General features: G+C 39.4%; 1 protein-coding gene across 1 annotated transcript; it reads left to right on the plus strand.

The window, feature by feature from the left end:
• The first annotated feature begins 34156 nt into the window (after window positions 1-34156).
• Vmn2r83 (vomeronasal 2, receptor 83) lies at window positions 34157-57353 on the plus strand. Its single transcript, NM_001104537.1, has 6 exons — window positions 34157-34371; window positions 42974-43265; window positions 43626-44432; window positions 45285-45512; window positions 46666-46789; window positions 56425-57353. Exons 1-6 carry the CDS (start codon window positions 34157-34159, stop codon window positions 57351-57353), a joined length of 2595 nt encoding a protein of 864 aa, NP_001098007.1.
• Window positions 57354-71012: the final 13659 nt, after the last annotated feature.

The raw sequence follows: 71012 nt of genomic DNA on the forward strand, positions 1-71012 counted from the left end.
CTGCAAAAGTCACCTGTTGGATCTCTGAGGTTCAAAGCCTGTGTTTGTCCAGTGACTAGGCTGCCTGTACACAGCTCCCCGCCCTACAGATGTTATGGCTGGAAAAACAAAATGGCCCAGGAAGTTTCTGAATTGTTCCCATAGAGATTCTTTTCAAATATATATCCATGTATCTAACTTTATCCTATCTTCAGGTAATACCATCAGAGCATCTCCCCATATCAAATATGACCATTATTTAAAAGCCTTCTCTTCTTTTCTGTTAATGCAAACCTAGAACATCTCTCCTAACAAAGCCTGTCATTGTACCAGTGGTTTGAACTCATTTAAATTGAAGAGTGATTCAATATAGCATTCCCTTTTTAATAGGTTTGCTCTATTTTGATCTCTCTTATGCAGGGTTTGTAATACAATTCCAACCATAAAACTTAAAACCACCTGCATTTTGATCATTTAAAACAATTATTATGGAGTTAAGAAACCAGTTCCTCCCGAGCAGCACCGGGTAGCTAGGGCGCACAGTCATCTGACTACCGCCAGCTACCCACAACACCCGCCAAGCAACTTCTGGTGAGTGGAACACAGCATCTGCTCCAATCCAATCGTGTGGGACTTGAGACTGCATTAGTCAGGGAAGCAAAAACCCGGTCTGAGTAGGGGCACAAGCCCCTTTCGGTCCGAGCAGCACCGGGGTAGCTAGGGCGCACAGTCGGCTGACTACCGGCTGACTACCACCAGATACCCACAACACCAGCCACGCGGATCTTAAGAATTCTGAGGATTGGGATTTGCCCAGCATGGGAGCACTTTACCTGAGCATCAGCAGCAGACATCTCGATTCCGGGACACCGCCGAGTGTATCCTGCACAGACAGCTGGCCATTTTCCCGGCCAGAGGATAGGGACCTGCCCAACAAGGGAGCGCTTTGCCTGAGCATTGGGAGCAGACATCTTAGTTCCAGGACCCTGCGGAGTGTACCCTGCACAGACATCTTGGTTCCAGGACCCCACCGAGTGTATCCTGCACAGCTCCAGAGAATACCAGATGGCAAAAGGCAAACGTAAGAATCCTACTAACAGAAATCAAGACCACTCACCATCATCAGAACTCAGCACTCCCACGCCACCTAGTCCTGGGCACCCCAACACAACCGAAAATCTAGACCCAGATTTAAAAGCATATCTCATGATGATGGTAGAGGACATCAAGAAGAACTTTAATAACTCACTTAAAGGAATACAGGAGAACACTGCTAAAGAGTTACAAGTCCTTAAAGAAAAGCAGGAAAACACAATCAAACAGGTAGAAGTCTTTATAGAAAAACAGGAAAACACATCCAAACAGGTGATGGAAATGAACAAAACCATACTAGACCTAAAAAGGGAAGTAGACACAATAAAGAAAACACAAAGTGAGGCAACACTGGAGATAGAAACCCTAGGAAAGAAATCTGGAACCATAGATGCAAGCATCAGCAACAGAATACAAGAGATGGAAGAGAGAAACTCAGGTGCAGAAGATTCCATAGAGAACGTCAGCACAACAATCAAAGATAATACAAAACGCAAAAAGATTCTAACTCAAAACATCCAGGAAACCCAGGACACAATGAGAAGACCAAACCTACCGATAATAGGAGTTGATGAGAATGAAGATTTTCAATTTAAAGGGCCAGCAAATATATTCAACAAGATTATAGAAGAAAACTTCCCAAACCTAAAGAATGACATGCCCATGAACATACAAGAAGCCTACAGAACTCCAAATAGACTGGACCAGAAAAGAAATTCCTCCCGACACATAATAATCGGAACAACAAATGCACTAAATAAAGAGAGAATATTAAAAGCAGTAAGGGAGAAAGGTAAGATATAAAGGCAGGCCTATCAGAATTACAACAGACATTTCACCAGAGACAATGAAATCCAGAAGAGCCTGGACAGATGTTATACAGACACTAAGAGAACACATGTGCCAGCCCAGTCTACTATACCCGGCCAAACTCTCAATTACCATAGATGGAAAAACCAAAGTATTCCATGACAAAACCAAACTCACACATTATCTTTCCACGAATCCAGCCCTTCAAAGGATAATAACAGAAAAGAAGCAATACAAGGACAGAAATCAAGCCCTAGAACAAGCAAGAAAGTAATCCCTCAACAAACCAAAAAGAAGACAGCCACAAGAAGAAAATACCAACTCTAACAACAAAAATAAAAGGAAGCAACAATTACTTTTCCTTAATATCTCTTAATATCAATGGACTCAATTCTCCAATAAAAAGACATAGACTAACAGACTGGCTAAACAAACAGGACCCAACATTCTGCTGCTTACAGGAAACCCATCTTAGGGAAAAAGACAGACACTACCTCAGAGTGAAAGGCTGGAAAACAATTTTCCAAGCAAATGGTCTGAAGAAACAAGAGGGAGTAGCCATTCTAATATCGGATAAAATCGACTTCCAACACAAAGTTATCAAAAAAGACAAGGAGGGACACTTCATACTCATCAAAGGTAAAATCCTCCAAAAGGAACTCTCAATTCTGAATATCTATGCTACAAATGCAAGGGCAGCCACATTCATTAAAGACACCTTAGTAAAGCTCAAAGCACACATTGCACCTCACACAATAATAGGGGGAGACTTCAACACACCACTTTCATCAATGGACAGATCATGGAAACAGAATCTAAACAGGGACACAGTGAAACTAACAGAAGTTATGAAACAAATGGATCTGACAGATATCTACAGAACATTTTTTCCTAAAACAAAAGGATATACCTTCTTCTCAGCACCTCATGGGACCTTCTCCAAAACTGACTATATAATTGGCCACAAAACAGGCCTCAACAGATACAAAAATATTGAAATTGTCCCATGCATCCTATCAGACCACCATGGCCTAAGGCTGATCTTCAATAACAACATAAATAATGGAAAGCCAACATTCACGTGGAAACTGAACAACACGCTTCTCAATGATATATTGGTCAAGGATGGAATAAAGAAAGAAATTAAAGACTTTTTAGAGTTTAATGAAAATGAAGCCACAACATACGCAAACCTATGGGACACAATGAAAACATTTCTAAGAGGGAAACTCATAGCTCTGAGTGCCTCCAAGAAGAAACTGGAGAGAGCACATACTAGCAGCTTGACAACACATCTAAAAGCTCTAGAAAAAAAAGGAAGCAAATTCATCCAAGAGGAGTAGATGGCAGGAAATAATTAAACTCAGGGGTGAAATCAACCAAGTGGAAACAAGAAGAACTACTCAAAGAAGTAACCAAACAAGGAGTTGGTTCTTTGAGAAAATCAACAAGATAGATAAACCCTTAGCTACTCACTAGAGGGCACAGGGACAACATCCTAATTAACAAAATCAGAAATGAAAAGGGAGACATAACAACAGATCCTGAAGAAATCCAAAACACCATCAGATACTTCTACAAAAGACTATAATCAACAAAACTGGAAAACCTGGAAGAAATGGACAAATTTCTAGACAGATACCAGGTACCAAAGTTAAATCAGGATCAAGTTAATGATTTAAACAGTCCCATATCCCCTACGGAAATAGAAGCAGTCATTAATAGTCTCCCAACCAAAAAAAGCCCAGGACCAGATGGGTTTAGTGCAGAGTTCTACCAGACCTTCAAAGAAGATCTAATCCCAGTTCTGCACAAACTATTCCACAAAATAGAAGTAGAAGGAACTCTACCCAACTCATTCTATGAAGCCACAATTACTCTGATACCTAAACCACAGAAAGATCCAACAAAGATAGAGAACTTCAGACCAATTTCCCTTATGAATATAGATGCAAAAATCTTCAATAAAATTCTTGCTAACCGAATCCAAGAACACATTAAAGCAATCATCCATCCTGACCAAGTAGGTTTTATTCCAGGGATGCAGGGATGGTTTAATATACAAAAATCCATCAATGTAATCCATTATATAAACAAACTCGAAGACAAAAACCACATGATCATCTCATTAGCTGCGGAAAAAGCATTCGACAAGATCCAACACCCATTCATGATAAAAGTCTTGGAAAGATCAGGAATTCAATGCCCATACCTAAACATGATAAAAGCAATCTACAGCAAACCAGTAGCCAACATCAAAGTAAATGGTGAGAAGCTAGAAGCAATCCCACTAAAATCAGGGACTAGACAAGGTTGTCCACTTTCTCCCTACCTCTTCAACATAGTACTTGAAGTCCTAGCCAGAGCAATTCGACAACAAAAAAAGATCAAGGGGATACAAATTGGAAAAGATGAAGTCAAAATATCACTTTTTGCAGATGATATGATAGTATATATAAGTGACCCTAAAAATTCCACCAGAGAACTCCTAAGCCTGATAACCAGCTTCGGTGAAGTAGCTGATTATAAAATTAACTCAAACAAGTCAATGGCCTTTCTCTACACAAAGAATATACAGGCTGAGAAAGAAATTAGGGAAACAACACCCTTCTCAATAGTCACAAATAATATAAAATATCTTGGCGTGACTCTAACTAAGGAAGTGAAAGATCTGTATGATAAAAACTTCAAGTCCCTGAAGAAAGAAATTAAAGAAGATCTCAGAAGATGGAAAGATCTCCCATGCTCATGGATTGGCAGGATCAACATTGTAAAAATGGCTATCCTACCAAAAGCAATCTACAGATTCAATGCAATCCCCATCAAAATTCCAACTCAATTCTTCAACGAATTAAAAAGAGCAATCTGCAAATTCATCTGGAATAACAAAAAACCTAGAATAGCAAAAACTCTTCTCAAGGATAAAAGAACCTCTGGTGGAATGACCATGCCTGACCTAAAGCTTTACTACTGAGCAATTGTGATAAAAAACTGCATGGTACTGGTATACTGACAGACAAGTAGACCAATGGAATAGAATTGAAGACCCAGAAATGAACCCACACACCTATGGTCACTTGATCTTCGACAACGGAGCTAAAACCTTCCAGTGGAAGAAAGAGAGCATTTTCAACAAATATTGCTGGCACAACTGGTTGTTATCATGTAAAAGAATGCGAATCAATCCATACCTATCTACTTGTACTAAGGTCAAATCTAAGTAGATCAAGGAACTCCACATAAAACCAGAGACACTGAAACTTATAGAAGAGAAAGTGGGGAAAAGTCTCAAAGATATGGGCATAGGGGAAAAAATTCCTGAATAGAACAGCAGTGGCTTGTGCTTTAAGGTTGAGGATTGACAAATGGGACCTCATGAAACTGCAAAACTTCTGTAAACCAAAAGACATAGTCAATAAGACAAAAGGCCACCAACAGATTGGGAAAGAATCTTTACCTATTCTAAATCAGAAAGGAGACTAATATCCAATATATATAAAGAACTCAAGAGGGTGGATTCCAGAAAATCAAATAAAATTTAAAAATGGGGCTCAGAGCTAAACAACGAATTCTCACCTGACGAATACCAAATGGCTGAGAAGCACCTGAAAAAAATGTTCAACATCCTTAATCATCAGGAAAATGCAAATCAAAGCGACCCTGAGATTCCACCTCACACCGGTCAGAATGGCTAAGATCAAAAATTCAGGTGACAGCAGATGCTGGCGAGGATGTGGAGAAAGAGGAACACTCCTCCACTGTTGGTGGGATTGCAAACTTGTACAACCACTCTGGAAATCAGGCTGGTGGTTCCTCAGAAAATTGGACATAGTACTACTGGATGATCCAGCAATACCTCTCCGGGGCATATATCCAGAAGATGTTCCAACTGGTAAGAAGGACACATACATGCTCCACTATGTTCATAGCAGTCTTATTTATAATAGCCAGAAGCTGGAAAGAACCCAGATGCCCCTCAACAGAGGAATGGATACAGAAAATGTGGTACATTTACACAATGGAATACTACTCAGCTATTTAAAAAATGAATTTATGAAATTCCTAAGCAAATGGATGGACCTGGAGGGCATCATCCTGAGTGAGGTGACCTAATCACAAAGGAACTCACACCATATGTACTCACTGTTAAGTGGATATTAGCCCAGAAACCTAGGATACACAAAATATAAGATACAACTTGCTAAACGCATGAAATACAAGAAGAAGGAAGACCAAAGTGTGGACACTTTACCCCTTACTAGAAATGGGAACAAAACACCCATGGAAGGAGTTACAGAGACAAAATTTGGAGCTGTGACAAAAAGATGGACCATCTAGTGATTGCCATATGCAAGGATCCATCCCAAAATCAGCTTCCAAACGCTGACACCATTGCACACACTAGAAATTTTGCTGAAAGGACCCAGATATAGCTGTCTCTTGTGAGACTATGCCGGGGCCTAGCAAATACAGAAGTGGATGATCACAGTCAGCAATTGGATGGGTCACACGGCCCCCAGTGCAGGAGCTAGAGATATTACCCAAGGAGCTAAAGGGAACTGCAACCCTATAGGTGGAACAACAATATGAACTAACCAGTACACCGAAGCTCTTCTCTCTAGCTGCATATGCATCAAAAGATGGCCTAGTCGGCCATCACTTCAAAGAGAGGCCCATTGGACTTGCCAACTTTAGATGCCCCAGTACAGGGGAATGCCAGGGCCAAAAAGGGGAGTGGGTGGGTAAGGGATTGGGGGGGTGGGTATGGGAGACCTTTGGGGATAGCATTGAAAATGTAAACGAGGAAAATACCTAATAAGAAAAGAAAAGAAAAGAAAAACAGGAGAACACAACCAAACAGGTAGAAGTCCTTAAAGAAAAACAGGAAAACACATCCAAACAGGTGATGGAAATGAACAAAACCATACTAGAACTAAAAAGGGAAGTAGACACAATAAAGAAAACATAAAGCGAGGCAACGCTGGAGATAGAAACCCTAGGAAAGAAATCTGGAACCATACATGCGACATCAAGATCAGAATACAAGAGATGGAAGAGAGAACCTCAGGTGCAGAAGATTCCATAGGGAACATCGGCACAACAATCAAAAAAAAAAATACAAAATGAAAAAGGATCCTAACTCAAAACATCCAGGAACTCCAGGACACAATGAGAAGACCAAACCTACCGATAATAGGAGTTGATGAGAATGAAGATTTTCAACTTAAAGGGCCAGCAAATATCTTCAACAAAATTTTAGAAGAAAACTTCCAAAACCTAAAGAAAGAGATGCCCATGAACATACAAGAAGCCTACAGAACTCCAAATAGACTGGACCAGAAAAGAAATTCCTCCCGACACATAATAATCAGAACAACAAATGCACTAAATAAAGATAGAATATTAAAAGCAGTAAGGGAGAAAGGTCAAGTAACATATAAAGGAAGGCCTATCAGAATTACACCAGACTTTTCACCAGAGACTATGAAAGCCAGAAGAGCCTGGACAGATGTTATACAGATACTAAGAGATCACAAATGCCAGCCCAGGCTACTATACCCGGCCAAACTCTCAATTACCATAGATGAAGAAACCAAAGTATTCCACGACAAAACCAAATTCACACATTATCTTTCCAAGAATTCAGCCCTTCAAAAGATAATAACAGAAAAAAAAAACAATACAAGGATAGAAATCACGCCCTAGAAAAAGCAAGAAAGTAATCGTTCAACGAAACAAAAAGAAGACTGCCACAAGAAAAGAATGCCAACTCTAACAACAAAAATAAAAGGAAGCGGGGGGCACAAGTCCCTTCCGCTCGACTCGAGACTCGAGCCCCGGGCTACCTTGCCAGCAGAGTCTTGCCCAACACCCGCAAGGGTCCACACGGGACTCCCCACGGGACCCTAAGACCTCTGGTGAGTGGATCACAGTGCCTGCCCCAATCCAATCGCGCGGAACTTGAGACTGCGGTACATAGGGAAGCAGGCTACCCGGGCCTGATCTGGGGCACAAGTCCCTTCCGCTCGACTCGAGACTCGAGCCCCAGGCTACCTTGCCAGCAGAGTCTTGCCCAACACCCGCAAGGGTCCACACGGGACTCCCCACGGGACCCTAAGACCTCTGGTGAGTGGATCACAGTGCCTGCCCCAATCCAATCGCGCGGAACTTGAGACTGCGGTACATAGGGAAGCAGGCTACCCGGGCCTGATCTGGGGCACAAGTCCCTTCCGCTCGACTCGTGACTCGAGCCCCAGGCTACCTTGCCAGCAGAGTCTTGCCCAACACCCGCAAGGGTCCACACAGGACTCCCCACGGGACCCTAAGACCTCTGGTGAGTGGATCACAGTGCCTGCCCCAATCCAATCGCGCGGAACTTGAGACTGCGGTACATAGGGAAGCAGGCTACCCGGGCCTGATCTGGGGCACAAGTCCCTTCCGCTCGACTCGAGACTCGAGCCCCGGGCTACCTTGACAGCAGAGTCTTGCCCAACACCCGCAAGGGCCCACACGGGACTCCCCACGGGACCCTAAGACCTCTGGTGAGTGGAACACAGCGCCTACCCCAATCCAATCGCGTGGAACTTGAGACTGCGGTACATAGGGAAGCAGGCTACCCGGGCTTGATCTGGGGCACAAACCCCTTCCACTCCACTCGAGCCCCGGCTACCTTGCCAGCTGAGTCGCCTGACACCCGCAAGGGCCCACACAGGATTCCACACGTGATCCTAAGACCTCTAGTGAGTGGAACACAACTTCTGCCAGGAGTCTGGTTCGAACACCAGATATCTGGGTACCTGCCTTGCAAGAAGAGAGCTTGCCTGCAGAGAATACTCTGCCCACTGAAACTAAGGAGAGTGCTACCCTCCAGGTCTGCTCATAGAGGCTAACAGAGTCACCTGAAGAACAAGCTCTTAACAGTGACAACTAAAACAGCTAGCTTCAGAGATTACCAGATGGCAAAAGGCAAACGTAAGAATCCTACTAACAGAAATCAAGACAACTCACCATCATCAGAACGCAGCACTCCCACCCCACCTAGTCCTGGGCACCCCAACACAACCGAAAATCTAGACCCAGATTTAAAAACATTTCTCATGATGATGATAGAGGACATCAAGAAGGACTTTCATAAGTCACTTAAAGATTTACAGGAGAGCACTGCTAAAGAGTTACAGGCTCTTAAAGAAAAGCAGGAAAACACAGCCAAACAGGTGATGGAAATGAACAAAACCATACTAGAACTAAAAGGGGAAGTAGACACAATAAAGAAAACCCAAAGCGAGGCAACGCTGGAGATAGAAACCCTAGGAAAGAGATCTGGAACCATAGATGCGAGCATCAGCAACAGAATACAAGAAATGGAAGAGAGAATCTCAGGTGCAGAAGATTCCATAGAGAACATCGACACAACAGTCAAAGAAAATACAAAATGCAAAAGGATCCTAACTCAAAACATCCAGGTAATCCAGGACACAATGAGAAGACCAAACCTACGGATAATAGGAATTGATGAGAATGAAGATTTTCAACTTAAAGGGCCAGCTAATATCTTCAACAAAATAATAGAAGAAAACTTCCCAAACATAAAAAAAGAGATGCCCATGATCATACAAGAAGCATACAGAACTCCAAATAGACTGGACCAGAAAAGAAATTCCTCCCGACACATAATAATCAGAACAACAAATGCACTAAATAAAGATAGAATATTAAAAGCAGTAAGGGAGAAAGGTCAAGTAACATATAAAGGAAGGCCTATCAGAATTACACCAGACTTTTCACCAGAGACTATGAAAGCCAGAAGAGCCTGGACAGATGTTATACAGACACTAAGAGAACACAAATGCCAGCCCAGGCTACTATACCCGGCCAAACTCTCAATTACCATAGATGGAGAAACCAAAGTATTCCACGACAAAACCAAGTTCACACAATATCTTTCCACGAATCCAGCCCTTCAAAGGATAATAACAGAAAAGAAGCAATACAAGGACGGAAATCACGCCCTAGAACAACCAAGAAAGTAATCATTCAACAAACCAAAAAGAAGACAGCCACAAGAACAGAATGCCAACTCTAACAACAAAAATAAAAGGGAGCAACAATTACTTTTCCTTAATATCTCTTAATATCAATGGACTCAATTCCCCAATAAAAAGACATAGACTAACAGACTGGCTACACAAACAGGACCCAACATTCTGCTGCTTACAGGAAACCCATCTCAGGGAAAAAGACAGACACTACCTCAGAGTGAAAGGCTGGAAAACAATTTTCCAAGCAAATGGTCTGAAGAAACAAGATGGAGTAGCCATTTTAATATCGGATAAAATCGACTTCCAACCCAAAGTTATCAAAAAAGACAAGGAGGGACACTTCATACTCATCAAAGGTAAAATCCTCCAAGAGGAACTCTCAATTCTGAATATCTACGCACCAAATGCAAGGGCAGCCACATTCATTAGAGACACTTTAGTAAAGCTCAAAGCATACATTGCACCTCACACAATAATAGTGGGAGACTTCAACACACCACTTTCTTCAAAGGACAGATTGTGGAAACAGAAACTAAACAGGGACACAGTGAAACTAACAGAAGTTATGAAACAAATGGACCTGACAGATATCTACAGAACATTTTATCCTAAAACAAAAGGATATACCTTCTTCTCAGCACCTCACGGGACCTTCTCCAAAATTGACCATATAATTGGTCACAAAACAGGCCTCAATAGATACAAAAATATTGAAATTGTCCCATGTATCCTATCAGACCACCATGGCCTAAGACTGATCTTCAATAACAACATAAATAATGGAAAGCCAACATTCACGTGGAAACTGAATAACACTCTTCTCAATGATACCTTGGTCAAGGAAGGAATAAAGAAAGAAATTAAAGACTTTTTAGAGTTTAATGAAAATGAAGCCACAACGTACCCAAACCTATGGGACACAATGAAAGCATTTCTAAGAGGGAAACTCATAGCGCTGAGTGCCTCCAAGAAGAAACGGGAGACAGCACATACTAGCAGCTTGACAACACATCTAAAAGCTCTAGAAAAAAAGGAAGCAAATTCACCCAAGAGGAGTAGACGGCAGGAAATAATCAAACTCAGGGGTGAAATCAACCAAGTGGAAACAAGAAGAACTATTCAAAGAATTAACCAAACGAGGAGTTGGTTCTTTGAGAAAATCAACAAGATAGATAAACCCTTAGCTAGACTCACTAAAGGGCACAGGGACAAAATCCTATTTAACAAAATCAGAAATGAAAAGGGAGACATAACAACAGATCCTGAAGAAATCCAAAACACCATCAGATCCTTCTACAAAAGGCTATACTCAACAAAACTGGAAAACCTGGACGAAATGGACAAATTTCTGGACAGATACCAGGTACCAAAGTTGAATCAGGATCAAGTTGACCATCTAAACAGTCCCATATCACCTAAAGAAATAGAAGCAGTTATTAATAGTCTCCCAACCAAAAAAAGCCCAGGACCAGATGGGTTTAGTGCAGAGTTCTATCAGACCTTCAAAGAAGATCTAATTCCAATTCTGCACAAACTATTTCACAAAATAGAAGTAGAAGGTACTCTACCCAACTCATTTTATGAAGCCACTATTACTCTGATACCTAAACCACAGAAAGATCCAACAAAGATAGAGAACTTCAGACCAATTTCTCTTATGAATATCGATGCAAAAGTCCTCAATAAAATTCTCGCTAACCGAATCCAAGAACACATTAAAGCAATCATCCATCCTGACCAAGTAGGTTTTATTCCAGGGATGCAGGGATGGTTTAATATACGAAAATCCATCAATGTAATCCATTATATAAACAAACTCAAAGACAAAAACCACATGATCATCTCGTTAGATGCAGAAAAAGCATTTGACAAGATCCAACACCCATTCATGATAAAAGTTTTGGAAAGATCAGGAATTCAAGGCCCATACCTAAACATGATAAAAGCAATCTACAGCAAACCAGTAGCCAACATCAAAGTAAATGGAGAGAAGCTGGAAGCAATCCCACTAAAATCAGGGACTAGACAAGGCTGCCCACTTTCTCCCTACCTTTTCAACATAGTACTTGAAGTATTAGCCAGAGCAATTCGACAACAAAAGGAGATCAAGAGGATACAAATTGGAAAAGAGGAAGTCAAAATATCACTTTTTGCAGATGATATGACAGTATATATAAGTGACCCTAAAAATTCTACCAGAGAACTCCTAAACCTGATAAAGAGCTTCGGTGAAGTAGCTGGATATAAAATAAACTCAAACAAGTCAATGGCCTTTCTCTATACAAAGAATAAACAGGCTGAGAAAGAAATTAGGGAAACAACACCCTTCTCAATAGTCACAAATAATATAAAATATCTTGGCATGACTCTAACTAAGGAGGTGAAAGATCTGTATGATAAAAACTTCAAATCTCTGAAGAAAGAAATTAAAGAAGATCTCAGAAGATGGAAAGATCTCCCATGCTCATGGATTGGCAGGATCAACATTGTAAAAATGGCTATCTTGCCAAAAGCAATCTACAGATTCAATGCAATCCCCATCAAAATTCCAACTCAATTCTTCAACGAATTGGAAGGAGCAATTTGCAAATTTGTCTGGAATAACAAAAAACCTAGGATAGCAAAAAGTCTTCTCAAGGATAAAAGAACTTCTGGCGGAATCACCATGCCAGACCTAAAGCTTTACTACAGAGCAATTGTAATAAAAACTGCATGGTACTGGTATAGAGACAGACAAGTAGACCAATGGAATAGAATTGAAGATCCAGAAATGAACCCACACACCTATGGTCACTTGATCTTCGACAAGGGAGCTAAAACCATCCAGTGGAAGAAAGACAGCATTTTCAACAATTGGTGCTGGCACAACTGGTTGTTATCGTGTAGAAGAATGCGAATCGATCCATACTTATCTCCTTGTACTAAGGTCAAATCTAAGTGGATCAAGGAACTTCACATAAAACCAGAGACACTGAAACTTATAGAGGAGAAAGTGGGGAAAAGCCTTGAAGATATGGGCACAGGGGAAAAATTCCTGAACAGAACAGCAATGGCTTGTGCTGTAAGATCGAGAATCGACAAATGGGACCTAATGAAACTCCAAAGTTTCTGCAAGGCAAAAGACACCGTCAATAAGACAAAAAGGCCACCAACAGATTGGGAAAGGATCTTTACCTATCCTAAATCAGATAGGGGACTAATATCCAACATATATAAAGAACTCAAGAAGGTGGACTTCAGAAAATCAAATAACCCCATTAAAAAATGGGGCTCAGAACTGAACAAAGAATTCTCACCTGAGGAATACCGAATGGCAGAGAAGCAATTGAAAAAATGTTCAACATCCTTAATCATCAGGGAAATGCAAATCAAAACAACCCTGAGATTCCACCTCACACCAGTCAGAATGGCTAAGATCAAAAATTCAGGTGACAGCAGATGCTGGCGAGGATGTGGAGAAAGAGGAACACTCCTCCATTGTTGGTGGGAGTGCAGGCTTGTACAACCACTCTGGAAATTAGTCTGGCGGTTCCTCAGAAAACTGGACATAGTACTACCAGAGGATCCAGCAATACCTCTCCTGGGCATATATCCAGAAGATGCCCCAACAGGTAAGAAGGACACATGCTCCACTATGTTCATAGCAGCCTTATTTATAATAGCCAGAAGCTGGAAAGAACCTAGATGCCCCTCAACAGAGGAATGGATACAGAAAATGTGGTACATCTACACAATGGAGTACTACTCAGCTATTAAAAAGAATGAATTTATGAAATTCCTAGCCAAATGGATGGACCTGGAGGGCATCATCCTGAGTGAGGTAACACATTCACAAAGAAACTCACACAATATGTATTCACTGATAAGTGGATATTAGCCCCAAACCTAGGATACCCAAGATATAAGATATAATTTGCTAAACACATGAAACTCAAGGAGAATGAAGACTGAAGTGTGGACACCATGCCCCTCCTTAGATTTGGGAACAAAACACCCATGGAAGGAGTTACAGAGACGGAGTTTGGAGCTGAGATGAAAGGATGGACCATGTAGAGACTGCCATAGCCAGGGATCCACCCCATAATCAGCATCCAAACGCTGACACCATTGCATACACTAGCAAGATTTTATTGAAAGGACGCAGATGTAGCTGTCTCTTGTGAGACTATGCCGGGGCCCAGCAAACACAGAAGTGGATGCTCACAGTCAGCTAATGGATGGATCATAGGGCTCCCAATGGAGGAGCTAGAGAAAGTAGCCAAGGAGCTAAAGGGATCTGCAACCCTATAGGTGGAACAACATTATGAGCTAACCAGTACCCCGGAGCTCTTGACTCTAGCTGCATATATATCAAAAGATGGCCTAGTCGGCCATCACTGGAAAGAGAGGCCCATTGGACTTGCAAACTTTATATGCCCCAGTACAGGGGAATACCAGGGCCAAAAAGGGGGAGTGGGTGGGCAGGGGAGTGGGGGTGGGTGGATATGGGGGACTTTTGGTATAGCATTGGAAATGTAAATGAGTTAAATACCTAATAAAAAAAGAAAAAATAATAATATTTTAGATACCCCAAGTCCATTAAAATTATAACAAAGTTAAATACCTAATAAATTTAAACTAAATGTTTCTTCTAAAAAAATAAAAAAATAAAAAAAAAATAATAGGAAGCAACAATTACTTTTACTTTATATCTCTTAATATCAATGGAATCAATTCCCCAAAAAAAGACATAGACTAAGAGAATGGCTACACAAACAGGACCCAACATTCTGCTGCTTACAGGAAACCCATCTCAAGGAAAAAGACAGACACTAACTCAGAGTGAAAGGCTGGAAAACAATTTTCCAAGCAAATGGTCTGAAGAAACAAGATGGAGTAGCCATTCTGATATCGAATAAAATCAACTTCCAACCCAAAGTTATCAAAAAACACAAGAAGGGACACTTCATACTCATCAAAGGTAAAATCCTCCAAGAGGAACTCTCAACTCTGAATATCTATGCCCCAAATGCAAGGGCAGCCACATTCATTAAAGACACCTTAGTAAAGCTCAAAGCACATATTGCACCTCACACAATAATAGTGGGAGACTTCAACACACCACTTTCATCAATAGACAGATCGTGGAAACAGAAACTAAACAGGGACACAGTGAAACTAACAGAATTTATGAAACAAATGGACTTAACAGATATCTACAGAACATTTTTTCCTAAAACAAAAGGATATACCTTCTTCTCAGCACCTCATGGGACCTTCTCCAAAATTGACCATATAATTGGCCACAAAACAGGCCTCAACAGATACAAAAATATTGAAATTGTCCCATGCATCCTATCAGACCACCATGGACTAAAGCTGATCTTCAATAACAACATAAATAATGGAAAGCCAACTTTCACATGGAAACTGAATAACACTCTTCTCAATGATACCTTGGTCAAGGATGGAATAAAGAAAGAAATTAAAGACTTTTTAGAGTTTAATGAAAATGAAGCCACAACATACCCAAACCTATAAGACACAATGAAAGCATTTCTAAGAGGGAAACTCATAGCTCTGAGTGCCTCCAAGAAGAAACTGGAGAGAGCACACACTAGCAGCTTGACAACACATCTAAAAGCTCTAGAAAAAAAGGAAGCAAATTCACCCAAGAGGAGTAGATGGCAGGAAATAATCAAACTCAGGGGTGAAATCAACCAAGTGGAAACAAGAAGAACTATTCAAAGAATTAACCAAACAAGGAGTTGGTTCTTTGAGAAAATCAACAAGATAGATAAACCCTTAGCTAGACTCACTAGAGGGCACAGGGACAACATCCTAATTAACAAAATCAGAAATGAAAAGGGAGACATAACAACAGATCCTGAAGAAATCCAAAACACCATCAGATCCTTCTACAAAAGGCTATACTCAACAAAACGGGAAAACCTGGACGAAATGGACAAATTTCTAGACAGATACCAGTAACAAACTTAAATCAGGTCAAGTTAACTATCTAAACAGTCCGATAACCCCTAAAGAAATAGAAGCAGTTATTAATAGTCTCCCAGCCAAAAAAAAGCCCAAACCAGACAGGTTTAGTGCAGAGTTCTATCAGACTTTCAAAGAAGATCTAATTCCAGTTCTGCACAAACTATTTCACAAAATAGAAGTAGAAGGTACTCTACCCAATTCATTTTATGAAGCCACAATTACTCTGATACCTAAACCACAAAAAGATCCAACAAAGATAGAGAACTTCAGACCAATTTCTCTTATGAATATCGATGCAAAAATACTCAATAAAACTCTCGCTAACTGAATCCAAGAACACATTAAAGCAATCATCCATCCTGACCAAGTAGGTTTTATTCCAGGGATGCAGGGATGGTTTATTATACGAAAATCCATCAATGTAATCCATTATATAAACAAACTTGAAGACAAAAACAACATGATCATCTCGTTAGATACAGAAAAAGCATTTGACAAGATCCAACACCCATTCATGATAAAAGTCTTGGAAAGATCAGGAATTCAAGGCCCATACCTAAACATGATAAAAGCAATCTACAGCAAACCAGTAGCCAACATCAAAGTAAATGGTGAGAAGCTAGAAGCAATCCCACTAAAATCAGGGACTAGACAAGGTTGTCCACTTTCTCCCTACCTCTTCAACATAGTACTTGAAGTCCTAGCCAGAGCAATTCGACAACAAAAAAAGATCAAGGGGATACAAATTGGAAAAGATGAAGTCAAAATATCACTTTTTGCAGATGATATGATAGTATATATAAGTGACCCTAAAAATTCCACCAGAGAACTCCTAAGCCTGATAAACAGCTTCAATGAAGTAGCTGGATATAAAATTAACTCAAACAAGTCAATGGCCTTTCTCTACACAAAGGATAAACAGGCTGAGAAGGAAATTAGGGAAACAACACCCTTCTCAATAGTCACAAATGATATAAAATACCTTGGTGTGACTCTAACTAAGGAAGTGAAAGATCTGTATGATAAGAACCTCAAGTCTCTCAAGAAAGAAATTAAAGAAGATCTCAGGAGATGGAAAGATCTCCCATGCTCATGGATTGGCAGGATCAACATTGTAAAAATGGCTATCCTGCCAAAAGGAATCTACAGATTCAATGCAATCCCCATCAAAATTCCAACTCAATTCTTCAACGAATTAGAAAGAGCAATCTGCAAATTCATCTGGAATAACAAAAAACCTAGAATAGCAAAAACTCTTCTCAAGGATAAAAGAACCTCTGGTGGAATGACCATGCCTGACCTAAAGCTTTACTACAGAGCAATTGTGATAAAAACTGCATGGTACTGGTATACTGACAGACAAGTAGACCAATGGAATAGAATTGAAGACCCAGAAATGAAACCACACACCTATGGTCACTTGATCTTCGACAACGGAGCTAAAACCATCCAGTGGAAGAAAGAGAGCATTTTCAACAAATATTGCTGGCACAACTGGTTGTTATCATGTAGAAGAATGCGAATCAATCCATACCTATCTCCTTGTACTAAGGTCAAATCTAAGTGGATCAAGGAACTCCACATAAAACCAGAGACAATGAAACTTATAGAGGAGAAAGTTGGGGAAAGCCTTGAAGATATGGACACAGGGGAAAAAATTCCTGAATAGAACAACAATGGCTTGTGCTGTAAGATGGAGAATTGACAAATGGGACCTCTTGAAACTCCAAAGCTTCTGCAAGGAAAAAGACACCGTCAATAAGACAAAAAGGCCACCAACAGATTGGGAAAGGATCTTTACCTATCCCAAATCGGAATGGGGACTAATATCCAATATATATAAAGAACTCAAGAAGGTGGACTCCAGAAAATCAAATAAACCCATTAAAAAATGGGGCTCAGAGCTGAACAAAGAATTCTCACCTGAGGAATACCGAATGGCAGAGAAGCACCTGAAAAAATGTTCAACATCCTTAATCATCAGGGAAATGCAAATCAAAATAACACTGAGATTCCACTTCACTCCAGTCAGAATGGCAAAGATCAAAAACTCAGGTGACAGCAGATGCTGGTGAGGATGTGGAGAAAGCGGAACACTCCTCCATTGTTGGTGGGATTGCAAGCTTATACAGCCACTCTGGAAATCACTCTGGCGGTTCCTCAGAAAATTGGACATAATACTACCGGAGGATCCCACAATACCTCTCCTGGGCATATATCCAGAAGATGTCCAAACCGGTAAGAAGAACACATGCTCCACTGTGTTCATAGCAGCCTTGTTTATAATAGCCAGAAGCTGGAAAGAACCCAGATGCCCCTCAACAGAGAAATGGATACAGAAAATGTGGTACATTTACACAATGGAATACTACTCAGCTATTAAAAAATGAATTTATGAAATTCCTAGGCAAATGGATGGACCTGGAGGGTATCATCCTGAGTGAAGTAACCCAATCACAAAGGAACTCGCACAATATGTACTCACTGATAAGTGGATATTAGCCCAGAAACTTAGGATACGCAAGATATAAGATACAACTTGCCAAACGCATGAAATTCAAGAAGAACAAAGACCAAAGTGTGGACACTTTACCCTTTCTTAGAAATGGGAACAAAACACCCATAGAAGGAGTTACTTAGACAAAATTTGGATCTGTGACGAAAGGATGGACCATCTAGTGATTGCCATATGCAGGGATCCATCCCATAATCAGCTTCCAAATGCTGACACCATTGCATACACTAGCAAGATTTCACTGAAAGGACCCAGATATAGCTCTCTCTTGTGGGACTATGCCGGGGCCTAGCAAACACAGAAGTGGATGATCACAGTCAGCTATTGGATGGTCACATGGCCCCTAATGGAGGAGCTAGAGAAATTACCCAAGGAGCTAAAGGGAACTGCAACCCTATAGGTGGAACAACAATATGAACTAACCAGTACCTGGGAGCTCTTGTCTTTAGCTGCATATGTATCAAAAGATGGCCTAGTCGGCCATCACTGCAAAGAGAGGCCCATTGGACTTGCAAACTCTATATGCCCCAGTACAGGGGAACGCCAGGGCCAAAAAGGAGGAGTGGGTGGGTAGGGGATTGGGAGGGGGGTGTGGGTATGGGGGACCTTTGGGGATAGCATTGAAAATGTAAACGAGGAAAATACCTAATTTTAGAAAAATGCTTGAAAACCAAAAAAAAAAAAAAAAAGAAGGACACATGCTCCACTATGTTCATAGCAGCCTTATTTATAATAGCCAGAAGCTGGAAAGAACCCAGATGCCCCTCAACAGAGGAATGGATACAGAAAATGTGGTACATTTACACAATGGAGTACTACTCAGCTATTAAAAAGAATGAATTTATGAAATTCCTAGCCAAATGGATGGACCTGGAGGGCATCATCCTGAGTGAGGTAACACATTCACAAAGGAATTCACACAATATGTACTCACTGATAAGTGGATATTAGCCCAAAACCTAGGATACCCAAGATATAAGATACAATTTGCTAAACACATGAAACTCAAGAAGAATGAAGACTGAAGTGTGGACACTATGCCCCTCCTTAGAAGTGGGGAAAAAACGCCCATGGAAGGAGTTACAGAGACAAAGTTTGGAGCTGAAACGAAAGAATGGACCATCTAGAGACTGCCATATCCAGGGATCCACCCCATAATCAGCTTCCAAACGCTGACACCATTGCATACACTAGCAAGATTTTATCGAAAGGACCCAGATGTAGCTGTCTCTTGTGAGACTATGCCGGGGCCTAGCAAACACAGAAGTGGATGCTCACTGTCAGCTATTGGATGGATCACAGGGCTCCCAATGGAGGAGCTAGAGAAAGTAGCCAAGGAGCTAAAGGGATCTGCAACCCTATAGGTGGAACAACATTATGAACTAACCAGTACCCCGGAGCTCTTGACTCTAGCTGCATATGTTTCAAACGATGGCCTAGTCGGCCATCACTGGAAAGAGAGGCCCATTGGACATGCAAACTGTATATGCCCCAGTACAGGGGAACGCCAGGGCCAAAAAAATGGGAATGGGTGGGTAGGGAAGTGGGGGGGATGGTATGGGGGACTTTTGGGATAGCATTGGAAATGTAATTGAGGAAAATATGTAATAAAAAATATTTAAAAAAATAAAAATAAAATAAAGACCTGGGTATAGAAATTTCCAGAGACAGAAAAAAAAAAAGATAATTTACTAAAGCTCAAAAATAACATTGAAACTCATATAGTAATTATGGGTATCTCAACACCCCACTCTCACCAAAAGACAGGACATTGAAATAGTACCTAAACAGAGACACAGTGAAACTAACAGTAGTTATGAACCAAATGGACTTAACAGATATCTACAGAACATTTTTCTTTTTAATTTATTTTTCATTTTTTATTCCTTAATCTTTTTATACAAACCATTCTTTAACCCCCCTCCCTGTCTGCCCTCTGACTGTTACACCTGATATACTGCCCACCCATCTCCAAGAGGATTTCCCCACCCCTCTATAAAACATTTCATGCCAAAACACAAGAATATTCCTTCTTCCTTGTACCTCATGGAATTTTGTGCAAAATTGAACATAGAATTAGACCCAAAACAAGCCTCAACAGATACAAGATTAACATAATCCAATGCATTCTATCAGATCACTATGGACTTCAATAACAACAAAAAAAATTTTAAGTCCTCATACATATGGAAGCTGAATAACTCTCTATTCAATGATAACTTCGTCAGGGGAGAAAAAAGAAAGAAAGAAAAGACTTTCCAGAAGTCAATAAAGACACAATATACTCAAACTAATGAGGCACAATGAAAGGAGAGGTCAGAGGAAAATTCATATCACTGAATGCCTCCATAAAGAATTTGGAAAGATCTTATACTAGCAACTTAAGAGCACACCTGAAAGCTCTAGAGTATAAACAAGCAAACATATACAAGGAAAATATATGTCAGCAAATAGTAAAACACAGAGTTGAAATCAACCAATTACAAACAAAGAAAGTGAAACAAAGAGTCAACAAAACTAAAAGCTGACTCTTTGGGAAAGCCAACAAGATAAACACTTAGCCAAAGTAAATAAAGAACACAGAGACAATATTCAAATCAACACAATAAGCAATGAAAAGGGGGGCATAACACCTGTAGAAATTTTTTAAAATCATATCTTACTACAAAAGACTGTGCTCAACAAAATTGGGAAATCTAGATGAAATGGAAGACTTTCTTGACAGATATTATGTCTCAAAATTAAAACAAGATCAGCTAATCTATACAAACAGTCCCAAAACCCATAAGGATATGAAAGTCATTAAAGACATCCCATCCTAAAAAGCCCATGACCATATATGGTTTTAAGGCAGAATTCTACCAGACCTTTAAAGAAGGTCTGCCATATATTCCAAAACATACATACAGAAGGAACACTACCTAATTCATTCAATGAAGCCACAGTTCTTCTGACACTGAAACCAAAAAAAAAAAAAATCCAACAAAAAATAGAACTTCAAACTGAATTTACTTATGAATATTGATGCACACTTACTTAATAAAAGTCTTGCAAACCGAATACAAGAACACACCATAATCATCATTCACCACAATCAAATAAGCTTCATTCCAGGTATTCAGGAATGCTTCAATCTACAAGAATCCATCAAGTTCCAGTTTCCATCTATACCCAGGATCTAAGGCTGTTACACAGCCCTCCGTACACACATCCTACCGAGAGAACTGTTCTCCCAGGAGTGTTCTTACTCCTAAGCTCAGAGGTGAAATCACCACATTCTCTCCAATAACTGTCCAAAGCAGGACCAGGCAGGAGCACACATGGCACATGAACAATGGATCAGCTGGAACAGGATCCTTCCTGTCTCCACTCGCACCCAGGAGTTAAGGCTGTTCCACAGCCCTCCATACCCAAACCATGCCCAGGAAAGAGCTGGTCTTACCAGGCTTGCAGAAGGGACAAGCCCCACTCAGAGACAGCAAGACCAACTAACAACAGGGATAACTAGATTGTGAGAGGCAAGCTCAAGAACCTTACCAACAGAAACCAAGGTTACGTGGCATCATCAGAACCCAACTCTCTTACCACAGAAAGTTCTGGATAACCCAACACACCAGAAAAGCAAAATTCTGATCTAAAAATACATCATATAATGCTGATAGATAACTTTAAGAATGACATAAATAACTCACTTAAAGAAATACAGGAGATCCACCTCACACCAGTCAGAATGGCTAAGATCAAAAATTCAGGTGACAGCAGATGCTGGCGTGGATGTGGAGAAAGAGGAACACTCCTCCATTGTTGGTGGGATTGCAGGCTTGTACAACCACTCTGGAAATCAGGCTGGCGGTTCCTCAGGAAATTGGACATAGTACTACCGGAGGATCCAGCAATACCTCTCCTGGGCATATATCCAGAAGATGTTCCAACTGGTAAGAAGAACACATGCTCCACTATGTTCATAGCAGCCTTATTTATAATAGCCAGAAGCTGGAAAGAACCCAGATGCCCCTCAACAGAGGAATGGATACAGAAAATGTGGTACATCTACACAATGGAGTACTACTCAGCTATTAAAAAGAATGAATTTATGAAATTCCTAGCCAAATGGATGGACCTGGAGGGCATCATCCTGAGTGAGGTAACACATTCACAAAGGAACTCACACAATATGTACTCACTGATAAGTGGATATTAGCCCAAAACCTAGGATACCCAAGATATAAGATACAATTTCCTAAACACATGAAACTCAAGAAAAATGAAGACTGAAGTGTGGACACTATGCCCCTCCTTAGAAGTGGGAACAAAACACCCTTGGAAGGAGTTACAGAGACAAAGTTTGGAGCTGAGATGAAAGGATGGTCCATGTAGAGACTTCCATATCCAGGGATCCACCCCATAATCAGCATCCAAACGCTGACACCATTGCATACACTAGCAAGATTTTATCGAAAGGACCCAGATGTAGCTGTCTCTTGTGAGACTATGCCGGGGCCTAGCAAACACAGACGTGGATGCTCACAGTCAGCTAATGGATGGATCACAGGGCTCCCAATGGAGGAGCTAGAGAAAGTAGCCAAGGAGCTAAAGGGATCTGCAACCCTATAGGCAGAACAACATTATGAACTAACCAGTACCCCGGAGCTCTTGACTCTAGCTGCATTTGTATCAAAAGATGGCCTAGTCGGCCATCACTGGAAAGAGAGGCCCATTGGACACGCAAACTTTATATGCCCCAGTACAGGGGAACGCCAGGGCCAAAAAGGGGGAGTGGGTGGGTAGGGGATTGGGGGTGGGTGGGTATGGGGGACTTTTGGTATAGCATTGGAAATGTAAATGAGCTAAATACCTAATAAAAAATGGAAAAAAAAGAAATACAGGAGAATAAAGGAAAATAGATAGAAGCACTTAAAGTGGAATCACAAAAACCTCTTAAAGAATTACAGGAAAACACAACCAATCAGGTGAAAGAATTGAATAAAACCATCTAGGATCTAAAAATGGAAATAGAAACAGTAAAGAAATCACAAAGGGAGACAATTCTGGAGATAGAAAACTAGGAAAGAGATCAGGAGACATAGATGCAAATTTCACTACCAGAATACAAGAGACAGAAGGGAGAATATAAGGTGCAGAAGATACTGTAGAAAACATTGACACAAAAGTCAAAGAAAATGCAAAATACAAAATCCTCCTAACCCAAAGCATCCAAGAAATCCAGGACACAATAAGAAGACCAAACCTAAGGATAGTAGATATAGAAGAGAACAAGAATTCACAACTTAAAGGGCCAGTAATATCATCAACAAAATTATAGAAGAAAACTTCCCTAACCTAAAGAAAGAGGTGCTTATGAGCATCCAAGAAGCCTACAGAACTCTAAATCATTTGTACTACAAAAGAAATTCTTCCATCACATAATAATCAAAACACTAGATACACAAAACAAAGAAAGAATATTAAAAGCAGAAAGCGAAAAAAGGTCAAGTAGCATATATAGGGAGACATATCAAAATTACATGAGACTATAAAAGCCAGAAGATCCTGGGCAGATGTCATAGAGACCCTAAGGGAAGACAAATGCCAGCCTAAGCTACTCTCAATTAACATAGATGGAGAAATGAAGATATTACATTTAAACAATATCTTTCCACAAGTCCAGACCTTCAAAGAATAATAAATGGAAAACTCCAACACAAGGAGAGAAACAAAACACCCTAGTAAAAGGAAAAAAATCTTCTAACAAACCAAGAATAAGATAGCCACATAAACACAATTCCACCTCTAACAACAAAAATAACAGGAAGCAACAATGACTTACCCTTAATATCTCTTAACATCAATGGAATCAATTCCCCTACAAAAAGACATAGACCAAGAGACTGCATACAAAAACAGCATCCAGCATTTTGCCGCATACAAGAAACACACCTCAGTGACAAAGACAGACACTACCTCAGAGTAAAAGGCTGGAAAACAATTTTCCAAGCAAATAGTCCCAAGAAATAAGCTGGAGTAGCCATTCTAATATCGAGTAAAATCGACTTTCAGAATAAAGTTATCAAAAGAATAAGGAAGAACACTTCATACACTTCAAAAGAAAATATACCAAGATGAACTCTCAATTATGAACATCTATGCTCCAAGTGTAAGGGCACCCACATTCATAAAAGAAACTTTACCAAAGCTCAAAGCACACATTGCATCTGACACAATAATAGTAGGAGAGTTCAACACTGCACTCTCAGCAATGCACAGATCATGGAAATAGGAGATAATCAGAGACACAGTGAAACAAGCAGAAGTCATTAACTAATTGGATTTAACAGATGTCTATAGAAAATTTCATCTTAAAACTAAAGGATATAACTTCTTCTCAGCACCTCATGGTACATTCTCCAAAATTAATCATATAATTAGTCATAAAACTGGCCTCAACAGATCCTAGAAGATTTAAGATCCTGTGCATCCTATCAAATCAACACAAAGGCTGCTCTTCAATAACAACAAAAAGAGTAGAAAGCCCACATACACATGGAAGCTGAACAATGCTCTACTCAATGATAACTTGATCAAGGATGAAATAAAGAAAGAAATTAAAGAAGTTCAGAATTCAATGAAAATGAAGGTACAGCATACCCAAACTTATGGGACACAATGAAATCAGTGCTAAGAGAAAAATCCATAGCTCTTTGTGCCTCCAAAAAGAAAATCGAGAGAGCATACACTAACAGCTTAACAGCATATCTGAATACTCTAAAACAAGAAGAAGCATATACAACCAAGAAGAGTGTAATAAATAATCAAATTCAGGGCAGAAATCAACCAAGGAGAAACAAACAAACAAACAAAAAAACTATACAAAGAATCAACCAAACAAGGAGCTGGTTTTTGAGAAAATCAAGACACATAAACCCTTAGCCAGACTAACCAGAAGGCACAGAGACAGTATCCAAATTAACTAAACAAGAATTGAAAATGGAGATATAATAACAGAAATCAAGGAAATCCAAAAAATAATCAGATCGTACTACAAAGCCTATACTCATCAGAACTGGAAACTGTGGATAAAATGGACAATTTTGTAGCAGACACCAGGTAGCAAAGTTAAATCAGGATCACCATCTAACCAATCCCATAACCCCTACAGAAATCGAAGCACTCATTAATAGTCTCCCAACAACAAAAAATAAAAGCCCGATCTGGCCACCTTCCCGGCCAGAGGAAAGGGGTCCGAGCGGAGAGCGAGCGCTTTGCCTGAGCATCAGCAGCAGACTTCTTGGTTCCGGGACCCCGCCGAGTGCATTCTGCACAGGTGAGAGTACGGAATACAGAAGCTAAAAGCTTCTGGGACAGTGGGGAGCCACAGAGCTTCTAAGGCAGCCCCCTTTTCTGACCAATGACAGCTGGCCACTTTCCCAGCCAGAGGTTAGGGATCCGACCAGCCCAGGAAAGCTTTGCCTGAGCATCTGCAGCAGACATCTTGGTTCTGGGACCCCGCCGAGTGTATTCTGCACAGGCCCCAGAGATTACCAGATGGCGAAAGGCAAATGTAAGAATCCTACTAACAGAAATCAAGACCACTCACCATCATCAGAACGCAACACTCCCACCCCACCTAGTCCTGGGCACCCCAACACAACCAAAAAGCTAGACCCAGATTTAAAGGCATATTTCATGATGATGGTAGAGGACATCAAGAAGAACTTTAATAACTCACTTAAAGAAATACAGGAGAACACTGCTAAAGAGTTACAAATCCTTAAAGAAAAACAGGAAAACACAACCAAACAGGTAGAAGTCCTCAACGAAAAACAGGAAAACACATCCAAACAGGTGATGGAAATGAACAAAACTATACTAGACCTAAAAAGGGAAGTAGACACAATAAAGAAAACTCAAAGTGAGGCAACGCTGGAGATAGAAACACTAGGAAAGAAATCTGGAACCATAGATGCAAGCATCAGCAACAGAATACAAGAGATGGAAGAGAGAACCTCAGGTGCAGAAGATTCCATAGAGAACATCAGCACAACAATCAAAGAAAATACAAAATGAAAAAGGATCCTAACTCAAAACATCCAGGAACTCCAGGACACAATGAGAAGACCAAACCTACCGATAATAGGAGTTGATGAGAATGAAGATTTTCAACTTAAAGGGCCAGCAAATATCTTCAACAAAATTTTAGAAGAAAACTTCCCAAAACTAAAGAATGACATGCCCATGAACATACAAGAAGCCTACAGAACTCCAAATAGACTGGACCAGAAAAGAAATTCCTCCCGACACATAATAATCAGAACATCAAATGCACTAAATAAAGATAGAATATTAAAAGCAGTAAGGGAGAAAGGTCATAACATATAAAGGCAGGCCTATCAGAATTACACCAGACTTTTCACCAGAGACTATGAAAGCCAGAAGAGCCTGGACAGATGTTATACAGACACTAAGAGATCACAAATGCCAGCCCAGGCTACTGTACCCGGCCAAACTCTCAATTACCATAGGTGGAGAAACCAAAGTATTCCATGACAAAACCAAATTCACACATTATCTTTCCATGAATCCAGCCCTTCAAAGGATAATAACAGAAAAAACCAATACAAGGACGGAAATCACGCCCTAGAAAAAGCAAGAAAGTAATCGCTCAACGAAACAAAAAGAAGACAGCCACAAGAACAGAATGCCAACTCAAACAACCAAAATAAAAGAAAGCAACAATTACTTTTTCTTAATATCTCTTAATATCAATGGACTCAATTCCCCAATAAAATGATATAGACGAACAGACTGTCTACACAAACAGGACCCAACATTCTGCTGCTTACAGGAAACCCATCTCAGGGAAAAAGACAGACACTACCTCAGAGTGAAAGGCTGGAAAACAATTTTCCAAGCAAATGGCCTGAAGAAACAAGCTGGAGTAGCCATTCTAATATCAAATAAAATCGACTTCCAATCCAAAGTTATCAAAAAAGACAAGGCGGGACACTTCATACTCATCAAAGGTAAAATCCTCCAAGAGGAACTCTCAATTCTGAATATCTATGCTCCAAATGAAAGGGCAGCCACATTCATCAAAGACACGTTAGTAAAGATCAAAGCACACATTGCACTTCACACAATAATAGGGGGAGACTTCAACACACCACTTTCATCAATGGACAGATCGTGGAAACAGAAACTACACAGGGACAGAGTGAAACTAACAGAAGTTATGAAACAAATGGATCTGACAGATATCTACAGAACATTTTTTCCTAAAACAAAAGGATATACCTTCTTCTCAGCACCTCATGGGACCTTCTCCAAAATTGACCATATACTTGGTCACAAAACAGGCCTCAACAGATACAAAAATATTGAAATTGTCCCATGCATCCTATCAGGCCACCACGGCCTAAGGCTGATCTTCAATAACAACATAAATAATGGAAAGCCAACATTCACGTGGAAACTGAATAACACTCTTCTCAATGATATCTTGGTCAAGGAAGGAATAAAGAAAGAAATTAAAGACTTTTTAGAGTTTAATGAAAATGAAGCCATAACATACCCAAACCTATGGGACACAATGAAAGCATTTCTAAGAGGGAAACTCATAGCTCTGAGTGCCTCCAAGAAGAAACTGGAGAGAGCACACACTAGCAGCTTGACAACACATCTAAAAGCTCTAGAAAAAAAGGAAGCAAATTCACCCAAGAGGAGTAGATGGCAGGAAATAATCAAACTCAGGGGTGAAATCAACCAAGTGGAAACAAGAAGAACTATTCAAAGAATTAACCAAACGAGGAGTTGGTTCTTTGAGAAAATCAACAAGATAGATATACCCTTAGCTAGACTCACTAGAGGGCACAGGGACAACATCCTAATTAACAAAATCAGAAATGAAAAGGGAAGCATAACAACAGATCCTGAAGAAATCCAAAACACAATCAGATCCTTCTACAAAAGCCTATACTCAACAAAACTGGAAAACCTGGACGAAATGGACAAATTTCTAGACAGATACCAGGTACCAAAGTTAAATCAGGATCAAGTTAACAACCTAAAGAGTCCCATATCCCCTAAAGAAACAGAAGCAGTCATTAATAGTCTCCCAGCCAAAAAAAAAAAAAAAAAAAAGCCCAGGACCAGATGGGTTTAGTGCAGAGTTCTACCAGACCTTCAAAGAAGATCTAATCCCAGTTCTGCACAAACTATTCCAGAAAATAGAAGTAGAAACTCTACCCAACTCATTCTATGAAGCCACAGTTACTCTGATACCTAAACCACAGAAAGATCCAACAGATATAGAACTTCAGACCAATTTCCCTTATGAATATCGATGCAAAAATTCTCAATAAAATTCTCGCTAACCAAATCCAAGAACACATTAAAGCAATCATCCATCCTGACCAAGTAGGTTTCATTCCGGGATGCATGGAGGGTTTAATATACAGAAATCCATCAATGTAATCCATTATATAAACAAACTTAAAGACAAAAACCACATGATCATCTCCTTAGATGCAGAAAAAGCATTCGACAAGATCCAACACCCATTCATGATAAAAGTCTTGGAAAGATCAGGAATTCAAGGCCCATACCTAAACATGATAAAAGCAATCTACAGCAAACCAATAGCCAACATCAAAGTAAATGGTGAGAAGCTGGAAGCAATCCTACTAAAATCAGGGAATAGACAAGGCTGTCCACTCTCTCCATACCTATTCAACATTGTACTTGAAGTCCTAGCCAGAGCAATTCGACAACAAAATGAGATCAAGGGGATACAAATTGGAAGAGATGAAGTCAAAATATCACTTTTGCAAATGATATGATAGTATATATAAGTGACCCTAAAAATTCCACCAGAGAACTCCTAAACCTGATAAACAGCTTCGGTGAAGTAGCTGGATATAAAATTAATTCAAACAAGTCAATGGCCTTTCTCTACACCAAGAATAAACAGGCTGAGAAAGAAATTAGGGAAACAACACCCTTCTCAATAGTCACAAATAATATAAAATATCTTGGTGTGACTCTAACTAAGGAAGTGAAAGATCTATATGATAAGAACCTCAAGTCTCTCAAGAAAGAAATTAAAGAAGATCTCAGAAGATGGAAATATCTCCCATGCTCATGGATTGGCAGGATTAACATTGTAAAAATGGCTATCTTGCCAAAAGCAATCTACAGATTCAATGTAATCCCCATCAAAATTCCAACTCAATTCTTCAACGAATTAGAAAGAGCAATCTGCAAATTCATCTGGAATAACAAAAAACCTAGGATAGCAAAAACTCTTCTCAAGGATAAAAGAACCTCTGGTGGAATGACCATGCCTGACCTAAAGCTTTACTACAGAGCAATTGTGATAAAAACTGCATGGTACTCGTATAGTGACAGACAAGTAGACCAATGGAATAGAATTGAAGATCCAGAAATGAACCCACACACCTATGGTCACTTGATCTTCGACAAGGGAGCTAAAACCATCCAGTGGAAAAAAGACAGCATTTTCAACAAATGGTGCTGGCACAACTGGTTGTTATCATGTAGAAGAATGCGAATTGATCCATTCCTATCTCCTTGTACTAAGGTCAAATCTAAGTGGATCAAGGAACTTCACATAAAACCAGAGACACTGAAGCTTATAGAGGAGAAAGTGGGGGAAAGCCTTGAAGATATAGGCACAGGGGAAAAATTCCTGAATAGAACAGCAATGGCTTGCGCAGTAAGATCGAGAATTGACAAATGGGACCTCTTGGAACTCCAAAGCTTCTGCAAGGCAAAAGACACGGTCAATAAGACAAAAAGACCACCAACAGATTGGGAAAGGATCTTTACCTATCTTAAATCAGATAGGGGACTAATATCCAATATATATAAAGAACTCAAGAAGGTGTACTACAGAAAATCCAATAAACCCATTAAAAATGGGGCTCAGAACTGAACAAAGAATTCTCACCTGAGGAATACCAAATGGCAGAGAAGCACCTGAAAAAATGTTCAACATCCCTAATCATCAGGGAAATGCAAATCAAAACAACCCTGAGATTCCACCTCACACCAGTCAGAATGGCTAAGATCAAAAATTCAGGTGACAGCAGATGCTGGCAAGGATGTGGAGAAAGAGGAACACTCCTCCATTGTTGGTGGGATTGCAAGCTTGTACACCCACTCTGGACATCAGTCTGGCGGTTCCTTAGAAAATTGGACATAGTACTACTGGAGGATGCAGCAATTCCTCTCCTGGGCATATATCCAGAAGATGTCCCAACCGGTAAGAAGGACACATGCTCCACTATGTTCATAGCAGCCTTATTTATAATAGCCAGAAGCTGGAAAGAACCCAGATGCCCCTCAACAGAGGAATGGATACAGAAAATGTGGTACATTTACACAATGGAGTACTACTCAGCTATTAAAAAGAATGAATTTATGAAATTCCTAGCCAAATGGATGGACCTGGAGGGCATCATCCTGAGTGAGGTAACACATTTACAAAGGAACTCACACAATATGTACTCACTGATAAGTGGATATTAGCCCAAAACCTAGGATACCCAAGATATAAGATACAATTTGCTAAACACATGAAACTCAAGAAGAATGAAGACTGAAGTGTGGACACTATGCCCCTCCTTAGAAGTGGGAACAAAACACCCATGGAAGGAGTTACAGAGACAAAGTTTGGAGCTGAGACGAAAGGATGGACCATCTAGAGACTTCCATATCCAGGGATCCACCCCATAATCAGCTTCCAAACGCTGACACCATTGCATACAGTAGCAAGGTTTTGTTGAAAGGACCCAGATGTAGCTGTCTCTTGTGAGACTAGGCCAGGGCCTAGCAAACACAGAAGTGGATGCTCACAGTCAGCTATTGGATGGATCACAGGGCCCCCAATGGAGGAGCTAGAGAAAGTAGCCAAGGAGCTAAAGGGATCTGCAACCCTATAGGTGGATCAACATTATGAACTAACCAGTACCCCGGAGCTCTTGACTCTAGCTGCATATGTATCAAAAGATGGCCTAGTCGGCTATCACTGGAAAGAGAGGCCCATTGGACACACAAACTTTATATGCCCCAGAACAGGGGAACGCCAGGGCCAAAAAGGGGGAGTGGGCGGGTAGGGGAGTGGGGGTGGGTGGGTATGGGGGACTTTTGGTATAGCATTGGAAATGTAAATGAGCTAAATACCTAATAAAAAATGGAAAGAAAAAAAAAAAGAACAGCAAAAAAAAAAAAAAAGATGGCCTAGTCGGCCATCACTGGAAAGAGAGGCCCACTGGACACACAAACTGTATATGCCCCATTACAGGGGAACGCCAGGGCCAAAAACTGGGAATGAGTGGGTAGGGAAGTGGGGGGAGAGTATGGGGGACTTTTGGGAGAGCATTGGAAATGTAATTGAGGAAAATACGTAGTAAAAAAAATTTTTAAAAATAATAAAATTTTTAAAAAGCCCATGAACAAATGGGTTTAGTGCAGATTTCTATCAGACCTTTAAAGAAGACCTAATACCAATGCTCTTAAAACTATTCCACAAAATAGAAACAGAAGGAACACTATCCAATTCATTCTATGAAGCCACAATTACACTTAGACCTAAACCATACAAAGACATAACAAAGAAAGAGAACCTCAGACCAATTTCCCTTAAAAATGTAGATGCAAAAATACTCAATAAAATTCTTGCAAACTGAATCCAACAACACATCAAAACAATCATCCATAATGATCAAGTAGGCTTTATCCCAGGGATGCAGGTATGGTTCAATATATGGAAATCTGTAATTACATAAACAACCTCAAAGGGAAAAAAACTCCATGATCATTTCATTAGATGCTGAGAAAGCATTTGACAAAATCCAACACCCATTCATAATAAAAGTCTTGGAAAGATCAGGAATTCAACCCATACCTAAACATAATAAGAGTAATATTCAGCAAACCAGTAGCCAACATCAAACTAAATGGAGAGAAACTTGAAGCAATCCCACAAAAATCAGGGACTAGACAAGGCTGCCCACCCTGTCCCTACCTATTCAATATAGTACTCAAAGTCCTAGCCAGAGCAATTAAACAACAAAAGGAGATCAAAGGTATACAAATTGGAAGGGAAGAAGTCAAAATATCACTATTTGCAGATTAAATGATAGTACAATTAAGTGATCCCAAAAATTCCACCAGAGAACACCTAAACTTGATTAGCAACTTCAGCAAAATGTATGGATATAAAATTAATTCAAACAAACTGTGAGAACTAAAGGGGTAGGGGAAAGAGGGGGAAAGGAGGGTATCTGAAGCCCAGCCAGAGTTTCTCCTATGCTCTGGGCAGGCAGACACAGGAGGACTGCCAGGCACTTTCTACTCAGCCACAGGTGGGCATCTAAGCCACAGAATCCACTCCACAGGGAGTGGACAAGAGGCAGCCCCTGACCAGGGGCCCTGGGGCAACACCCTGTAGCCCCGGGGTTATGGGAAAGAGGGCAGAGGGGTGTGGGGGAACAGGGGGAGGGAAGGAGCCCACATCCAGCCAGAGCTTCTAGGCTTTGGGCAGGCAGACTTTTTTTTCTTCAAATTTTAGTGTTGTTATAAATAAAATTTTGGGTCTAACATTGAAGAGATGTTTGGGCATTAAAATGTTTATCGTCTATACACTGTTTCAGATTTTATGTGGTTCAGCTTTCATGACAATGAAATTAACATGTAATGCAACCATGTTAATGCTACATTAACATGTAATACAAAGTATTTACACTGCCCTAAAATTATATTGTGAGCTAGGAAATAATCATTGCTTATGATATGCTCATACAGTAACTTCTTGAAAGGAACGTAGAGATCCTCTGCACCTATTCTTCCTAGACATGGATGTATCTCCCTTATGTCAAAAAAGGGCAATGAGCGGTACAAAACCGTAAGGAGGGTAATGTGGATCTATAAATTCAATGTTCCAACATGGATAAAAATAGAGAACAATAGCAAAGAAAATCAAAATTAAGACAAAATTATTATCATGATTTCTACATTGAAATTCAGTTATAAATCTGAGGTGATAAATTCACCTTGACAGTGGTTACCTGAAAATGAGACACAAAGTGTCTGGTGCAGAAGACTGATGAAATATTCATATGTAGCTATGTATGTATCATAAACAGAATGGTTTCAGAATCCTGAGATAGGAAAGTAAAATATTAACAGAAGAATGAGAGTATTAAGTTTTATGCAGCCTGGTGCTCCTTTAACTTAGTTCATCAGCTCCTGGTCTGGATCTTTCCTTGTCTGTCCCTACTGGGCTTTTTTCCATTAATGATTTCCTTTGGTGTTATGAGGGTGCATTTTCTTCAAGGGTTCTCACATGAATTCTAGCTTAGTAAACCCTTGTGGCTAAAAGCACAGAAGGAGAATCTATCCATGGGGTTTTGGAGTCTTAGAACAAATAATTGTGATTATGGCTGAAGAAAAATATGCTGTCTTAAACATTAACCTGTTTTTCACTGAGTGTTGTGTCCCAGATGGAGAGCCTGAAGCAAAAAGTGCTACCAAACTCTCAAGGGGTGGAGAAAAGAATCCATGCAAATATCTCAGGCTACTTAGAGTGACATACTCAGTCATCAAGTCAACAAAAGTATACTGAAAGCCACAAATGCATGGACATAAACTGTGTATGTATAAATGTGTTACATACCATGGACTGTACCATCCCATGGCCTAGAACTTGGCAGAAACATCTATTAATATGCTGTTCTCTTGCCTTTTTTTCACCTGGCTGCTACAAATGCCAACTCTCATCTGGACTTTTGCAACCTCATCCTGTCTATCTGAGTCAGAGTATCTACTACACCATGATGGGACTGTGGTCATTGGTGCATTTTTTCCAATTTTAAAGTCATTGCCTGTAAGTGAAACAATAGATTGGAAAACATTATCTTTTGACATAGACAATGTTTTAGAGTAAGTACTTTATATTGACTCATTTTTAAATATTCATGTTCCCTAGGTTAAGTGTGGATTTGAACATTACTGCAAGTATTTCTCATTATGAGGGTCCGTGTGTTCCCATCCAAGACCCTCTCTTTAATTCTAGTTTATTTGGTGATATCTTTGTGTCCTTTCAAGTGAGGAGAGAAATGTATCACTTCAGAGTTTTATGTTTCATATTTGATGGCTGCAATTTGTTCATTTTTCCCTGTGCTAACTGTAATTCCTCAGACTCAGAGCACATACAATATCAGCTCTGTGCTAAAGCCACTGTTGTTGACAGTGGTTTGACTCAGCACTTCAGATAATTGGGGAATTCCAGTCATGGTTGTGTTAGAGCAGACATTCAGTGACTTTGGATTTCCTCCTCCTGTTCTATAATAATAGATGTTGCTTGCCTCAGGTGCCTATGATTTGGGTATAGTAAGGACTGAATTAGAAATTTGTCTATATTCACCACTATTGTGTACCCAAAATTTTGCATAGTATTAAAAGTAATTCTTTCTCACATCTTCTGATATCAGACATTGTTTGCCATCTAACCCTACTCAATCTGTATATTTCCATTATACATTACATGACTTTATGAATTTATTCATACAAACATAATTTATGAGTTTATGTCTACTGAGAGCTCCTCCTCAGACAGCCTTAAATCTGCAAGGACTGCAGATCTAAACAGTTTGGTTCAATTTCATTGGTGACTTTAGAGAGAAATAATGATGTGCAATAGACTTTAAAAGCAATAAAGTGTTTTATCATGCTGACATTTCTATCACTGTGGGATGTACATAAATTAAAGACCTGAAATGGAGAAACAAAGCATGTTCTCAACTCTGAATTCAACCTGTGGAAAATGCTTGTAGTCAGTTGCTGGAAACTTGCTGAAGGAATGAGTGGAGTCTTGTGAATAAGGAATTACAACACCTTGCCTACAGCCTGGTATGATTATACATCATTAGGTCAAGAAAGTGCAGAATGGGAACAATTCAACAATAATATGGCATTAGAGAATTAAAATATATCTTCATATTTTATCTTAAATTTTAATTAAAAAGTTGATTAGACTAATCCAAAATTTCACAATTAGGTGAAATATTTCATTTAGACCTCTGCATGCACCAGGAATGTGTATTTTGTTTTGTTTCGTTTGTTTTTCGAGACAGGGTTTCTCTGTATAGCTTTGTAGACCAGACTAGCCACGAACTCAGAAATCCGCCTGCCTCTGCCTCTTGAGTGCTGGGATTAAAGGTGTGTGCCACCACGCCCGGCTGGGATATGTATTTTTTAATTTTGCAAGAATTTAGGCTGCACTTGATTCCTCTTTTCCTCTATCTAGTTTCTCTATCTCAGGAACTACTATGTACTATACACTATGTCTCTCCAGAAAATGTTAGTGGAAATCTGTCTGAGAGAACACAGTTGCAGTAAAACAAATTTAAGTGCCTAGCTCATCAAATATGAACATTTGAAAAATGGCTTGTCTCAAAAATAAGAAAATAAAATTCTGAGATAGAGCCTTTTTCAATTTCTTCCATGTATGATAAATATATTTGCCTTGTGTAACAGGTTTTAAAAGTATCTAGTTATGTACAAGACAGGGTATATGAATGATATACATTAATATCTACTAAACTTTATTCATGCTTCTGATTAAATCCTTTATAATACAGTGAGGGAGTGTATAGTCATTTTGAAACAGGAGTATTCTGAAAGTCTTCTGTCCATTTTCCTCATATTCTGGTTCTATGTCTACAAGTACACACATCATGACTACAATAAACAAAAAAGTTCATGTGTTTTAGGGTGGCTGGCCTTATCTACCTCAACGCAGATGTTTCAATTTATCTGTGTGTAATTGAATATCATTTTATTTTCATTTTATATAATTAATTCTACAACATTTTAGTATAAGATATTCATAGTTTAAGTGCAAAGGTATTTTGGATACAGAAACAAGAGAAAGACAAGCTTGAAAACTCAAGCTAAAATGTTTCACACAAAAAAATGAAGTCTGAATATTTGATCCATTTTCTGTAGGGGCAGTTTTAAACTATAACATTATTTCAGCAAAAATATAACTGTTTATATTATCAGGTACAAGAGATTTTTAAGCAACCACCCTCAAAATCCTAATTATTTAAGTGTAGCATCTTTCATGTAAGCTCATTTAAATTCACAATCTAATAGTCCAGTATGATTATGGAAGTCATAGACCATGCTTATAAATTAAACATAAGAATGAGTTCTTATATGAATATAGCATTAATATTTATTATGTTTTGAAGATGTTTGCATCCTCCTTCAAGACCTTCTTTTTACTTAGTCTTTCAAAATCTGTTGATTATAGCATGACTATCTTTACATTCTTGTTAGTATTTATAGGTTAGAACATGTCATGTTTATATTTTGGGTCTGGTTTACCTCCCTTGGCATAATTTTTTTTCTAGTTCCAAATTCTACAATGTTATTTTTTAAGCTCTGATTGATATTACATTGTGTAAAAGTACCACATTTTTATTATCCCTTCTTTGGTTGAGGGATATATAGATTGCTTCTTGATACTATCTCTTACACATTAAGGTGCTAAGAACATAGTTGAGCAAGTGTACTTGTGGTAGAATAGAGTCCTTTTTACTTATGTCCAGGAGTGGTATAGATGATTCTTCAGGAAGATCAATTCACAATATTTTGCATAAATATATGGTTTATCAAGAGACTTGTACAATTTTTCCCTCAATGGAAGAGGGTTCCTTTTGTTCTACATTCTCACCAACATGAAGTACTACTTTGTTTTTTATCTTAAACATGCTGACATATATGTGATAGAATCTTAGAGTCATTTGATTTGTATTCTATAAAATGTGGCATATACTGAGACCATAACCATTCATTGAAGATCATTTTTTTCAAATTGTATATTTTTGGATTCTTTATAAAAAAAATTCAGGTGTCAATAGGTGTTTGGATTTACATCAAGGTTTTCAATTCAGGTCTATTAATCAATCTTTCTACATTTTTTGCTAACACGGTATGCTTTTTTAAACTAACGTTTTAAGGTTCACTTTGCAGTCAGGGATAATGGTACATTGAGATTTTCTTTTATTTTACAAGGTTGTTTTATCTACCCTGGGTTTTTTATCCTACATATGGCATTGAGTATTGTTCTGTCAAGGTCTGTAAAATGTTTTGTTGTAATTTTGATGGGAATAATATTAAAACTGGGGATTGCTTTGGTTAAAAGGCCAATTTTACTATGTTGATTCTACTGATACATCATCATGTGAGATCTTTCTGTCTTCTGATATCTTCTTCAATTTCCTTCTTCAATAGCTTGACAATTTTATTATGTATGTTTTCCCTTGCTTGGCTATTTGTACACCAAATTTTTTATATAATTTGTGGCTGTTGTGAAGTGTGATGCTTCCCTATTTTCTTTCTCAGCCTGTTTATTATTTCTATATATAAGGGTATATAGAAGTATACACTGGTATTTTTTTAATATTTTTATTAGGTATTTTCCTCATTTAAATTTCCAATGCTATCCCAAAAGTCCCCATACCCCCCCCCACTCCCCTACCCACCCACTCCCACGTTTTGGCCCTGGCATTCCCCTGTACTGGGGCATATAAAGTTTGCAAGTCCAATGGGCCTCTCTTTCCAGTGATGGCTGACTAGGCCATCTTTTGATACACATGCAGCTAGAGTCAAGAGCTCCGGGGTACTGGTTAGTTCATAATGTTGTTCCACCTATAGGGTTGCAGATCCCTTTACTCCTTGGGTATTTTCTCTAGCTCCTCCATTGGGAGCCCTGTGATCCATCCAATAGCTGACAGTGAGCATCCACTTCTGTGTTTGCTAGGCCCCGGCATAGTCTCACAAGAGACAGCTACATCTGGGTCCTTTCAACAAAATCTTGCTAGTGTATGCAATGGTGTCAGCGTTTGGAAGCTGATTATGGGGTGGATCCCTGGATATGGCAGTCTCTAGATGGTCCATCCTTTCGTCTCAGCTCCAAACTTTGTCTCTGTAACTCCTTCCATGGGTGTTTTTTTCCCAATTCTAAGGAGGGGCATAGTGTCCACACTTCAGTCTTCATTCTTCTTGAGTTTCATGTGTTTTACAAATTGTATCTTATATCTTGGGTATCCTAGGTTTTGGGCTAATATCCACTTATCAGTGAGTACATATTGTGTGAGTTCCTTTGTGATTGGGTTACCTCACTCAGGATGATACCTTCCAGGTCCATCCATTTCCCTAGGAATTTCATAAATTCATTCTTTTTTTAAATATATTTTTATTACGTATTTTCCTCAATTACATTTCCAATGCTATCCCAAAAGTCCCACCATACCCTCCCCCCCCCACTCCCCTACCCACCCATTCCCACTTTTTGGCCTTTGCGTTCCCCTGTACTGGGGCATATAAAGTTTGCAAGTCCAATGGGCCTCTCTTTCCAGTGATGGCTTACTAGGCCATCTTTTGATACTATGCAACTAGAGTCAAGAGCTCCGGGGTACTGGTTAGTTCAGAATGTTGTTGCACCTACAGGACTGCAGATCTCTTTAGCTCCTTGGTTACTTTCTCTAGCTCCTCCATTGGGGGCCCTGTGCTCCATCCAATAGCTGACTGTGAACATCCACTTATATGTTTGCTAGGCCCCAGCATAGTCTCACAAGAGACAGCTATATCAGGGTCCTTTCAGCAAACGCTTGCTAGTGTATGCAATGGTGTCATCGTTTGGAGGCTAATTATGGGATGGATCCCTGGATATGGCAGTATCTAGATGGTCCATCCTTTTGTCTCAGCTCCAAACTTTGTCTCTGTGACTCCTTCCATGAGTGATTGTTTCCAATTCTAAGAAGGGGCAAAGTGTCCACACTTTGGTCTTCATTCTTCTTCAGTTTCATGTGTTTTACAAAATGTCTCTTATATCTCGGGTATACTAAGTTTCTGGGCTAATATCCACTTATCAGTGAGTACATATCATTTGAGTTCTTTTGTGATTGGGTTACCTCACTCAGGATGATGCCCTCCAGGTCCAACCATTTGCCTAGGAATTTCATAAATTCATTCTTTTTAATAGCTGAGTAGTACTCCATTGTGTACCACAATACCACAATTTTTGTATCCATTCCTCTGTTGAGGGGCATCTGGGTTCTTTCCAGCTTCTGGCTATTATAAATAAGGCTGCTATAACATAGTGGAGCATTTGTCCTTCTTACCAGTTGGGACATCTTCTGGATATATGCCCAGGAGAGGTATTGCAGGATCCTCCAGTAGTACTATGTCCAATTTTCTGAGGAACCGCCAGACTGATTTCCAGAGTGGTTGTACAAGCTTGCAATCCCACCATCAATGGAGGAGTGTTCCTCTTTCTCCACATCCTCGCCAGCATCTGCTGTCACCTGAATTTTTGATCTTAGCCATTCTGACTGGTGTGAGGTGGAATCTCAGGGTTGTTTTGAGTTGCATTTCCCTGATGATTAAGGATACTGAACATTTTTTCAGGTGCTTCTCAGCCATTCGGTATTCCTCGGGTGAGAATTCTTTGTTTAGCTCTGAACCCCATTTTTAATGGGGTTATTTGATTTTCTGGAGTCCACCTTCTTGAGTTCTTTATATATATTGGATATTAGTCCCCTATCTGATTAGGATTGGTAAAGATCCTTTCCCAATCTGTTGGTGGCATTTTTGTCTTATTGACAGTGTCTTTTGCCTTACAAAAGCTTTGCAATTTTATGAGGTTCCATTTGTAGATTCTCGATCTTACATCACAAGCCATTGCTGTTCTACTCAGGAATTTTTCCCCTGTGCCCATATCTTCAAGGCTTTTCCCCACTTTCTCCTCTATAAGTTTCAGTGTCTCTGGTTTTATGTGAAGTTCCTTGATCCACTTAGATTTGACCTTAGTACAAGGAGATAAGTTTGGATTGATTCACATTCTTCTACATGATAACAACCAGTTGTGCCAGCACCAATTGTTGAAAATGCTGTCTTTCTTCCACTGGATGGTTTTAGCTCCCTGGTCAAAGATCAAGTGACCATAGGTGTGTGGGTTCATTTCTGGGTCTTCAATTCTGTTCCATTGGTCTACTTGTCTGTCACTATACCAGTACCATGCAGTTTTTATCACAATTGCTCTGTAGTAAAGCTTTAGGTCAGGCATGGTGATTCCACCAGAGGTTCTTTTATCATTAAGAAGAGCTTTTGCTATCCTAGGTTTTTTGTTATTCAGATGAATTTGCAAATTGCCCTTTCTAATTCGTTGAAGAATTGAGTTGGAATTTTGATGGAGATTGCATTGAATCTGTAGATTGCTTTTGGCAAGATAGCCATTTTTACTATATTGATCCTGCCAATCCATGAGCATGGGAGATCTTTCCATCTTCTGAGATCTTCTTTGATTTCTTTCTTCAGAGACTTGAAGTTCTTATCATACAGATCTTTCACTTCCTTAGTTAGAGTCACGCCAAGGTATTTTATATTATTTGTGACTATTGTGACAGGTGTTGTTTCCCTAATTTCTTTCTCAGCCTGTTTATCCTTTGTGTAGAGCAAGGCCATTGACTTGTTTGAGTTAATTTTATATCCAGCTACTTCATTGAAGCTGTTTATCAGGTTTAGGTGTTCTCTGGTGGAATTTTTAGGGAGATTGGTGATTTCTAAGTTACAAAAACTACACTTTTCTATGTGTATAAGCAAAAACATTTTTAATGGATCTAGGGATGGTTTAGCTTTAAAAACATCACACAGTCCTACTTTTTAATTGGTAGAGGGCCAATATGGGACTGTGCAATTCTATGTGCATTTTCTTTCCACATCACCATTAACGAATTAATCTACTTACAAAAAGATATCTCAGACATGATAAAAGTAAGATGACACTTCATGAAACAATAATGTCTTCATATGTATAAGAATTTTAGGTCACCAACTAAAACACAGTTTGAAATATTAAAAATAAGTAAGCCTTTCTATTTTTTTTAAATTACATGTGATGTGTTTATAAAAAGATAAAGATATAGCTGTCTCTTGTGAGACTATGCCGGGGCCTAGCAAACACAGTAGTGGATACTCACAGTCAGCTATTGGATGGATCACAGGGCCCCCAATGGAGGAGCTAGAGGAAGTACCCAAGGAGCTAAAGGGATCTGCAACCCTATAGGTGCAACAACATTCTGAACTAACCAGTACCCCGGAGCTCTTGACTCTAGCTGCATATGTATCAAAAGATGGCCTAGTCGGCCATCACTGGAAAGAGAGGCCCATTGGACTTGCAAACTTTATATGCCCCAGTACAGGGGAACGCAAGGGCCAAAAGTGGGAATGGGTGGGTAGGGGAGTGGGGGGGGGGGTATGGGGGGACTTTTGGGATAGCATTGGAAATGTAAATGAGGAAAATACCTAATTTTTAAAAAAGATAAAGAGAGAGGATATATGTTCTATGGAGGTGTGATGAGGTATGGGGAAAGGGGTACCTCAGTGGGCCCATGTTAAGAGGGTAATAAAAGCAGAGACAGGCAGAAAGAGAGTAGAGAAGTAGAAGAGTAGAGGCTGGCCATGAGCATGTGGAGAGAGTGAGAGGAAGGGATTAGAGGACAAAGCAAGAGCAAGAGAGTGAGAAGCGGGCAAGCAGCCCCTTTTATAGTGAGTCAGGCATACATGGTCGTTGCCAGGTAACTGTGGAGTGGAGCTTAGACAAAATGCTAACAACATGTTGAAAGTATATCTGTTTGTCTCCATATACATGTATGTTTTGCTTTTCCAAGTATAAGTCTTATAGTTATTCATTAGATGTCATTGTTTTAAATGTGTTGGGATGCCACAACATAGAATGTAGTTAGAATATAGGTGAAGAACATGAATTCAGATTCAGAGCTCACATCACTCTGGGAATGACAGTGCCCAATTACACTGGAAGTATTCTTATAAGGAGATGGGATGATGAGACAGGAAAATTCCAAGAATAATCCATGGCATATGTAAGGGTGACAAGAAAGAGACATAATCTGACGAGGGCTGAGAAACAATGCAAAGAAGTTATCACATGCATTTCATGCACAAGCATTGAAATATGTTAACAAAAATAGATGTATATCTATCTAATCATACCAGAATCAGAAACACTGACACACACATACAGATAATTGGACAAAAGCCAGCTGTTACCCCAGGTAAATTGAAGTTAATATGTATGTTCTTTTATAAAAGTATATCCACAAAACCTGGTGGCTTAATGAAGAAACTATTATTTTACATAGTTTTGGAAGGTAGAGACTAGATAGTGAATATGATATGAAGGAATCTATCTCATTCTGTGGTAGAATAATGTTATATTTCCACCTCCAAAAATCTATGACTGCAAGCTCTCTTAGGTCTATAATTAACATATATTCCATTTCAGTATCTGGCCAACTACAAATGTCATAGCAGGCAATTTGAATTGTAACAATTCATTGCCAGACATAAAGCATGCAAACACAAATGGTCAAACTATAGAAGCCATAGGGATAATGTTGTGGGTGTAATTGTTATGAGGTTCCCATACATATGTTGTGATACTTCTATGTAGGATGAACGTACACAACTACCAGCTGGTTTTGACCATGTTATTTGCCATCAATGAGATCAACTTGAACTCCCATATTTTACCAAACACTTCTCTGGGTCTTGAGATTTATAATGTGCCATATCTTCAAAGGAATGCTCTGAGGAATGTATTCTACTGGCTCACAGGTTTGAGCACATTCATCCCTAATTACAGCTGTAGAAAAAATAGCAAATCAGCTGCTACACTTACTGGAATATTATGGAAAACATCAGAAAACATTGGGACAGTGTTGGATCTTTACAAATTTCCTCAGGTAAGTTAAAGTCATCTGAGGGATTGGCATTCATTTATCTTTTCTCAGATTTTAACATTTTTCAAAATAACAGGGAGAGATTTTAATTACTTACTATAAAAAGAAAACAACAGAGAATGATAAAGACATACACATTTTATTTTACTTTTAAAATTAGTAGAAAAGATGAACAGTACACAAGGTAGTTTAAAACTTTTGCACTTATCATTTTTTTCCTGAAAACATTCAAGAAGTGAAATGTGACATTAAGAACTATGGAGAAGAGTTTCAACTTTATCACTTCAATCTGTTTTTTTAAAGACAAGACTGTTTCTAATGGTAATTCTTGTTCTTCTTTTTAAAATACTTTATTGCTTTTAGATTACTTTTGGGCCTTTTGATCATGATCAGATTGACAGAAAACAGTTTCCATCTCTGTATCAAGTGGCCCCCAAAGACACATCTCTGTTGTCCGGTATTGCCTCTTTGATGCTTCACTTCAACTGGACCTGGGTGGGACTGCTCAGCACAGATGACCACAGAGGTGCTCAGTTTCTATCAGACTTGAGAAAGGTGCTGGAAAATAATACAGTCTGCATAGCTTTTATGGAAACAGTATCATTGTGGGGGGAATCCCTAAACTCTTTGCAAACCCATTATCAGATGCATATTCTAGAGTCATCAGCAAATGTGATTGTAATTTATGGATCTATTGCTTTCATATTAACTGTAATAAAAAATAGACATAGTAAGTACATAACGAAAAAAGTTTGGGTCATGAACTCAAAATGGGTTGGCCAAAAATTTGAACAATACACCATGTTAGAATTATCTCATGGGGCTCTCAGTTTTTCACACCATCATGGGGAAATTTTTGGTTTCACTAATTTTGTGCATGAAGCCACTCCTTTCAAGTACCCAGAAGACATTTTTCTTCATGTCTTATGGAACAAGTATTTCAATTGCTCACTTTTGCAATCTGATTGTAAAATCATTGAAAAATGTCTGCCCAATTCCTCCTTGGAATTGTTACCAGGGAATATTTTTGAAATGATCATGACTGAAGAGAGTTACAATGTGTACAATGCTGTGTATGCAGTGGCCCACAGTCTCCATGAGATGACTCTCAGTCAAATGCAAGTTCAACCACAGGCTTATAAGGATAGGACTATGTTATTCCCCTGGCAGGTAATGTGGCCTTCATTGTATTTTAACAGCAGTATGACATCACATGCTTTAAAAGCTTCGAAAATAGCTATTGTAGATCCTTGTTCACTTTTCGATAATTTACACTTGTTTGGTTAGATTTACCCCAAGATATTTCATATTATTTGCAATATTGTGAAGGGTTTTGTTTCCCCATTTCCTTTTTCAGTCCGTTTATCATATTTATCATTTGTATAAATGAAAGCTAATGATTTGCTTGAGTTACTTTTATATCTAGCCATTTTGCTGAAATTGTTCATCAGCTATACTTGTTCTCTGGTAGAATTTTGTGGGTATATTATATATACATGTCTTAGTCAGGGTTTCTATTCCTTCACAAACATCATGACCAAGAAGCAAGTTGGGGAGGAAAAGGTTTATTCAGCTTACAATTTCATACTGCTGTTTATCAACAAGGAAGTCAGGACTAGAACTCAAACAGGTCAGGAAGCAGGAGCTGATGCAGAGGCCATGGAGGGATGTTTCTTACTGGCTTACTTCCCCTGGCTTGCTCAGCCTGCTCTCTTATAGAACCAAGACTACCAGCCCAGAGATGGTCCCACCCACAAGGGGCCTTTCCCCCTTGACCACTAATTGAGAAAATGCCTTACAGTTGGATCTCATGGAGTCATTTCCTCAACTGAAGCACCTTTCTCTGTGATAACTCCAGCTGTGTCAAGTTGACACAAAACTAGCCAGTACAATACTATCATATCATCTGCCAATAGTGATACCTTGATTTCTTTGCCAATTGGTATGTCCTTGATCTTACATATAATTTAGTTGTAAATATATAACTGCAGTTTTTATCACATGATTTCACATATCTTTTAGCTTCACCCTTTTCTGAGAAATATTGAAGTGAAAAATTCTGTTGGTGACCATGTCGTTCTGGACTGGAAAAGGAAGACAGATACAAAGTATGATATTTTCAATGTTTGGAACTTCCCAACAGGTCTTTCACTATTAGTGAAAGTGGGTACATTTGCTCCAAGTGCTCCAAAGGAGGAACAGTTTTCAATATCTGAACACATAATTGACTGGCCCATAGGATTTACTGAGGTTGGTGTGGTTCTTATTAAGTGACTCTAATAAAAGTACATAATGTAAGATACTGGATCTAATGACCTTTGGCTGTATTTATCACCACCAAAAATGTAACAATAACTATCAATATAAAGGCATTTACTGATTACTTATTCTGGTGGATGTGTTTTCAGTATTTGGAATTTATCTCATAATTTTGTCATTTTTTTAAAAAATTGAAATTATCATTTCTGATATTATTTTAACAAAACACCTGAAAGGATATTTGTGTTGAGTTCCAGTGACTTTTTTAAGTGTGGAGTTTCTGTCCACAATTTTCTGTTGGCATGTTTTGTCACAACAATAGAAACCCTAAATAAGTTAACAAATTTACATAGTAACAGTCAATTTTCAAACAGCCTTTTCTTTTAAGCCTTTGACAAACAAAAACTGAAGTCAGTGTGTGTCACTTTTATACTTAACTGACTTGTTCAGAAAATGTAGGCAACAAAAATGATGTGAGGAAAGAAGTATTCTGTTCTTAACATCACAGTTTGAGTGTGAAATCCATCATGACATGAAATATTGAAAGCAGTGATTGTAGGAAACTAGGCAGATTTCACCCAACATCAGGAATATGAGATTCATGGCTATTGTTGACCAAAATTCTTTGCTATTTTCATTCAAATGCCAAAAATGACAGCACACATTTTAAATAGATCAGCAATACTTAGATAATGGAATATAGGAAATACTTCTAAGAATTACCCAAACAAATGTTTTTTTATGGTGAAATTGACTCATACTATTCTGACTTTAGTGATCGCAGTCACAATTAAGATAAATCTTTTTAATTTTGGAAGAAGGAATTACTGGGACAGAATCAGTCTGGAGCCCCATCATCCCTTCCTTATACATTTTCCCAGCATTTCCCAGCCTAACTTACCCCTTTGTGGTTCTAAATGCCAGCATCTGTATAGTCTTACAGAGTTTCATAGTCTTAAGACTTAGGTTTAAAATGAATGCACTTTGTATATCATGCTACATGGAAACATTGAGTAACAAAACTAGTAACTACTTTCTCAAATGTAAAATTAAATTAATAAATATTTTGTTTTATAAAATACTTATTTTACTTGGACATTAATAAGGTACTAAGCATTCTGTATCTTTATTAAATATTTTTCAGACTCCTCACTCTGTATGCAGTGAGAGCTGCAGTCCTGGATTCAGGAAAGTTGTCCTGGAGAGCAAGCCTACCTGTTGCTTTGACTGCACTCCTTGCCCAGACAATGAGATTTCCAATGAAACAGGTGAGTGACAAGACTCTCAGGAAATTTTCAATCTTTTCTACAGTGCTCTGACAAACCTAAGATAAAGGAAAAAAATTAAGCAAGAGAACCACATGGCCAGTCTTTACTTCATTTCAACAATTTAAATGACTTACATGTATGTTCTCTTAAAATAACACATAGGAATGATTCACATTTCTGATCCATTCCAAGTATTGTTGCATAAAGAAGTCACTTCCTCACTGCAGAGGAAAATGATCCATTTCAGCATAGAATTTAATTGACAATATTGTGAATATTAATTATTTATAAGTTTGAAACCATATTACAATCACACATTAATAGTTGGATATTTTCAGCTTTGCTAGAGTAGTTCCATTATAGTCTTATTTCTTAAAAGCAGCCCAAATAGATCATTTCATTTTCCCACTGAGATTTTTTTTTTCTCTGTTTGGTCTTTGTTGTATGGCATGAGTCAGTTTCTAAATTAACTTAATTACAAGATTTTACTGACAGGTTTTCTTCATAAAGGTGTATGTATAAGCAATTATAGATTATACAATGAACTTAGAGTATGATGAACAGTCTTCAAGACATAATCCTTTTTTTGTATAGTATTTTGTAAAATAATTCACATTTTCCATGAACCACAGATGATTTAGAAATTTAATATTCCCATATCTACTAGTGAAGTTAAACCTATACTTTAATAATATCTGAAAATGTTATAACTGCCACAACAAAGGTGGTGTTCTCAAATTTATAGTATGTGATATTACTCATTGACACATCAATGTCCAGATGACAATAGTATATGAACACTTTCAGAACTATTAGAAATAAAAATGTAAATGTAGTGAAAGGTCATCTAACATTCTTTGAAATGAGGAAAATTGGCTTTCTTTAAGGGAGTTATTTTTTCCTCCTTCAAGGTTTCTATCATCTTTGTACATGGGATTTTAGGTCAGAAGATTGTTCTTTGAGTGCATTAAGGTATCCAGGGCTCGCTGTGCTCGTAGAACTGGGTTCTGATGGTACCAAATTATACTGACTTCTGTTGCTTATGTTTGCCTTTCCCATCTGTTTATCTTTGGTGTTAATTAGTCTGGGTTTCTAGCACTGGAGCAGGTCTCCTTGGAAGCATGTACAGTTCTGTGACCTGGGTTAGAGCAAACATCCTGGGAGGAAGGCAGTGCAGTGTCTGCTTAGGGTAGAACCATGTGTCCCTGGTTAGAGCAGACCTCCTGTGTCCTTGTGCCCTGGTGTCCCTGGTTAGGGAAGACCTCTAGGGAGTTAAGCTGTCTTGGGGGCCAGGGCCAGACATGTCAATCTGTGTTCTTGCCTATGACAGACCTCCTGTGAGACAGTCAGAATGTAGGATGGGATGTTCAGTTGGCATGCTGATCTGCCAAGGGTTCGGGTAGAGATTTGTAGATATTTTATGGCTATTATCTACGTATAAGTGAGTACAGACCATGAAGCTTCTTTGGGGTCTTCGTTACCTCACTCAGGAAGATATTTCCAAGTTCCATCTATTTTCCTGCAAGATTCATGATGTCTTTGTTTTTAATGGTTGAATACTATTCCATTGTGTAGATGTACCACTTACTCTTTATTCAGTTTTCAGTTAAGGGACATTTAGGTTGTCTCTAATTTTTGGATATTAGAAATAAAGCTTGTATGAACATACTTGAACAAGTGTCATTGTCTTATGAAAGGGTATATTTTGGGTATATGCCTAGGAGTGGTATAGCTGGGTCTTGAGGTAGAACTATTCCAGGCTTTCTGAGAAACCAGAAAATTAATTTCTAATCTAATAGTACAAGTTTGCACTCCAAATAATAATCGAGGACTGTTCCCCTTATTCCACAACCTCACCAACATGTGCTATCCCTTGAGTTTTTTTTATCTTAGCCATTAAGATGTAGTTAAGATTGTAAGATGGAATCTCAAAGCCATTTTTATTTGCACTTCCATTATGACTAAGGCATTGAACATTTATTTGTTAATTGATTAAATTATTTATTTACATTTTGAATATTGTTCCCTTTCCTCCACATTTTAAGTGTTTTTCAGCTATTCAAGTTTCCTATGTTGAGAATTATCTGCTTAGATCTGTAACCCATTTGTTAATTGGATTGTTTGTTTGTTTGTTTGTTTGTTTGTTTTTGTGGGTAGTGGTGGTGTCTAACTTCTAAAGTTCTTTTTATATTTGGTGTATTAGACATCTATTAGATGTAGGGTTAGTGAAGATCTTTTTCCAATCTGCAGGCTACCATTTTGTCCTATTCACAGTGTCCTTTGCCTTACAGAAACTTCTCTGTTGTATGAGGTCCACTCATCAATTGCTGATTTAGAGTCTGAGAAATGGAGGTTCTGTTCAGGAAACTGTCTCCTGTACCAATGCATTCAAGGCTAACCCCATTTTCTCTTCTCTTAGATTTAGTTTATCCAGTTTTATGTTGAGATCTTTGATAAATTTGGACTTGAGTTTTGTGCAGGGTGATGAATATGGATCTATTTGCATTCTTCTACATGCAAATATCCAGTAAGACCAGCATCATTCATAGAACATGCTTTCTTTTTTCTATTATGTGGTTTTGGCCTCTTTGTCAAAAATCAATTGTTCATAAGAATGTGAATTTACTTCTGGGTCTTTGATTGTATTATATTAACCAACCTGTCTATATACCATCTCCATGTAGTTTCTTTATCACTGTTAATCTGTAGTATAGCTTAATATCAGGGATGGCAATTCCTCCAGAAGTTCACTTATTGTTCAGGATTGTTCTAGCTATACTTGTCTTTCTTTTTTTCCATATGAATTGGAGAAATGCACTTTCAAGTTTCTAAAAATAACTGGCATTGTATTGAATCTATAGATTGCTTTGGTGACATGGCTATTTTCACTATGTTAATCCTTCCATTCCATGAGCATGAGAGATTTTTCCATTTCTGATATATTTTTCAATTTCTTTTTCCAGCAGTTTGAATTCCTTGTCTTATAGATCTTTCATCTGGTTGATTAGTGTTACATAAAGTTTTCTTTAATTTGTAGCTATTGTAAAGGGTGTTGTTTAGTGAATGTTTTTCTCAGCCCATTTCTCATTGTATAAAGAAGGAACAATGATTTTCTTAGTTAATTTTGTATGTGTTCTCTGGTAGAATTTTTGGGTCACTTATGTATTCTATCCTACCATATGTGAATAAAAATACTCTGACTTCTTTCTTTACAGATTCTGTCTACATGATCTAGCTAGAACTTCAAGTAATATATTAAATAGATGGCAGAAAGTGGGCAGCCTTGTCTTGACCCCGATTTTAGTGGAATTGCTTTAAATTTCTTGGCATTTAATTAGATGTTGGCTATTGGCTTGCTGTGTATTACTCTATTTTGTTTACGTATGTGCCTTGTATCCTGGATCTCCCCAAGACTTTTAAAATAAATGGATGTGAGATATTGTTAAAGCCGTTTTCAATATCTAATGAGATGATCATGTATTTTTTTCTTTAGGTTTGTTAAGGTGGTGGATTACACTGACAGTTTTTCATATATTGAACTTTCCCTGTATATCTGGCATGAAGCCAGTGGATCTTGGTGTATAATGCTTCTTGCATCCCATGTTGCAAGCATTTTTTTTTAGTATCTCTACATCAATATTTGTAAGTGAAATTGGCCTAGAATTCTTTTTCTTTTTGCATCATCATATGGTTTATGTATCACTATGCCTATGTTCTTATAGAGTGAGTTTGGCAATGTGCCTTTGGTTTTGATTTTGTGGAGTAGGGGGGTGTGGTTTTTTGGGAGGGTTGGTTTTTTGGTTTTGGTTTTGGTTTTGGTTTTGGTTTTGGTTTTGGTTTTGCTTTTGGTTTTGCTTTGAGTATTGGAATTAGCTCTTCTTTTAAAATCTGGTAGAATTTTACAGTAAAACAACCTGGCCCTGGCTGTTTTTGGTTGAGGGACTTTTAATGACTGCTTCTTATTCAATAGAGGTTATAAGGCTGTTTAAATAGTTTACCTGATCTTTACTTAATTTTGGTGCATAGTGTCTGTCTAGAAAATTATCAACTTCATTAAGATTTTGCAACTTTGTGGAGCATGGGTTTTAAAGTAAGATATATGTATATATTACTTTCCCCATGTCTGTTGTTTGGTCTGCCTTTTCATTTCTGATTTTAGTTATTTGGATACTGTCCTTCTGTCTTGGTTAGTCCATCTTGTTGATTTTCTCAAAGAAACAGCTCTTTGCTTCATTGATTTCTTTGTATGTTTTTCTTTTTCTTTTTTCTTTATTGTTTTGAGTCATTATTTTTATTATTTCTTGCCTTCTCTTCCTCTTCAGTGTGTTTGCTTCTATTTTGCTAAATCATTCAGATATAATTTTAAATTGTTTATACAAGAATTTTCTAATTTTTTTATGGAGGCACTTAGAGCTGTGAATTTTCCTCTTAGCACTGCCACATTGTGTCCCATAAGAATGGTTATGTTATACCTTCATTTTCATTGAGTTCTACAAATCTTCAATTTCTTTATTTATTTCTTCCCTGCCCATTAAGTAGAGAATTGTTTGTTTCTATCACTGCTTAGGCTTTCGAATGTTTCTGTTGTTGTTGAAGTCCAGCTTTAATCTATGGTTGCCTGATAAAAGATGAGGTGTTATTTCAATTTTCTTATATATCTAAAGGCTTCTTTTGTGACTGATGATATGGTCAGTTTTGGAGAAGGATCATAAGGTGCTGTGTTTGTGCTTTTGTGTTTGGATGAAATATTCTGTAGTTGACTTTTTGAATCACTTGATTCATAATGCCAGTTAGCTTCATTCTTTCTATATTTAGTGTTTGTCTGAATGACCTTTGGATTGGTAAGAGTGGGTTTGCAATTCTCCCACTATTAAAATGTGAAGTTCAATGTGTAATTCAAGCGTTAGCAGTGTTTCTTTTACAAATGTGTGCATCCTTGTGTTTGGGGCATACATGTTAATAATTGAGATGCCAATGTCTTCTATTATATCTTATTGGGGAATTGAATCCATAGATGTTGAGGCACATTAAAAACAAGTGATTATTATTTTCTGTTATTTTGATGGTGGGGTGTGTGTGTGTGTGTGTGTGTGTGTGTGTGTGTGTGTGTGTACTTTCCTTGATTTCCTGACAGGGAATTACAAATTTCCTGTGTTTTCTTTGATGAAGTTATGTTCTTTGGGTTTGAGTGTTCCTTCTAATATTTTCTGTTGGGCTGGATTTGTGGATAGATAATTTTTAAATTTGAGTTTGTCTTGAAACATCTTGTTTTTTTTTAAAGCAAAGTATCCCTTTATTGTATTTTTCTTTTTAGATAACTTTTAAAGCTAGATCAAGTAACCACTTATCTCTCATCACAGGAAAAGGGTCCTGCGAATTTCAATAGGCAAAAAATTTTAGGAAATATAATTTCCCCATTACAATTTTCCAATTTTCTTGAGTATAGTGGAAAAAATGGAAACTAGTCCTGCAGCAAGGCTTTAAGATCTCACTTAGGTTGGTGGTGTATAGTTCATGTTCTTCCTCCAAATAGGTGCAAGGTAGGTCCAAGTGCTGTATGCTGAGAAACATCTTGTTTTCTCTATCAGTGGTGATTGAGAGTTTTGCTGGATATAGTAGTTTTGGTTGTCATCTGTGAATTTTTTTAGAGGTTGTAAGATATCTGTGTAGGCCCTTCTAGCTTTTAGAGTCTCTGTCAATAAGTCAAGTAAAATTCTGATAGATATGCCTGGGTATGTTGCCTGGCTTCATTCCCTTGCTGCTGTTAATATTTTTTCTTTGTACTTTACATTTTATGTTTTGATTATTTTGTCCAGGAAATATTTTCTTGTCTTTTTCAGTATAATTTGTGTTCTGAAAGCTTCATGTATGTGTATAAGCATTTGTTTCTTTAGGTTGGAAATTGTTTCTTCTATGATTTTGTTGAGAATACTTTCTTGTCCTTGGAGCTTGGACTCTTTATATTCTTGTGTTACTGGTATTCTTAGGTTATGTGATTTCATGGGGTCCCAGATTCTCTGCAGGGCTTTTTTAGATTTAACATTTTCTTTGATTTATGTTTCAATTTCTATTACAATTTCTATACCTTAGATTCTCTCTTCGATACCTTGAATACTGTAGGTGATACTTGCACCAGTTTTTCCTGTTCTCTTCACTAGTATTTCTATCTCCAGGAATCCCTCAGGTTTTGCTTTCTCTATTGCTTCTGTTTCTACTTCCTATCTTGAACTGTTTTATTGCCTTAACCTGTTAATTATATTTTCCTGTATTTCTTTACAGGATTTATTTATTTCCTCTTTAAAAAGCTTTACCTAGGACTGAAGAGATGTCTCAGCCTTTAAAAGCTAAACTCACACCCAATAATACAAAATGCTTTGCCTACTTGATTGTATTTTGCTATATTTCTTTAGAGGATATATTCAGTTCCTGTTTAAAGGCCTCTATCATCATTATGAGACTGGGTTTAAGGTCATTTTCTTGTACTTCATTTATATTTGGATATCCCAGGCTTGGTCTTGTATAATAGGTGTGCTCTATTGGTGTCATATTTCTCTTGGCTTTTGTTGTTTGTATTCTTTTTTGGGCCTTTACCCATCTAGTTGGTTTTAGTCCTGGATGTGCCTGTTATACTATGTATTGGAAGCAGGTCTAATCTCAATGACCCTGGTATGACAGATCTATAGGAGCTATCTTTGGATTGTATTGTTCTGGATCAGCTGGTCTGATGAAGTTGGGTAGAGGAGCAGTAGGAAAAATTGAGGTCTGTCAAGAAAGCAAGCTGCTCAGTGCAGTTAGGCATGGCCTGAAGGGCTCAGAGGACAGTGAATATGGGTGCAGGAAGGTAATATAACCTGTATAGCTCTGGATCTGCAGGTCTGATAAAGCTGGATGGAGAGATGCCAAAAGAATGAACCGGGGAGGATAGGGTGGTAATTTTATTGCCTTGCCTATTAATTTCCATTACTTCATAATAAAAAGACTAAACTTAAGTTCTTCCAAGGGAACATATAGAGATGGAAGATAGAACCTACCTAGCTGCCTAACTGTTAACTAGGTATAGTTGCTGAATGCATATAGAAGACTTAGTAATTTCATTTATGAGTTTGATAAGGTTATAGAAAAATCATATCACAGGTTACCTCAAAAGACTTTCATCATTACAGAGAAAGGTTTAGACTCTACAGATATGTATATTTGGAGGGATGGAACTGAATGAAGAACCTATTTACCTATAAAAGAATCCCAATTTTTATTGATTAAAAAATGCAGCACACTTATGTTGAGCACTCAAAGCCTAAAGAAATGACTGATAAATACAAGAGAATATAATGAATCTATATTACAAGACAAATCATAAATTGTATTAAAGTATATTTTGTGGGCTACAGGTGAATAGCCATTAATAAATGAGTTGTCATTCTTTATACAATACATTCATTAGAAGCTAACACAACATAGAAACAAAAATAAACTAAAAACATGGCATAATAGATTAACATAAGAATGGGACATTACCATGAAAAGACATATTGAAAAAAATGTTAACTATTGTGACAGGAGAGTGTAAGAATGTATAAGAAAGATACATAAAAGAAGAGTTGATGCTCAAAAAGAAGTAAATATATAGTCTTTCTATGTTCTTTATAAAAAAAAACTAAAACAGCTTTTGAAATAAAACCTTTATTAAAATATTGGAAGGTATATACAAAAAGAGATATGACATTAAATAACATCACGAACATATATTTCCTTAATTCTGAGTTTAACACCCAAGGATTTCATCTTTAAAATCTGTTCTGGAAAATCAAAGAAAGCTTATATTTAACTATTGCATAGTGGTTTTCCTGGAAAAAAAACTTTCATTCAATATTGAAGTTTTCCAAAACTTTGGTAATTTAACAGTCATCATGTTGTCTCAATATATAAAGAAACTTGGACACACACACACATTAACCTGAATTTGATGGCAGAGCCCAGAAGACGAGAGGATTATACCCTGCTTATTTTTCTCTGATATCCACATATGTACTCTAGCATACGTGAGATCTCCCTGCCAACAAAAATGAAAGGGGGGTGGAGAAGGATAAGAAAAGGTTTGAACAAGTATTTAGTGATATCCAATAAATATCCACATGAGAATGAAAATTTTTCAAGCCAGGTGTAGTGGCTCCCAGCACTCAGGAGGCAGAGGCAGGCGGATTTCTGAGTTTGAGGCCAGCCTGGTCTACAAAGTGAGTTCCAGGACAGCCAGGGCTACACAGAGAAACCCTGTCTCAAAAAAACCGAGAGAGAGAGAGAGAGAGAGAGAGAGAGAGAGAGAGAGAGAGAATGAATGAATGAATGAATGAAATTTTTTCAAGCCAAAAGGATGTCATCAATAAATATAAATGTGTAGCCAAAAGGATGTCATCAATATATATATATAAATGTGTGTCATACATCTCAGACTACCATCATTTTAGACAAGAAAATCAAAGAGCATTATACTTTTTATAATTGAATTCACATAATCTCCTGGAGATTAAGAACTATTTTATAAGAATTGGTAAAAGGGCTGAATTACTTTCAGCTGTATAAATAAGTACTCTAGTGGTTGAAATCCATATTTTTTCCTTTTCATTTTTTCCATTTTTATTACATATTTTCTTTATTTACATTTCAAATATTATCCCCTTTCCTCATTTCCCCTCCAAAAGTCCCCCTGTCCCATTCCCCCTCCCGCTCCCATTTCCCTGTCCTGGCATTCCCCTACACTGGCGCATGGAGTCTTCACAAGGCCAAGGGCCTCTCCTCTCATTGATGTCCAACAAGGCCATCCTCTGCTACATACACAGCTGAAGCCTTGAGTCCCTCCTTGTGTACTCTTTGGTTGGTTTAGTACCTGGGAGCTCTGGGGTACTGGTTGGTTCACATTGTTGTTCCTCCTACGGGACTGCAAACCCCTTTATCTCCTTGGGATGAAATTCATATTTTAATTATTAGGAATTATGAACAAAAGACTTTGGTAAAAACAGAGAAAAACATTAGAATAGCTCAATATAAAACTAAAATAAAAGGGCTCTAGGGGTGTGTTATCCTGCATGTTTTCATTATCAATTTGACAAAATATAGATTTATGTGGCAAGAAGAAACCACAATTAAAAAATATCTCCAAGGACTGGCCTATATGCAAGCCCCTTAGACATGCCCTTGGTCAGTGAGTTCTGTGGTCTGCCCTACCCAAATGTGGGTGCCACATCTGAGAACATGATCCTGAGATACATAACAAAGCAGGTTGAGCAAGGTGGTAGAGGAGGGTCCAGGAGTACCACAACCCCATGGACTCAGCTTCAGTTCTTGCCTCCATGTCTTACCTTTAGTTCCTGCCTGGTTTTCTGATTGAGTAATATGTTTATTTATTAGGTGTAAAGTGAAAAATACCCTTTATTCCATACGTTGCTTTTTCTCCTGTGGTATTATGAAAGGATTATAAACTTTAATTGGTGGGTTATTTAACTTAGAATATGCCTTTCTTTATATGTAAATTAACAGGGCAACATAGTTGTGATAAAAATCCAAAGAGTTGATACAGTAAAAAAAATTAGGGTAAAGTGAAAACTTGACCATATATGCATGACCAACTGAATTTCTATCAGGTGCAGTTCAATGTGTAAAGTGTCCAGAGACTCATTATGCAAATGCAGAGAAGAGACATTGCCTCAAGAAAACTGTCACCTTTCTGGACTATAATGATCCCTGGGGAAAGGGACTTACACTTATGTCCCTGGGATTCTCTGCACTCACTACTCTTATTATCGGGGTCTTTGTAAACCACAGAGATACTCCAATTGTCAAGGCCAATAATAGATCTCTCACTTACATTCTGCTCATCACCCTTGCCCTGTGTTTCCTCTGTCCCTTGCTATTCATTGGACATCCAAATACAGTCACATGCATCATGCAACAGAACTTGTTTGGACTTCTGTTCACTGTGGTGCTATCCACTGTGTTGGCCAAAACTATCACTGTAGTTATGGCCTTCAAGATTGCAGTTCCAGGAAGAAAGTTAAGATTGCTGCTGATATCACAGGTCCCTAATTTCATCATTCCAGTTTGCACCCTGATACAAGTATGTCTTTCTGGAATATGGCTGGGAACGTTTCCTCCATTTATTGACATGGATGCTCACTCTGAATATGGACACATTATCATTCTATGCAACAAGGGCTCAGCTATTGCCTTCTACTGCACTCTGGCCTACCTGGGAGTCATGGCTATTGGTAGTTACCTCATGGCTTTCTTGTCTAGGAGTCTACCTGACACATTCAACGAAGCCAAGTTCCTGGCTTTCAGCATGCTGGTGTTCTGTGCTGTCTGGGTCACCTTCCTCCCTGTCTACCATAGCACCACAGGGAAGGTCATGGTGGCTATGGAAATGTTCTCCATCTTGGCTTCCAGCTCAAGCCTTCTAATCCTAATCTTTGTCCCTAAATGCTACATTATTTTGTTTAGGCCAGAGAGGAACACAGTCCATCACATTAGGGATGAAAGACATGATAGGAGCAAAAATTTACTTAAAACATAGTTCACATGATTCTTCAACTAAACAGAACTTGACTGCTTCACTACCATTTTAACAGTCACATAAAGATTATAAAATGGTGCTCCAAAGATGGGGTTTGGGTACATGTTCCGCTCATCAAATCTTATATTCTGAGCTTAATTCCCCAGATTCACATTATGAAGGAAGAAACCCATTTTCTGAGGCTGAACTAGTGCTCATCCAGTGCCCCAAATAAAGAAACATGTATAATAAAAGTTTTAAATACAATAATGTCATTGAGATATTATCGCATGAACTTTCATTGTCTTCATTAACTTAAGAAATTAATTCTTTCCCGTTGAATCTGTTACATTTTGGAATCATGACTCTCTTCTCTCCAAACATTATGATGATTCAGAGACTGATCCTCTAAATTTTATTTCTCATTCAATTTAGTTACATTGACCACTGATATCTTTCCCTAGAGGACCTTCTCAATTTTCCCAAAACTGACCATGCACTGTCTTTTTGATAGTGTTAATTTCTGATACTTTCAGATGTTATGAATCTCACATAGTGTGACTGCAACATTAAACTTGATACCACAATACTTCTGTATCATTTCACATTTTTAAATCTTTTTCTTCCATTTTTCCTTTCACCTGAAGTTCTTAAACAGCATTCAGCAGATATCATGGCCTGTTTAAATGTGATGGTTTCCTGACATTTCTCTTTTCAAATAAGCAATTATTCCTTTGATTTTGAGGACAGCATAAAGTGTGATAAGCAAGAGACATTGCTTCAAATTATGCAAAATGTGTGACTCTTTTGAAAGGGCTCTATGTCCACAGAGAGGCTATATTTACCGATAAAATCCTTGTTTCTGTATGACATGTGATATGCAACTTCATCTTAACCATTTCAATCTACATACTGATACTCCAAAACCATGAAGGAACCATTTAAACTCTATCCACCACATGTTAAAATATCACAGGCTCCCAGTTGCCACTTATCCACATTTCTGATTTTAAAAAAGATCTAAATTTCAAAGACCATATTGTCAAAATTGTTTCAAGAACAAACAAAAATAAATCGAATTTTAGAATATGTAACTTTTGTTATTTTTCTTTTTTCAAATTTAATTAATTAATTGTTTGTTTAACACTCCAGATTTTGTTCTGCCACCCCTGGTCCACCCTCCTACTGTTCCACATCCCATACTTCCTCCCTGTGGAAAGCCGTGAGTAATTGCCATCATGAGCCTCCACTGTGCCTAACTGGTAAACAAGTAATGTGCGCAGGTGCAAGAGTAAATTCATGCCAAGTCACTGCCCATCCTGGGGCGTGGTGGTGAGGTTCTGGGAGAGCAGCCAATCGGGTGTGGACACGCCACACTAAGGTGTATATAGGCGGCGCCTTTTTGGTGCTTGGGGTCTTCCTCTTCATGTTGAAACTGGTATAATAAAGTTGCTGCAGAAGGATCCGGTTTCTCACTCGTGTGTTCTTGCTGGCGAGACAATAGCGCGTGTGAGACCTCCCTACTCCCCTGTCTCCACAAGGATGTCCTCACCCTCAGCCCCTCACCCTACCTAACCTCTAAACATCCTGGGGCCTCCAGTCTCTTGAGGATTAGGTGTATCATCACTGATTTAACACAGACCTGGCAGTCCTCTGCTATATATATGTGTTGGGGGCCTCATATCAGCTGGGGTATGCTGCCTGGTCCAGTGTTTGAGAGATCTCGGGGATCCAGATTAATTGAGACTACTGGTCCTCCTACAGGTTTGCCCTTCTCCTCAGGTTCTTTCAGCCTTTCGCTAATTTAAGCACAGGGGTCAGCAGCTTCTGTCCATTGGTTGGATGCAAATATATGCTCTGACCCTTTCATTTGCTTGTTAGGTCTCCCGGAGTGTGGTCATGCTAGGTCCCTTTTTGTGAGCACTCCATAGCCTCAGTAATAGTGTCAAGCCTTGTGACCTCCTCCCTTTGAGGTGGATCCCACTTTGGGCCTGTCATTGGCCCTCTTTCCCTCAGCCTCCTCTCCATTTCCATCCCTGCAGTTCTTTCAGACAGGAACAATTATGGGTCAGAGTTTTGGTTGTGGGATGGCAACCCTGTCCTTCATTTGATGCCCTGTCTTTATGTTGGAGGTGGGCTCTAAATATTCACTCTCCCCACTGTAGGACATTTCATCTAAGGTCCCTCCCTTTGAATCCTGGGAATCTTGCACCTCCCAGGTCTTTGGTACATTTTGTAGGTACCCCCCCCAACTCCTATCTCTTCAGGTTACCTGTTTCTATTCTGTATGCCACCCCTCGAGGCTTCAGTACTTTTCCCCACCCAATACTAGATCACGTTCCCCTCTTTCTTACTCCATACCCTTTCCCTCCTAGGTTACTCCCTCCCTCCCCATTTATGATTGGTTTCTTCTACTTCCCAAGTGGGACTGAGGCATCCTCACTTGAGTCCTTCAGCTTGTTGAACTTTTTGAGTTCTGTGGACTGTATCTTGATTATTCTGTACTTTTTTCCTAATATACACTGATTAGTGAATCCATGTCATGCATATCCTTTTGGGTCTGAGTTACCTCACTCAGGAAGAAATTTTCTAGTTCCATCTATTTCCCGGAAAAACTCAGGATGTCTTTGTTCTTAAAAGCTGAGTAGTATTCTATTGTGTAAACAAACTTCATATTCTGTGTCCATGTTTCTGTCATGAGACATCTGGGTTGTTTCCAATTTCTGGCTATCACAAATAAGACCCCACTATGAACATAGTGGAACATGTGCCACTGTGGCATGGTGGGGCATCTTTTGGGTATAATCCCAAGAGTGGTATTGCTTGGTCTTCAGGTATATCTATTTCTACTTTTCTGAGGAACATCCAGATTGATTTCCAGAGTGGTTGTACCAGTTTGCAATCCTATCATCAATGGAAGACTATTCCTCTTTCACCAGATCCTCACCAACATGTGTTGTCAACTGTAGTTTTGATCTTAGCAATTCTGATTGGTGTAAGGTGGAATCTCAGGGTCATTTTGATTTGCATTTCTCTGATCACTAAGAGCTTTGAACATTTCTTCATGTGCTTCTCAGTCATTTGAGATTCCTCTGTTGTGATTTCTCAGTTTAGTTCTATATCCCATTTTTTAATCAGGCTGTTTGGTTTTTCTCTTTCTTCTTTCTTTCTTTCTTTCCTTCTTTCCTTCTTTTTTTTTTTTTTTTTTTTTTTTTTTTTGCTGGTTAGCATTTTGAGTTCTGGATATATTTTGGATATTGTTGGGAACTAATAAGGGAGCCCTGGGGAAGAGGGGGGAGGAAAGACCCACACCCTGCCAGAGTTTTACCTATTCTCTGGTCAGTCAGGCATGGGAGGGCTACCATACACTTTCCAACTCCCCAGGTGGGCACCTAAGCCTCTGACCCACTCTTCGGGGGTGGAAAAGGGGCAGCCCTACCTGAGAGCCCCGGAGCTACCTTGCTTAAGGCACCCAGGTTATGGGAGAGAGAGATGAGGAAAGAGAGGTTTCCAACACCGGCAAGAGTGAGCACAGCAGATCTTGACTGGAGCAAAGACTCTCTATGGTTTTAGAGCTTTATTATAGAAAGACAGGGAGAAAGAGAAAAGGGAGAGAGAGGGGGGAAGGCTAGAGTGAAAGAGAGTAAGAGGGAAAGAGGAGAGAGGAGAGGAGAGGAGAGGAGAGGAGAGGAGAGGAGAGGAGAGGAGAGGAGAGGAGAGGAGAGGAGAGGAGAGGAGAGAGAAGGAGAAAACAAAGAAAGAGGAGAGAGGAGAGAGAGGGTGAGAGTGAGGAGTAAAAGGTAAGAGAGTGAGAAGTAAGAGAGCGAGGTGGGGGCCTAACAGCCCCTTTTATGGTCTTTACTGTTGCTAGGTAACTGGGGAGGAGTTTAGCCAAGGTCAGAAGCTTGGGCCATTGCCCTACGTGACTTCTAGCCATGCTTCTCTTCTGGGGCTGTGGGGGGCAGTAACTTGGGCAAGAGCCAGAGTACCAGGAGCATGAAGGAACTCCTACTGTGTCATGTAGGTGAATTATTAATCAGCATTTTTGGGACTCAGACCTCAGCTCAACTGGAGACCAGCCTGTCTGTGCATAGCCCAATGCCCCACAGGATATTAGCCATATATCGAATGTGGAATTAGTGTACATTTTTCCCAATCTGTAGGTTGCCAATTTCTCTCATTGAATATGTCCTTTGCCTTAAAAAAGCTTTCCAGTTTCATGAGGTCCCATTTATCAATTCTTGATCTTAAAGCAAGAGCCATTGGAGTTCTGTTGAGAAAATTACCCCCTGTGCCAATGAGCTCAAGGCTCTCTCCCACTTTCTTTTCTATTAGATTCAGTGTATCTGGTTTTATGTTAAGGCCCTTGGTCTACTTGGACTTGAGCTTTGTGCAAGGTGACAAATATGGGTCTATTTTCAGTTTTCTACATACAGACAGCCAATTAGACCAGCATAATTTATTGAAAATGCTTTCTATTTTCTGTCCTTTATTTTTGGTGTGTTTTTCAAAGATCAAGTGTCCATAAGTGTGTGATTTTATTTCTGGGTCTTCTACTCTATTCCATTGATTAACATGTCTGTCTCTGTACCAATAGCATGCAGTTTTTATCACTATTGCTCTGTAGTGAAGCTTGAGATCAGGTGTAATGCCCCCACCCCACCCAGCCTGAAGCAGGCTGAGCCAGACCTTGACCTTGCTGCCACTAAGATTACCTAGGGTGGAGCCTTTCTCCCTAGATCACTCTATTGTTCAGCCACTGCCTCTGTTCTCCTTCAAGACACTGTTACCTGCTGAGAGGCTGCTGAGCTATTCTGGAGACTACACCCTATCCTGCACTTTGTCATCACCTGCAGCTGGTTCCAGGCTCCAAGAATGGATTGGAGGGGGGGCTCACCCCCTTTATAAACACATTTGCCATTAAACATTTGAACTTTGATCAAGAATCTTGACTTACCTCCATTTTTCTCTCGACCACCTAGTTCCCCTCTTTTTTTTTTTTTTTTTTTTTTTTTTTTTTTTTTGCCTCCCAGGTGAAACCTGGTCCATGTGAGCCACGGGTTGGCTTCCAACATTCTGGTGCCTGGGACCAGGGACCTAGGGAATGGCAGAAAAACACTGGAGGAATGCTGCTTGGTGTGCAGCTCCATGGGAAGAAAAAGAAAAGGATCATATTGGGCACCGAAGCAACAGGTACACATGCTAGCGCTAGCTTAAAACTTCATTTTTTAAAGTGTTGCTAGAGGTGCGGGAGGATACGGGCTAAGTTTGGAATCAGTGCTAACCCAACGCTGGTTTCCACTTAGGTTCAGCAGCAAATTATTCGGAACTGATCAGGCGATTGTCCGCAGTTTTCAAAAACTACTTTAGGCAAGAGAAAAAGGGGTTTAAATTAAATAATCAGGCAGATGTCCGCAGTCAGGAGCTGCATCAGGCGGCAGGAACAGGGTTTGTAATAATAAAATAATATAGAGGAAAATGGATTTTGAAACTCTCCCAGAGGCAGAGAAAAATTCGGGGGACACCCTGCCTTTTTCTCTCTGGCACCTACAGCAGAAGTTCTCTGCCCTCTGTGTATTGTCTAATGTCTAGTCTAATGTCTGGTGCACCAGGTGTCGATCCATGTGTGTTCATGTCTAGTTGTCTGAATGACTGAATGTTCTGTGTTTCATGTTGGAAAATAAAGATGGCTAAAACTTTATCTGCTGGTTCAGCAAAGCCAAGACAGGCCACACACTTTAGCCAAGGATCAGGCACAGCAGGGGAGCCACTGCTGGAAAAGCTGCTCTCAAAGAAAGGGAGTCTGCAGCCTCTTAGTTTTGGGGCAAAAAAGCTGATAGATGTTTTTTTCCTGGAGGGTTCTCTGCAATCATGATTAATGTGTTTGGCAAATGACAAGGTGCTTTTTTTAATCTTATAATTGTAGCTAGAAAAATCGAAATTCTTTGATTGGTCTAAAGTTATTAGACTTGTGTAGCCGCTTCATTTGGTTTTTTTACTGGTCTTAGAGGTGTAATATGCTCTGTGTGTCTTCATCGTATAGTATTAGCTTATAAGTTATTGGGTATGATCAAAAAGGTGTAACACTGGTTACTAGAAAGTTAGCTTTAAATAGGTAACGTAGGTTTGGAGACTTTCCAACCCGTGGCATAAGGCAGGCCGAGAGTCTGGGCCTCTAAGGATACTTCTAGTTGAGATAATATTTAATGTGATTCTTATCCTAGAAAGTAGAATTAAAGGTGAGATTTAAAGCAATGTCTCTTTAATGAAGCATTAAAATTTGCACTGTCATGCAATCATAGCTATAAATTGGCAGCCAAATTTCGGAACATGATAGTGAAGTTTTGATGTTGATTCTAAGGTGATAAATTGTTTTGAAATTGGGTTTTGCTTTCCCAAAGTTGTAGTTATAGTCTAATGTTGCAAAAGAAACTTAAAAATTCTAAAAATCTGTCCTCAAGAGGAACAAAGCTCAGAGCAGCCTCTGCAGGGCTTGTGTTACTTTCTTTTGATTTGCAAAGGATGCCTAAGGAAGCTCTTGAAACTTGCCTCTCCTTGCCTTCAGGGAAAATTCCTTTTAGCTAAAAGAACACTGTTGCAGATCTACCCAGATGGTGTTCTAAATAAAGTTTAAATTCAAAGTTTATAAAAGGTCAATCAGGCTGCAGAATTTATCAAGACATTACGATTTGACTTGCCTACTTCATGTAAAGTTATTATAGATTTAAGAGTTTGTTTTTTCCTTTGCATCCGGAAAATTGTAAAGAGTTTGCTTCTAATGAGCTTGTAATCACTGGAAAGTTTTTACCTCTGGGTATGGCTAATATAGCTTTACCTCATGTAAGAGAAATTCTTATTGTCTTTGCTTCAATACAAGAACCTAAGAATTTGAATCTTTCAGTGTATATTGTTTACTAAGTGAAAAAGTATTTTATTAGCTAATGCCTCTCAGGGTAAGTTTACTTTAAATCCTTGCTCTCACACAGGGAGCTTTTAAGTTCTGGGGAGTAGCTGTTGCTCCAGAAAAGAGTCAGAGGCAATATCCTTTGAACACTTAGGGTTTTAGTTATACTATAAAATTGTGGTACAGAAAAATCTAAGAATGAAAAATTGACTTGCTTCAAAATTTTATTTTCAAAAGCTTCCAGGAGATGTTAATTGGCTAAGACCTCACCTTAAACTCACCACAGGAGAACTTAAGCCTTTGTTAGGTGCTATTAAGTGAGATACAAATTAACTGGCAAAGAACAAAAGGCTTTGCAGAAAATAAAGAAAGCATTTATAATTTTTATCAATTATAATCAATGGTAATTAAATATTAGCTGTGCCCACAGCAATTCTTTGGCAAGAGAAAACATTATTGTAAAGTCATTTTTCTCCTCCTCCTAACCGACCATTGACCTATGTGGAGCCGGCCAGCTGCTGGCTACTGCAGCGCAGGGCTGTGGGGTGCTCAGCTTTCCTGGAGCGGTGGTGGTGTGGGAGGCCGCCAGAAAGCAGGCGCCTTTGTAGTGAACTCAGGGGAGGGCCTGAAGCGCCAGTCCCATGCGCCATTGCCCCCATGAGCATCTGCCTGTCCCCGCCAGGGGTGGCCATATTTTTCCTGCTAGGACACGGGGTGCTTCTATAGTTTTGTTGAAGATATTTGCTGGCCCTTTAAGTTGAAAATCTTCATTCTCATCTACTCCTATTATCCATAGGTTTGGTCTTCTCATTGTGTCCTGGATTTCCTGGATGTTTTGAGTTAGGATCTTTTTGCATTTTGTATTTTCTTTGATTGTTGTGCCCATGTTCTCTATGGAATCTTCTGCACCATTCTCTCTTCCATCTCTTGTATTCTGTTGCTGATGCTCACATGTATGGTTTCAGATTTCTTTCCTAGGGTTTCTGACTCCAGCGTTGTCTCACTTTGGGTTTTCTTTATTGTTTCTACTTCCATTTTTAGGTTTTGGATGGTTTTGTTCAATTCCATCACCTGTTTGGTTGTGTTTTCTTGTATTTTTTAAGGACTTCTACCTCTTTAGCAGTGTTCTCCTGTATTTCTTTAAGTGAATTATTAAAGTCCTTCTTGATGTCCTCTACCAGCATCATGAGATATGCTTTTAAGTCCAAGTCTTGCTTTTCGGGTGTGTTGGGGTATCCAGGACTGGCTGAGGTGGGAGTGCTGTGCTCTGATGATGGAGAGTGGTCTTGGTTTCTGTTAGTAAGATTCTTATGTTTGCCTTTCGCCATCTGGTAATCTCTGGAGTTACTTGTTATAGTTGTCTCTGGTTGAAGCTTGTTCCTCCCGTGATTCTGTTAGCCTCTGTCAGCAGACCTGGGAGTCTAGATCTCTCCTGAGTCTCAGTGGTCAGAGTACTCTCTGCAGGCAAGCTCTCCTCTTGCAGGGAAGGTGCACAGATATCTGGGGTTCAGACCTGCCTCCTGGCTGAAGATGAAGGCCCGAAACAGGGCCTGTCCCAGAAGCTGTGTAGCTTCTGTAGTCTGCACTCTTACCTGTGCAGACTAGTTTCTCAGGGAAACTAAGATGGTTCCCCCACCCTCTCTGGCAGAGCCCTCCCTGGCAGATACCTCTCCTCTGGAATTTGGAATGAACTGTAGTAGTGGTCTGATTGCAGAGGTGTTGGTGTGGCAGGGGGACCTTCCCAGTCAGATATCTTGCCCCAGTATGCTCTGCAGGGTTAAATCTGAACCTTCCTGTGACCATCTACATGCAGTATCTTTCTTAGACAAATTATATCCAGCTATTAACCCCATGCCTTCATAAAAGGGGCATCTAGCATTATAATATAACCAACAAGAAGTGGTAAGTTCTGGCTTAGAGACATTTCGAATTTTAAGTCTTTAACATCATCGACCAGAGGTGGTCCACTGATTCTTAGTGTTTCAGGAAAAGTTCTGTAACTGTGATTGGGTGACTGAGGATAAGGTAGTCACTAGGCTAGAGGAGGGTGTTATCACAGATTTAGGGTTTGTCAAAACATGATTTAGGCCGATAGCTGCTGGCAGTGGGTTTACAATTGGTCTTATCAAGAGGCTAACTATAAAGAGCAATCCTGGATTGCTACCCCCAATAATGTGAAGCCAAAGGCCCCATGACTTCCCGACTTCCTGACTTCCCATACTTTAGCTTGCTTTCCTTTAGCAGTGAACCTGAGTAAAACTTTGGAGTTGTCTCTCTGCTGGGCAACTGTGATAAGCTCTTTCTTTGACGCCCTCCACTCCCCAGCCCCAGTGATTTACGTTAAACATCCCCAAGCAGCAAAGTAGAATTGTTTGGGACCCCCACATGTGGCAGTTCTTTTGCCCCTGGACATGTATAAAAAGTCTCCCCTCTAGATTTGGGATGTGAATCTCATAAAGTTGGTTGAGTGTCAGGCCATTAGTTATCAGCTAGCTGGCACAAATCAAAAGTCAAATCTGGAAACCAGAATGTTCCAAGCATCCCCTTTGTACAAACTAGTTGGGCATGATAGCCAGTCTCAGGATTTTCAATCACCCAGATTAAGTCAAAGGGCTGATGTGGATTAGGGGTTGCAATACACACAGTTAACAAAAATAGTAGGTTCAAGACTGAGTTAATTTTAACTTGAGAGGATTGGTATCCTGAACTTTCCATTCCAGCGGCACTTCCCATTCCGGTGATCTTTCTCTGGAGAGAGTGGATCAGCTGGTCTGGCATGAGTGTAGCATTACGCAGGTGGCTATCCCAGTCCAGCTCATCCCAGCCAAATCTCTTCACGTAGACCCAGTCTCCTGGTCAAAACTTATGTGGTTCTGAAGCCAGGCCTGCTTCATACAGGGCATGTAGGGTAGGCCAAACATACTTATGAGCCCACTGGGTTTCTCAGACTCTAGTTATTAAATTCATCATCTTTCAATTCTGCAACAGCTGCCAACTGCATGTTGTCTACAATTAGAACAGGGACACCATACATAATCTCAAAGGGGGCTAATTCAATCTGGTAAGGAGAATTCCGCACCCAATATAGGGCAAAGAAAAGAAAAATTACCCAGTCTCCAAAGTCAATTTAATTAAGGTCTTATTTATGTTCTGTTCATCCTTTCTTCCTGTCCTGAACTTTGGTGTCAATATGCACAATGTAACTTTCAATCTGCCCCAGTAAATTTTGCTACATCCTGCCTTGCCTTGGACACAAATGCATTATCTGACCCTATCATATTAGAGATTACCCATGTAAGATGTCCTCAAGCAACTTCTTCACCACTACCTTTGCAGTCTCGGCCTTCATTGGGAACACATCTGCCCATCCAGAAAAGGTGTCCACAAACACCAGCAAGTACTTGTAACCATACTTCCCTGGTTTGATTTCTCTAAAATCAATTTCCCAGTAGGCCCCCTGGTGTCTTACCTCGAAGTCAAGAGCCTGGGTATCTGGGAGTATTATGAGTGTTAGTTAGCTGGCAAGCTCTGCAGCTTGACACTATATCCTCAAGGGTATTCTGCATATGCTTGAAAGTCACCTTAGATTGTCTCACTGCATCAGCTGTTCAACTCGCTCCTGTGTGAGTGACTCTGTGGATTTTCCTGAAGATGGTTTTTACCAGGGAGGTAGTAGTAGCTTACCTTCAGCTGATCACCACCAGCTGCTTCTTAGTCCATTTGATCTCTTCCTGCATATAGACAAGGCATTCTGGCAAATTGGGATTGGGCGACTCAGGACAGTGGCCAACAGAGAGGCAGCCAGTTTTTCCAGGGCTACATCCTTAGCAGTCTTGTTGGCTAAATTGTTACCTCTAGCCACTGGAGTTATCCCTTTTTGATGGCACAGACAATGTATGATTGGCAATCTCTTTGGCAACTAGAGGGCTTTGAGTAACTGAAGAACTTCATCTTTATTTCTGATGGTTTTCCCTTCTGTAGTTAGGAGCGCCCTCTCCTGGTACTTGAGCAGTTGCAAATATATATCGGCTGTCTGGGTAAATATTAACAGCCAGTCCTTTTCTCATGATGAGGGCCTGGGTTAGTGTTATCTATTCATCTCTATGAGCTGAAGTACCTGGAGGAAGAGACTGAGCCCAGATTACTTCCGTTTCTGTAGTCACCCTGCTCTTGCTCTCCTCTAACTCTCATGGATGAAGCTGCTCCAATCTGTAAACCAAGTCCATTCTGCCCCTGGCAGAAAGGAGTCCTTCAAATCAGATCAGGTACTATGTACCTGAGCCAAAATTTCACTGCATTGGTGGAGCGGATGTTCCAAATCAGGGTCAAGGAGAAGAGTCACAGGATTCAAGGAGACAGGTGGCTGGAATGTAACTCAACCTGGGTTAATCAGTAAGGTCTGATAATGAGTCATGCAGGCAGTACTGAGCCACTGATCAGGCAGCTGTTTGAGGGCTCCTTCAATTGCAGTCTGGGGGTGGTGTAGAATAGTTATGACTAAATTCTGTCTCAACGTTAATTTACATGCGTCCTTAACCTGTAATGCAGTAGCCACAATGAGATGCAGGCAAGGTGGCCATCCTGCTGCTACTGAGACTAATTCCTTTGACAAATAAGCTACTGGAGGTTTCCAAGGCCCTAGAATTTGGGTTAAGATTTCTTTAGCTATTCCTTTATGTTCACCAACATACAGATGGAATGGCTTTGTAATGTCTGGTAGCCCCAAAGCAGGGGTCAACAGCAGGGCCTGTTTCACTTTCTCAAAGATCCTTCGGTGTTCCTGAGTGCAAATAAAGACCTTGGCTTTCCTGGTGGCTTCATACAAAGGTTTAGCTATTTCAGCAAAGCCCATAATCCATAATCCAATGGACCCCCAAGAACTCTCTCATCTGTCATGGGCTCTGGGGTGTAGGGATGTTGATGACAGTCTCTTTTCTTGCTATGGAGAACCATTGCTAGCCTTCTTTCAGAATATAACTGAGATAGGTGACTTTTGTCTTACAGAGCTGTGCTCTTTTAGCAGATGCCTGATCACCGATGTCCCTCAGAGCCTGTTGGAGATTTTGAGTCCCTGTCTGGCAACTCTCTTTGGTTTCTGCTGCAACCAAGAGATTATCTACATACTGAAGAACAGTTATGTCTGGGTTAGTAGCCTGGTACTCAGCCAAGTCATCATGCAAAACTTCATCAAAAATGGTGGGTGAATTCTTATAGCCTTTGGGCAGGCAGGTCCAGGTGAGTCGTCCATTAATGCCTCTTTTGAGATCACACCATTCAAAAGCAAAATATTCCTGACTTTTAGGGGCAAAGGGCAGGCCAAAAAGGCATTTTTAGGTCAAGAACAGAATACCACTTCTGATATGGTAGTAATGAGTTCATCAAGGTATAAGAATTAGGCACTGTGGGGTGTATGTCCAACACCCTGCAGTTAACGTCCCATAGGTTCTGGACAGGGCAATAGTCATTGGAATTTGGTTTCTTCATGGGCAACAATGGATATGACCTGAGCAACCCCAGGGCCAACAGTTTTCAGATATGGGGCATGATCCCCTTCTGTGCCTCTTGAGAAATGGGATATTGGGGGACTCCTGCTGGATCTGCCCCTGATTTAAGTGCTACAAACACAGGGGGTAGATTTTTTGCTAAAAATACCCATGCCTCCAATTTCTGCCCATTCTTGGGGAAATTCAGCCAACAAACATCAAAGTCTTGTTCACAGGTGTCTGGTGATTCATATAGTCTATACTCAGCCTCAGAAGCCAAGTTAAGCTGGATGGTATTACCTTTCTGATCCATTAACCAGACTTCCCTGGGTTTAAAATGAATTTGGGCTCTCATTTTTGCTAGGAGATACCTCCCCAGGAATGACTATGAAGGAATGGGTTACCCATCGCATTCCTAAGTCCACTGTTCTTTGGAAAATACATCAATATTGTTTGGTGCCTGTAGGCTCCTGGACCCAGGACCTCTTGGAAGACAGCAGCCCTTCAGCCTTTAGAAGCACTGAATGCTGAACTCCAGTAAGGAATGTTGAGCTTCCACCAGGAAGTCTAGAGGCTTCCCGTCCACTCTAAGGGTTGTCCTGGGTTCGAGGAGGGGATCTGAATCCTGACTCCCTCTATCTTCTTCTTCCCCCAGAATCATGGTCTTAACCTTTGGCTTTCTCTTTGGGCACTTGTTAGCCCTGTGTGCTTCCTCCTTACAATAGGCACATTGGTTCCTACCTAATGCTGGTCAACAGCCTCCTTTAGGCTCCTTCCCTTCAGCAGTATGCCAGAGCTGGTGCTTTCTCTCTCTGAGGTACAGAATATTATTGGCCGTAAGAACTTTGCCAAATCTCTATTCAATGTTTTTCCTGTCTTAATCTTCTTTTCATCTTTAGTTTCTCTATTATGACACACCTTCTCTGAAACCTCCACTAAATCCCTTGATGACTTTTCTCCTAATTTTTCTAACTTCTGTAACTTCCTTCTAATATCTGGTGCCAACTGATTGATGAATGCCAGCACAGTCATGTTAGAATTCTCTGCCTCCTCAGGGTCTAGATGTGGATAATGGCAGAGAGCATCCATGATCCACTCAAGAAATACTGCTGGGTCTTCGTTAGCCTCCTGCCTAACATCATTAACCTTGGACAAATTAGTGGGCCATGAAGTGGCTGCCTTGAGACCTGCCTTCAGAGTCTGGCAGTAGAATCAAAGAGGGTCCCTGCCTTCTCCTGTATTGTAACCCCAGCCAGGACTTCTGAGGGGAAATCCATCATCTACATCAGCAAG

This window comes from Mus musculus, chromosome 10, assembly GCF_000001635.26.
Source record: "Mus musculus strain C57BL/6J chromosome 10, GRCm38.p6 C57BL/6J".
Classification (NCBI taxonomy): domain Eukaryota; kingdom Metazoa; phylum Chordata; class Mammalia; order Rodentia; family Muridae; genus Mus; species Mus musculus.

Excerpts from the sequence above, each read along its gene's own strand:
- Vmn2r83 (NM_001104537.1), top strand. The coding sequence starts at position 34,157 with ATGCTGTTCTCTTGCCTTTTTTTCACCTGGCTGCTACAAATGCCAACT. Across the intron at positions 43,266-43,625 it reads ATCTTTACAAATTTCCTCAG|ATTACTTTTGGGCCTTTTGA; the intron begins GTAAGTTAAAGT and ends TATTGCTTTTAG. Across the intron at positions 44,433-45,284 it reads CTATGTTATTCCCCTGGCAG|CTTCACCCTTTTCTGAGAAA; the intron begins GTAATGTGGCCT and ends CATATCTTTTAG.